Genomic DNA, 72,089 nt, shown 5'->3' on the forward strand with positions numbered 1-72,089 from the left:
GTCTTGAGGTCTACAGACAGCATGTTGGGTGAGGATGGGAGCACTGTGATCACATGGCCCTGAAATCTTGGCTCTGTCATTCCTGACTGTTAAGAAAAGAGCCTCCTGAAGTTTGGTTTCCACATCTGTAAAATAGAGACTCTTAGGGACACTGTATAGATTAAATAAAGCAATGAATGAAAAGGGCCTTGTATGATGGTTTGTACTAGATGTTTAATGAGTATAGGCTTTAAAATTTTTATTATTGGAGAGCCATGGTGGTACCCAGTACTTTGGGAGACTGAGGTGGGAGGACTGATTGAGCCTAGACGTTTGAGACCAGCTTGGGCAACATAGGGGGAGAGGAGATAGCTAGAGAAAAGCTAGGCAGGCAGACAGGGCAGGTCCTCCAGAAACAATGTAGCAAACCAGTTGTCCTCTTAGGCTGATATATTCGCATTGCTAAACAAGTTCCCTGAGAACCTCTCAAGCTAGAGCTTAAGTACTCACTGCTGGGATTGAAAAATGACCAATCAGCTTACTGCCAAGTTCCGACCTATCAGATCGCCATTAGGCCCCTACCTCCTGCCAATTGGTCCTTAGTATTGACCAATCAACACAGCTAGTGCTGACCAATCAGGTCATAGCTAGTGCTAGCTAATGGCTTGGTCTTAGGGCTATATAAGCAGTAGGTTTCAGCCCCAAATGGGCAACCCCTTTGGTTCCCCTCCTCCTGTGGCAGCTTTTTTGTCTTCTCAATAAATCCTGATTTCTCACTTTCTGGCTATCCAGTGTCCCTCATTCTTCCTGGGCACTGAGACAAAAACCTTGACCTGAAGAGCTGCCGAAGATTGTTGGAGCGGAAGGGCCATGCACCCTTGAGGCTGGCTTGCTAGTGAATGGAGCTAGCTGAACCAGGAGAGCTGCTGGGAACTCTGGGGGCTAGGCTTGCCAGCCCACTAAACCAGCAACACTCTCAGGGCTTGGCTTGCCAGTCCATTAGAGCCAACACTTCTGGAGCTACGCTTACCAACTCCTTGAGATGACCCTCTCTGGGGCTTGGCTGGCTGACCCATTGAGCTGACAGTCTCGAAGCCCAAGCTGACCTGAAAAATCCACATCAATAGCAAGACCCTGTCTCTACAAAAAAAATTTAAAAATTAGCTGGACATGGTGGCTTGCACCTGTAGTCACAGCTACTTGGGAGTCTGAGATGAAGGATAGCCTGAGCCTAGGAGGTCAAGGCTGCGGTGAGCCATGACTGCATCACAGCTCCAGCTTAGGCAACAAAGTGAGACTGGAACTCAAAAAACAAACAAAAAAACCCCCATAAAATTATTATTAACACCACAGTACTTGTTTCAAGTCAAAGTTATCTGATAATCAAGGGTACAGGACAAAAGAAGCTTGCCCTGAAAGAGGGGTTGGATGCCTTTAATGCTAATATTCCACCACCCTAGAACCTAAATCATTTTTGAACTCATCTTTGGAAGAGAAATAAATGGTGCATTTATATCTACAATGTTTGCAAGGGAAAGTCATATATTTTCTGCCGTGTTTTGCAATTTAAAGATGGCTAGAATCCAACCTTTGCAATGAATTTGTGTGTGTGTGTGTGTGTGTGTGTGTGTGTGTGTGTGTTTTGAGTCAGTCTCACTCTGTTGCCCAGGTTGGAGTGCAGTGGCACACTCATAGCCACCGCAGCCTTGACATGCTGGGCTCAGATGATCCTTCTGCCTCAGTCTTCCAAGTAGCTGGAGCTACAGACATGTGCCACCATGCTCGGATAATTTTTTGTTTTACTGTAGAGATGAGGTCTCACAAGTTGTCAGGTTGGTCCCGAACCCCTAGGTTCAGGCAATCTTCTTGCCTCAGCCTCCTGAAGTGCTGGAATTACAGGCGTGAGTCACCACGCCCAGACTATCTTGTCAATATATACATCCCTTATCTTCTACTTTCTCAGTCCAGCCCCTGAGATGCGTTGCTTCCCCTCATGAAAATGTGGTTTCCATCGCTTCAGAATCCTTTGTCTGTCCCGGGTCCATATTGCCAAGGGAGGCTTCATGTTTCCCATAGAGGCCTTTTCTGTTTTGCCCTTCTGAGGTGGAGACAGAGGCAGGTCAGCTTGAAGGCTCCTGGCACTTCACTGGCATGACTCAGGCCTGCCCGAGTCCAGTTTGTATCACAAAACAGCTCCCCATGGTCCCCCTGACTCCATGTGAGCTGCCCTACAGCCCATTTTTCCCACAGCAGAAGACTGACCAGTAATAGCCTAACCCCTCACCTGCTCCTAGGGCCAGTAATGTCCCACCGCCCCGCAGTTCCCACCCCTCACTTCATTTAAAGCTGCCACCTGTCCCCATGCCGTGTCACTCGACCCCCAGTCCCACTGAACTTCTTTCGCTCATTGGCTACATCCTGCTCTCTCTCACTTCAGCAGCTGTGAACTGGGGGGCTTCTGCTCGACTAAGGCTGCTTCTCTTGGTTCAGGTCTCAGCTCACATCCCTTTTTAGCGGTCTTCCCTGGAAAAGGGATGGACGCTTTTCTCTCAATTTTGAGAAAGCATTGTGTCCCTATCACATTAACTTGTTATTTCTCCTGCACAGATCACCCTCTGAAATACTCAACTGTTCACACACTTATTGTCTGTTTTCTCCCCTAGAATGTAAGCTTTCACAGAGAGGAGCCTGCCTGCCTTGTTGGCTGTACCAGCAGTACCTGGAACAAAGGGGAGGCTCAGTGAAGAGTGAATGGACCTCCCACAAAGTGTTTCGGCGGTCCTGTCCTCCTCCTTCAGCTCTTTGGAGACTAAAGGTTTAGCTTATCACAAGGTATCTTGACTGAGTACTCCATGATTTCTGCAGGACTCATCTGGAAGGTATTGTTGCCAGGGTTAGGAAGGATCCCTCAGGGTTAGGAAGGATCCCTGAGGGTGCAGTAGGAGACACACAAGGGTTTGAGGAAGATGTAGAAGCCCCTGGTCCTAACCATGTTGTCTCTGTCTGCCTGCTTGGCCTTAAGCAGGTGATAGCAATCGTATATGGATTTTAAATAGGACACAGGCACACGCTGGAGAACTTCTGGCCCTTAAATCCTGTTTCAGTCTCTCTGGTCTTTACTTTGGGAAAAGTAGACAGTTGAGTTTTGGACCCAACATCCTGAGTCCAGATCCTAGAGTGTGACCTGCCAGGTTCTCATATATCAGCAGGCATCAGAATCACCCAGAGGCCTGTAAAAACAGATCACCTGGCTCCATCCCTGGAGTTTCTGATTTAGCGGTTCTGGGGGTCCTGCTTTTCTAACCTGTTGCCAGGTGATGTGATGCTGCTGGTCTGTGAGAACCACCGATCTGGGCTACGAGGTATCAAGCGGTAATATTAGGCCAGCACACGTACACGTACGCAGTGCCATACCATTCACAAATTAAGTTTCAGATGCACCATCTGATGTGCTCCTCTGAGCCCACCTTTGAAAAATGGACATTTTCAACCCTGATTTGCGGAGGAGTCTGAGGTTTGTAGTGTTGCACAGAGCAAGTGTCTGGCTGCAATACCATGCAGTCAGCTGACCAGCCCTGAGTGTCCCAGAGGGGTAAACATCCCAGAGGTCACCCCTATAGCCCTGAAGTTGCAGGCATCTCCCTAGCGGGTCTCCTTGCCTCGCTTCTTGAAGTGCAGGTTTTCTGGTTCAGGAACAGGGTTTAACTTTCTGTCTTGTGACTTGTTACCTGTGTTATATATTTACTTATTAGTAGAGATGGGATCTATTTATGCATCGGTAGAGATAGGGTCTCGCTATGTTGCCCAGTCTGGCCTAGAACTCCTGGCCTCAAGTGATCCTCCCATCTCAGCCTCCCAAATTGCTGAGATTACAGGCCTGATTCACTGTGCCCCCCCACCAGCTACCTGTGTGATCGCGAACAAGCTACTTACCCTAAGCCAGTTTATTCTTATAAAATGGGATTCCTGTCTCTACTTTAGAGAAGTGTAAAGACTCAATGAGGAGAATGTAGAGAATGAGCTCAGGACTTTCAAACTAACGTAACAGCGGTTGGACAGTAAGACTTTATAAGGCCACCAGGCTAACTTTTCTAAAACTGATCACAGCACTTTGTTTACAAAGTCGTTTTTTCATTTCTCTTCTCATTTGATAGTTGCAAGAATTCAACTTAAAATTCTGCTTACGCGCCCCCCACCCCCGCAACACTTTTGCCTATGGGATTAAGTCCAAGATTCTTAGCAAGGCATTGCCAGCTGAGACCTAGCCCCTGCCTCGGTCTCTAATTCGCTCCAGTTGAATGTTCTCGGCATTGCGTGTCCTCAACATGGTGGCTGGGCACTAAATAGGCCCTGATGTTCATTCCAAGAGTGGATGAACCCGCGCTGGAACCCTTTCCTCCTTTATCCATTCATGCCTTGCCTTGCCTTTCCCTTCTTATCCACTGAATTCCTACTCTTTTTAAAATTTTAACCAGGAAGCAGCATTTATTTGTGCCGGCACCGGCTTGGCGGATTTGCCTTCCAAGGCTGAGCCGATTCCTACTTTTTTAAGGATGGCCCAAGGGTATATCCTCTGCAATGGCTCCTAAGTTTGACACTCCCGTTAAACATGTATTGGCGACTTCTATGTGCCAGGAACTGCACAAGGTGCTGGGGCTACCGCGGGGAGCGTGGTGGGACCTGTCTAGATCAGATGGCCCACCACCACAGCCGGAGCCTTAGTGTATGGATGCACTTATCGCTAGGGCTGTATTTGCAGGGCCAGGGTAACCGTCAGTGCCCCTGGGCTACAATAAACTCCATGAGCAGAGAGCATGGCTTACGCACTTCTGGCTCGGCTACTGCCATTCACATCTGTGAAATCAAGTCCAACGAGCTATGTATGACTTTTCCTTGTTATGAATTTAACTTATCTGATAGCCATTTGTGACCTGCTCAGTGTTTACGTTCTTTAAGCAGATGTATCAAAAATGAGAATGTGCCTATTGAAAAGAATCCCAGTTTCAAAAACTACCCACTTTGTAGATTATTCACCCGGCAAGAGTTTATTCATTCTGTAGTTCTTGATCCAACTCCTTTAAAAGATGCCAAATGTACCCTCAAGACACCTCCTTTCGGCATGGGTCCCTCACAGGCCCAAAATAAAGTTGCATGTACAAGCAAAATACATTGTACTGATACTTACCCTTCTTTTTCATTACTTTAATATCAGACAACCTCAAGTACAGTTTTACTACAATATGTATGTATAACTGTGCCTTTTGCCAACTTGCTGATATGATTTTTTTTTTGAGTCTCATTCTGTCGCCCAGGCTGGAGTGCAGTGGCACGCTCATGGCTGCCACAGCCTTGACCTGCTTGGGTTCAGGCCATCCTTCCACCTCAGTCTTCCAAGTAGCTGGACCTACAGGTGCACGCTACCATGCTCGGTTAATTTTTTGATTTACTGTAGAAACGAGGTCTTGCCAAGTTGCCCAGGCTGGTCTCAAACCCGTGAACTCAGGCAAACCTCTCACCTCGGCCTCTCAGAGTGCTGGGATGACAGGCTCGAGTCACTGTGCCCGGCCTGCCGAAACGTTTACTCTCACTGAACATTTAGAACAGCAATGTCTTGTTTGCTCAGCCCTCCTGAGCATGAGCAGGCTGTTTACTCCCTGTAAACAAAGTTTTCAGATTACTCACATTTTCTCAGAATGTCAATTTCTTCCTAACAACTAACATCCCAGCTCAACTGTATACATTCCTCTTTAATTGCATTAAACAATTTAAACTACCACAGAAGTCTCAGATACTTAACGAATGTCATGCATCACACTGAATGATAACTCAAGAGTTATCTTCCATGATCACTTGCATGGCAGCATTGATCTGACTTATTGCTCTTTTGATTTATAAACTTCTTTTGCTTCCACTTCTTGCTGCTAAGCTATACTTATAATTCATTCTATCACTGTACACACTTTCGTGGAAGAAGAGGGACAGAAAACATTTGTTTGGTAGAGTATATGGGAAAACAGGACTTTGCCACTTATAAGCATGTTTAATGTTCAGTTAAAGGCAGCCAAGGGTGTTGGAAGTCTAGCCTCTGAAAAAGTGGGGCAAAGCAATCTTTACCTTTTCCCTACAAGTAAATATGTGAGTATCCAAAGAGTGCTTTCAGGAGCTTTTTTTTTTTGAGATCTCACTCTGTCACCTAGGCTGGAGTGCAGTCAGGGTTCATCACAGCCACGACCTCCTCCACTCAGGTGATCCTTCTGCCTCAACCTCCTAAGTAGCTGGGACTAAAAGGTGGGCACCATTATGCATGGCTAATTTTTTGATTTTGTATAAGGATGAGGTCTTGCTATGTTGCCCAGGCTCGTCTTGAACTCCCAGGCTCAGGCAATCCTCCTGCCTCGGTCTTCCAAAGAGTGCTGGTATTACAGGCATGAGCCACTGCTCCCAGCAGAAGCATTATGTTTCAGAGTTTGGTCTAACACCTCACTCCTTTTAAATAAACATCTCTAGTCTCTTTCAGTAGCATAGTAATGAGTTTAAACTGCATGAACACACACCCTCTAGATTCAGTGGCTTAGAAAGAAAGGCACTGCATAAGTTTATTTCTCTCTTAGGTATAGTCACGATGAGTATTCCAAGTTAACTGGCAACTCTGCTCCACAGAGGCATTCAGGAACCCAGGCTCTTTCTCTTGGATGGTTCTGCCACCCTCTGGGCATTGTGTTTTTATCAGAGTGATTGGGACAAGGTTATCACTTTCTCTGTTGTGGGAAGGAGATAGAGAAGGTGGAGGGGATTCATCCACTGTCTTAACTCCTGACCCAATAATGGCATACACCTTTTGAACTTACATTGCTTGAGAATGAGGGGTTGGAAAATGCAGTCCCCAACAGGTGGAACAGAACTCTATGCTGTGGAACAGCACACATTCTGATGGACAACTAGCAGTCTTTAGAGAAAAATAATTTCTTGCTTCTTTCTAATTTTATGGAAGCACTGTAAAACTATATAATGATCTTATTTTAAGCAAATTCAATAGGAAAAAATAAGATCTACATAAAAATGTTAAAGAACTACAGTTTAGGACTGAAATAGGCCTGAGAGCTCATTTGTTCATTGGACACCTTGTGACCAACAGATGTTATTTCATTGGCTTGTTACTACCAGTCTTCCACAGAAGAGCAGGGACTATACCTTGTTAATTGCTGACCCCACTATTAGAACAGTTTCTGACACACAGGAGGTGATTAATAAATCTTCGTTGGGAAAAATAAATAGATGAAATCAAAATATATAAAAATGTAGTACTTTTAAATTATTTTGTGAATAAATTTTTATTTCCTGATGAATTACCAGGAGTGGCTGGATATATTTTGATGATCTAATTACAGCAGTTTCTTTCATGTTTCTGTATACTGAATATAAAGTCTAAACATTGGCCAAAGGCCACAAGGCAGTCTGGACAAACTCACGAATGACACTTGACCTTTATACTTCGATGTCAAATGAAAAACGAAGGGTCTGACCTATGTTGTGCCTTAATTAGATTTTTTTTTTTAAACCAAGGCATTGTCTTGAACTTGACTTCCAGATGTGAAAAATACTTGGTGTGACCTGTAAAATGCAGTTAACTTTATATGCTGAGAGATATTAAGTGGTCTATGATAAAGGCCCCGCCTACTTTTTTCAAAAACAAAGTTAAACATTTTGCCAAAAGAATAATTCAAATTAAGATATAGTCCTGTCATTTGTAAATTAGAAATAAATTCTTATTATAGAATAAAAAAATACACTCCACCAAATATGACAGTAAACATTATTAAAATAAATTCAATGATCTTTTAAAAAAAGATTACAAAATTGAATTTATTGAGTTTCACACAAGATGCACTTATAAAATTAGTACTGAATGCCATTATAACAGAAGAAATGGACATCATCCTAAACTCCCAACAGCATCTGCAAAGGAAATGAAAATCTTCTGAAAATGACAGCACGATAACAGAGTAATTCAAGCGGAATTGAAAAATATAGCCAAGCCATGTTCTTGTTGTGACCAGGGCTGTGTTGGCAAAGCTTTCTCCAAACTATTCCCATTCACCGTGGGCTTTGATCCTTTTTTTGGTGAAACGGGGATGGAAAAAATAATAATTCTAAAATGTGGCTCCATTGAAACACACACCGAGCATATTAAAAGTCTTCTCATTTTTAACTTAAAATACTTCCTGTTTTCACGGGGGCATGTCTGTACAGTTTCCTCAACATCAATCTTCAGATTTCTTTCTTTAGTGAATATAAAAACATTAAAATTCACTTTTACATTTCAAATGAACAAGTCAAAGCATTAAGGCTTGCTTTTTATTTCATCCAGAAAATAGAAAAATCACCTAAAATTTGCCTTCTGTGCATATATGCCTGAAACATCAGCACAAGAGCTGAACTTTAAAATCAAAACATCAAAGGAAATAAGAGTTAACAGTACCATCTTCTGGACAGTTCTGTAATCAGAAGTCGTAAAGTTTCTATAGAAACACAGACAGGATTCTCAAGACAAAATGGGTGGAAAATAACTTGTCCTATGGCGCAGGCCACCAACTAGTAATTAAGCAGAATTGGAATCCTGCTCTCCAACAAAACCGAAAAGCACCTTTTGGCTGCTGTTCCCAAGAGCCAAACACAGATGCCTCCCCACAACCAGCACCCACACGCCTCCAGCACCCACTTGCTTTTGCACAAAGTCCTCTCCTGACCCAGGTCTACACGATCCCAGGCACAGGCTTGCTCTGACAGTCACTCCCCCACAGAATGCACACCCCACCCCAGTACAGGAGCACATGCCGATGACCCACATGGGAGGACCAACGCATCTTATAAGCCCAAGCAAGATGATGTTGCCCAATCTACTTGGAGTATTTACTTTCAAAAATCCAGGGAAAATCAACAATTTTAAATTTTGTGCACTGACAAATTTCCAGCCTATTCAACACCAAATCCTTTGAGCTGTAATAATTTATGAAGCAATTAGTTTTAAAGCAAAATCAGTTAAGTATACCTTAAAGTTAACACTGCTCTGCTTTTTGGTATAAAAAGTGTCTTTTTATAAGGAAATTTCTATTTTATCCACTGCCATTAAATGACACATAGCTCACATTTTAAAGAGTAAACTTACAAATTATGAAACATTTTTCCAGTAATGCATAACCTTAATTAAAAAAAAAAATAAATGAACCGGTTTAGCATTTGTTTTTCCTATACAATGCTACTGTTCATTGTGTCTTATTTAAGGTAGGCTTTTATTCTGATTAATTCAGATAAATCTTCAAAGATGATTCTGGTGGTAAGAACATTTACCTTGACTTACGTTTACTAATTTTCTTTAATGCTTTGGCAGATGAAGTAAAGTTTGAAAACTGTTTGTGAAAATAGTATGAGACTGGAAAGGTAATAGTTTCACAGTTTCCCAGGTATATCTTTATACTGAAGAGGCCTTGAGGCAAAACTCAACATTCTGGAAGCCCAGATTGACAAACCAAACAGATCCTGATGTTGCTCTGGTCAGTTCCACGAAGTGATGCCACTGTTTGGCCAAGCAGGAGGAAGTTTTTACAATTCATCAAATTTCCCAGAGAGTCAAGGCCGGAGGTTGCTGCTGTTCCATGATCTGACTTTCGGCCAGACCATATTACTGGAAGATACTAAGATTTGCTTGCCAATAATAATTTATCGTTTTAAATAAATATTTAAGTGCCATGGGCAGCGTTTGTCCGTCCTGGCAACCCAGGACCAGCTTCTTCAGCACACAGAGCCGCAGATTCAGTCAATTCGGTTTCCACAAATTGTGAACCTGTCTATCTCTAACAAATCTTTCTTTGCAGATCTGTGTTTTAATTCAGAACTGTCCTGCGTTATGTCCTTCTCATCCCCATCTGGAGTTGTCAGAAACTGATCAGAATTGCTTGTCACAAGTAATGGTATGACATTTTCTTTTTGATGAACAGGCTGGCTGGTGACTGAAGCAGACAGGTTTTCTTCCATGGAAAGGCCTGTGATAAAATTGATCCACTGAATTAGAAAAATATTTTCTCTAGTTTACAATAAATTCAAACTTACCAAAAGTAACACTGAAAAGTATCCACATTTTAGATAAAGCAACTAATAACCAAATAGTAGCTGTACAAGCAGCCATGTTTATAATAAAATTTAGAGGCTAACCATCTCTATCAAAAATTTTAAGGAAGAACATATTATGTTGATCACCTCACAGTAATAATACCACCACCCAATTGTGGAAAGACCAGAACGCCTGCATCACAACTTCCTCCTATGTGATCAAGACGTAATATGACTGTGGCTAACCCTGAAAAATCAACATTGGCTCCCTCACGCGGACATCAAGGAGCGAGCTAAGGAGCCTCTACTACATTCCACTTCTTACTTGTAGTCACTTTAGGTAGGCTTGGTTTGGCATCATCACCTCTAGGAAGTCCAAATCAGAAGTAAAAACAAGCCAACAAGCAAAACTCCCAATGCTTAAATTTTAGGCCACAGGGATCCTGGAGCCTGGATCCAGCAGGGATGGGGCCTGGAGCCACCATCTGAATCACATATTCAATCCTTATAGGAACAGCTTCTCTGAGGCAAAAAAGACAGACCATAAGGTGTACATATTTAAAATATGTAATTGGATGAGTTTCGACATGTGCATCCACCTGGTGACACCCCAGCCATGATGGAGGTGATTAACATACCCATCTCTCTCTTGGTCACTCCTCCCTCTTCCCTTCGGTCTCCCATCAACTGCTGTCTCTCGTCTCTTTTAGAATGTGATACACCTGATACTGCCTTGAGAGAGTCAGCCCCCTCTTTCTGGCTTGACTTAACACCCTCCCAAATGGTCTCTGGTCTCTTGACCTCCAAGACATTCTGTGTGGACACACTTTGCATCTTGAACACACTTTGCATTACAGGACCCCCAAGTCAATGGCTCTGCACTGCAATATGTGCTTAAATGTTTTACCCCCCGTTAGACTGGATCCTCCTGGAAGGCAAGACCGACACGCGATAACATCTTAACTAACATGCACAACAGAACACATACAGGCTCACTATGAATTATCTAGTTAATTAAGACAAATGCAATACTCATATTACTAATAGTACTTGTGTTCTTTATAATGAAACAATTTATTTCCTTGTGGTTAAGTACATTGTTATTTACTTCACTTTGCTCACACACAATGAGGACAGCTGGCCCTTCAGGTCAGACTTCAGCCCAGCCCGCATCTCTTCTCCTGCTTCCTTCCAGAGCACACTCTGCACTCTTGAAAACTGAGTTTCTGGTTCTCTGGGTGCTTTTTAAGGCCTCCGTGAAATAACTCATGCTGGCCCTTCTCCTGAAGTGTCCTTTCCGACAGCTTTCCCTGGCCTATTCTCATCCTTCAAGCACAAAGCTTGTGAATGGTGCTATTAAACAAAATGTCAGCTACATCGTGCCACTCCTCTGCTCCAAGTCCAGCAAGGGCTCCTTTCCCAGTAAGCGTCAAAGCCAAGGTCCTCACAACAGCCTGCAGCCTTCCATGGCCTCTCAGGCCCCTTCTTCAGTCTCTTTTCCTGGCACTAGGCCACTCTAGCCACCTGGTCTTGGCTGTCCTTCGATGCGTAAAGCACCTTCCTGCCTCAGGGCCTTTGCTGGGTGGGCTGGCCTTCTGCCTGGGATGTTTCCCTTGGAAGGCTGGCTACCGCCCATCCTTGGGCTCTGCTCAGATGCCATCTCCTCAGACTTGGGGGATTATCCCCACTACACTTCCCTTTCTCAATCCTGCTTTAGTTTCTCTACAGCACTTGCTGCCACCTGACACAGTGCCTATTGATTTCTCTGCCCTCCTCCCAACAATATAGAATAAACTCCACGGAAGTAGATACACTGCTTTGATGCCACCGCTGTGTGCCTTGGACCTAGCATGTAATAGATGCTTAAGACTCATCCACTGAACGATGGATAATTACATGGAAAAACTCAGAGCACTGTATCATGTATGTGTGTGATGATATCTAAAACAGAATCATTTAAAACATCCAATAAAAGTAAGTGAAGTGAAACCAAATCTTTACAGCCTTGCTCAATGTTGACTGAACCGCGATCTACCTCTTTGAAAACGATTCAGGGAAGTGACAGGAGGGACCAAACTCACCTTGGGAGGGTTTGCATTTGTTCTGTGATTTACTGGACGGCTTGTTTGGAGTGCCGGTTGGGGGCGGATTCGACAGCTTCTCTTCCATCTTGGCCTCCTTCACGTACTGACATGATTTCCCCAGTAGCACGATGCTATTCAGTACTTTCAGGGATATCAACCTAAAACAAGAAACATAACAAACCACCACTCCTGAAATTAATCTAAATCCCTGTGAATGCCATCCACGGCTATTGTGAATGAGAAAGCTGGGGGTATGAGGGCAGGGGACAGGCTCAGGAGTTAGAGGACCTTATACAAAGCCTGAGATTGTATAACTCAGGGAAAACTTTTGTTAAACTCCTTAGTTTTTGTTATAAAAAATTATACCAGTTAGAAGTTAGGAGGAGAAGGTGGAAAAGGTGGAAGTTTTTATTGGTACTAAATAATTTACATGCTATTCTCTTATTACACAAAAAACACATTCAGTGCATACGGATGAAAAAACATATAATTCCACACCCTAAGGACAATTAATCACTGTGGCCTTTGGTAATGACTTTTTAGTCATTTTTTCTGAATATACTTCTACTTGTACTTTCTTATTGGATAGAAAATGAGGGCTATTTGACAAGGCATAGGGGAGCGGAGTGAGGAACCAGAGCACTGAGACTCTAGGGTCAAGTGTCTGCATAGATTCCTGATCCTACCGCTGAGAATCTATGTGGCCTTGGGCAAGCTACTTAGCCAGCTAGTCTAGGAAGGAGAGGATCCAGGCAAGGGGCTTAGAGCAGTGCTTAGCACACAGAAATGTCAAGCTATTTTGTTATTTTAGTATTGTTGTTTATATAGCAATATATCATACGTGTTTTTACATATTAGTTAATGCTCTTCAGTGACACTATTTTAAATGGCTTTATAACATTTCACAGTATAGGTTATCAAACAACAAAGCCCCAAACCACCCCTATTTATGGATGTTTAGATTATTTACAATATTTTGCGTCTATTAAAAGTTTCTGACTAAATCTATTTTCTTAAGATAAATTCCTAGATATCTATAATTACAGAAATAAAATTTCTGGGTCAAAGACATGATATTTTAAGGCATTTGATATAAATCTGGCAAAAAATTACAAAAGAAATCTCACATTGGTATCTTCTTACACATAGTGGACCTTGAATGACACAGAATCAAGGACCAAGGCCAATAAGGTAAGTGGACTGTGGTTTTTATGCCTGGGGTGAAATCCTGGCAATGGCATGAGATTACAAGTCAGTGAGGACAAGTCTGAGGTGCAGACTGGAAATAGATCTGAGCAAGAGGACTCTCTACTCCAGGAGCAAAGAATGTGAACGTCCAAGAGTCCACAGAGAGCTGCGCTGCCAAGTGCCTTCTGGGCGAGACACTTGCAAATTTATCCCCAGCTTCCACCTTCCCTTTAAGCTCACTCTCCTTTCCCTGCTTCCCAGACACCACCTCAGGGATGTCCAACAAGCATTCCAAACTCACCGACTCCAGACCACAACTCTTGAGGACAGCCCTACCCTCTTCTCAGAGTCTCATCTTCCACCTCCACGTGCATTTCTCTCACAGGCTTCCCCATCACAGGAAATGGCAATTCCATCCACCCACACTGCTTGGACCCAAAACTTTGTAATCATACTGATGCTTCTTGTTCCCTCACCCCTTGCATCCCACCAATTCGCTACCAAGTCCTATCTGGCTCTACCTGGACTACACATTCAGTGGACAAAATGTCATCACTCCAACGCTGGCCATTCAGTTCTGGCCTTGGTCACCATTCCTCCACTTGGCCTGACTACAATTTCTCCCTCCCCACATTCCAATCCATTTTCCACACCGCAGCTTGCAAAAAACCCACCGGATGCTGCCACCCTCTGCTCAGCCCTTCCCCAGGTCCTCCCCCGCCCCCAACCCCACCCCATCCCTGCCTCCTTGTGGACTGCTATACTGCAGCTTCCCTGGAACCTGCTACCATTCTTTCAGGCTTGTGTGTCTGTCCTGTTTCCCCTTTGCTGAGCCTGTTCTCATGTAAGGTGGCTACATGACTCCCTCCCTTATTCCACCTGGGTCCTGGCTCACCACAGATACTGGCCACCCTCTCTCCCCCAGCTCCTCTGCCATTCTCCACCTCCTCACACTAGCATGCTTTTGTTCCAAATGCTGCTACCAATGGTCAACTTAGAGCGATTTGTTTTTCTGGGTGCTGTGTAGAATTCCAGCGACACCAAGGCAGAGCATCTCTCTGTTGGTCTCTAGGCTGACCCTGAGCCTAGCCCCAATGTCTAGCACTGCTCCCTGAGGAGTGCTGGCTGGATCAGTAAAGGCAGAGGCTGGCAAGTCTTCTCCCTACAACTGAAAAGAAGAGTCTGGAAGGAAAGAGATGAAACTGGGTGTGGCAGGGGGAAAGCATAGCATTTGATGTCAGGAAGCCCAACGGAATTCTTGTTTTTTGCTGAAGACAGACTCCTGGGTTTGGGGCAGCTAATGACTGAGGAGGTTTCATGGCCAAAGTGGTTTTGAGAAAATTTCTGAAGGAGGAGAGGACGATTTGGGTATCACCCAGAAATGAGGATAATTAAGACTAGGTGAGTGTGAGCAGAGTGGAAAGGTCAGTGAGCAGACTTGTCTGGCTGGCCTACCCAGGCAGAGAAGTGAAGTGATGCTGGGGTGGGTGGAGATCCAAACCCTGAATTGTATGTAATTCAGATTAAAGCACATCCCTTTGGTGAATTATGCACAGACAACTGTAACCAAACAAAGGTTTTCAGGTAGCTGGGATATGCTTCATTTCCTGATTTCAAAAAAAAGACTAGAACAATTAGCTTGTTAAACAAAGATAAGAACTTTGAGAGGCAAGGTCTCGTGTTTTTCAATGTTAAAAAACTGAAGTTACCTTAATCTCGTAACCATCTATGTATTCATTCAAATGGGAAATAGGAAATGATGAGAAAGTTGATCAGAATCAAATCTCGCTGTGGGTGTCACCGATTTTCGGAGCATCACCCAGCACTGCCCTGCAGGGTGAGGGATCAAGGCAGGCACTGCCGGTCCCCCACTCAGGATGCCCGCGGAGGATCAGGCAGTGCAGACAGTAAGAAGTGACTGTTCCCATGCTGCTTCGACAGAAGCTTCCTGAGCACCTGCCAGACAGTGTGCTAAGATCTGGGCAAAAAACAACGTAGAAAACACACTCAAACCACAAGGTTGGAATAGTACAGTTGTCTCTGCAAGCCAGACCTTGCCCTAGGGGAAGACAAGTGAAGCTACCATTCAAGTGATTACTGCTTCGCTCATTCTCTCCCTACTTTTTTCCTCTTGTGGCATTCGGCTCAGACCTACTTCCAGACCTCCATTCCCGGGGAACTCCTGTGCATCTCACCTAAGGGAGTGACGCACAATCAGGATAGGTTTCCTGATTTTCTTTTTTAGTAAATGAAAGATAGGCCAGGCTACTTTATCATTAATTAACTTCTTGAGAAAACTAACAATGGCTAACCATCATTTTATAGTACTATCTAGTTTCAGTCGTTCATTTACTGTTTATTTCCCCCAACCAGAATATAAGCTCATGAGACCAACAAACATGCAGATTAAGTTCAGCAGGCCATAGGCAGAGAAATTACATTTATGTGTTATCTGTGGATTTACACAATGTAGGCCTAAAGTGTGCTAAATAATTAAATGTGGCCAACATACTAGAAGGTCAAAGATAGTTTTAAATATGGAAAAATGTCTGATTACAATGGCAGACCTTTTTCATAAAAGAAAATATGGGTCAAACCTAAATCTTAAGCAAAAAGGGCTTTAAGTAAAAGATTTCACTAATAATTAAAATAAAAATCTAAAGTACTGTTAATACTACTACCACTGAATAGCAGCGTAGTTAATCTAACCAACTTATAAATACACTTGAAGGTACAAGCTGTTGAAAGGGAGCCCCTGACATGAAGTGGGATTAGCATGATTGGGGTGCTATTAGATTCCACTGCATCTGCATTTATATTTTACGATATAACCAAAAACATATTCAAGAATAATCTTACCCAAAATAGAAGAGTATGACACAGGCATAAGACAGGATTCCTTGCACTTTAATTGAGCTTGTTACAACTCTGATGAGCTAGCCAGAAACAGACCAAAACAACAAAAACATACAAACAGAACACACAACCACAGAATTATTAGTTAATTTTAAATAAAAGATTTCTCCATGCTGATTTTAACATTTTAGGTATACACCTATGGCCTCTAAATCCAAGAAGGCAGATTTGTCACTTCATATTAAAACCTGCCTGCTTGTGAAACTGTGTGTGGTGGATTTGGGTTTGTTCAGACAAATCTGGGACACATGTGGCTAATGCACAAGTAACTACTGTTGGCTCTCTGAGATCAGACGCTACACCTAGTACACAAATGACACATACGTTTACTCCCGGAGATGCAAATCAGTTGGTTTTTACAACAACAAAAACTATCCTGGGAAGTTCAAATGGATTCCTCTTCCTACATGTGTCCCTATCAGACCTACTATCGTTTGGTGGCCATTTCCCTTCCTTATTTCCACTTTTTCCCCAGTCTTGTTCTTTGACTCTTTTAAGAAGCCCCAGTAACTTGCAGAGAGCACAGAGAAAGGGAACTTTAAGAAGCCTGTACTGTTTTAAAAAAAAAACTAAACTATTAAAAAATTACTTAAAGGTTTAAAAAAAAATTTCTCTCTTTTGGATAGTTATGGCTAATTTTTTCTCACATTTCTCAAAGAAATAGAGGAGTAACAGCATTATCCTTATAAGTCTGCTGAATAAATCGTGAAACCAGTCAAAGAAAAATATTTACACATTATAGGTGCAGCTGTGCCCATATATTATGGTCTGGGGGGTTGGCTCTGTGGAAATGGAGAACCAGGGAAAAGTGGCCTTATTTAGTAACATCAAGTTACCAAATGTCTATTAGGGTGTCTTAAATAAATATCATAATACACGTTTAAAAGACATTTTAAAAATGCTTCTAATGAAAGAACAGCTGGGAGGAGGTAGGGCAATGGACTGCCATGTGTTCAATAAAGTTTCATTATGAGAAAACTGGCAATAGAAGTCCTCAATTGTGTCAGTCTCTAATGGGAAAATGACTATTGTACAGATATTTGTGACAGAAGTTAATGTGGCTCTAAGATCCATTCTTATCCATTAATAAGAAAAGCAAACCAGTGATCACATTTAAGGCTTAAGTGACTTCATTTTTATCTCATATATTATTCGGTAACTAGATGCACCCAAGGTCTAATTTCCATGAGACTTTAACGTTTTCTTTTCCTTTTTTCAGATATGAATTCACGTTAGGACCCAAGGTAACACTTAGAAGAAAACACTGTCATCCGGTGTCTTAGTCAAAAAACTAACTTGTTCCAGAGGACTTGGTATTTTGCTCAAGGCTTTGATGTCTGCAGAAGTTGCGGCATATGCTGACGCTCTGGCAGGAAAGTGCTGCAGGAGGAAGCCCACTGGGTCATGGCCTGACTACACAATCCCCCCCCTTCAAGCACCCAGGCGGCTTTCCAGAAGTGTGTTGCCAATCAATCACTAATTGCTCAAAAATCTTTTGGTATAACAGCCAGAAAAACTCATTTAAAGAACAAAATAAAGACCAGAGGAACATTGTAAAATACTAAATTACAAAAAAATTTGTTCTAATTATAAATTGAATTTCCTGACAAGCACCTAGACAAATAAGTCAATTATAATTTGGCAAGGCAGGGCCATATTTAAGTCCAATCATTTGACCAGTCCTTTAAAAAAGAAAAATCAGTCAGGCAGTCTAGGTTTATCCTCACACTTGTATGTATCATGTTTCCAGTTATAGGAAACAAATATAGAAAAAATTAACATTCTATTTTGCCAACCTCCGAAACCTTTAAGAAATAATTTTTAAAATCCTCCATTTCCCTAAATTTAGATGTCCCTTTTCCCATGCAAAAGAAAGCTATATTACTATATAATAAATAAGCTATTAATATAATTTAAAATGTTTAGAATGTGCTTATCTGGAAAAGACAGTGAAGTTTAAATAACATTAAACCTATTAATCATCCCTCATCTTAAAAAAGTCAGGAGAGCTCATTTAAAGTACAGTTGGTATGCCCTTCAACTTCTTTATATACTTCTTAGTTGACTTGCACGAGACCGCAGCTATGGAACTCTAGATGTCCTTTGACAAAAAAGATCAAAGAATTTGTTTTGATGTGAGAACAGGTAGTCAAGAAGGAATATAATCAAATACAAGTGCAGCCAGCAAATCTTCTTAACGTTATTATAGTCCAATGTGGCTAGTTACTATTTGCAAGGCTGTTCTGAGCAATTCATTAAAATATTTAAAGTTGATAACTCTTTTGGGGTTGATTTAGTAAATTTTAATACTATTTTTATTTTTTAAAAATACATATTTTCTGAGTATAACAGTAGAAATTTTCATTGTAAAAAAATTTGAGAAATTTTTAAAAAGTAGTAATTACAATGGATACAGATTATGCCTTCATTTGGGCATACTATAATTTCTTTAACCTATTTCATTTGTTTCCAAATTTTTACTATCATAAATGCCCCTGCAATGCACAGGTCATTGTGTGCCTTTTGTAACAGTTTATCTAGGATAATTCCTAGAACTGAAATGACTGTATCAAACCATGACACAGTCATACCACCTTCTAGAAATGCTGGATTTTGGCCGGGCACAGTGATGAATTCAAGACCTGCCTCGGAAACACCTTGTCTCTACAAAAACAACAAAAAAAGAAATATTGGATTTATTTACATTTCGCCCATATGAGTTACAGTGGCCATGTTAATACCCTGATATTTCCATTAAAAAAAAAAATCTTTGCTAAATGAATTAAACAAAAAATAGCAGCCTCATTGTTAGGGAAGCTATTTACACAAAACAGCTTAACACCACTTATCTATTAGCTAGTTCAACACTCTAAAGTATAATGCTATATAATTTAAAGCCAAATTTTCTTCCAAATTATTTACCATAAATTTTTATATCAAGTCCTTTCACAACAATCTTAGTAATACTACATTTACATTCATAAAAACGGTGATTTCATTATAAAAAACATAAAAAAATATGAACTTACTAAAACAGCTAATGGGAGAGGAATAAACCCCATCCTCCGTGCTACAGAGTCACTGTAATCAGTGTATGCCTGAATAGAGAAAGGAGAAAAGGATTCAGATTTATGTGATTTAAACAGCATTTAAAAAGTACTATTAACTCACCACCAGCAAAGGTTCTAAACAGGTGAGGCTATGAGCAAGAAGAGAATCCGGCACCTATTATGTAATTTAGTAGAATGATGTGAAAATCCAAATGTTTCTAAGAAAATTTAAATACAAAGCTGAGTAACTGTTACAATGCTGCAAAAATCACACACACTAATGTTAAGTATGATTATTATTCTTAATTTGTAAATGTTTACAATATAGGTAAGTAGGAGGTTTAAGTTTACGTAGCTTTCCTTTAACTAATATTGCATGCTAAATTAAGCCATGGTTCAGTTAATTTCAGACTGTGCCTTTGAAATAATGCTCACATTTTTCTGTCGGCTGCTAACGAGGTCAAAAGCAAGACTGGCTCTATATTCACTGTAGACCTAAACACAAATAAGAATAAAATATTAAGTAATATAGCACAAACATATCATGTGAAAAGATTTAGACTTACAGTAAAAAATGTTTAATAATTAGCCAGAAATAAGTGCTAATAACCAAGCAGACATCTGAGTATGATTTCTCTATTTGTTTTCCTACAGTATCAGTAAAACATAACCTCAATTCCCCTGAACCATTGCAATTCATAGAACTTCTAAAGGGTTTTCTTCATAAAGGAATAAATAAATACTCAATTATTATAATCCTGAGAGCTTAGAATTTTGGGAAGAGTGACTATTTTAAGTAGTATTGTGTGTGTGTGTGTGTGTGTGTGTGTGTGTGTGTGTGTATTTGAAATCTTAAATTAAATGAACAGTTGAAAAAGTTATTACTGTGTATTTAACCATAATAATGCCTTCTAAGAATAATGGATGCTAAAAATATATATAAAACTGAAGTAAGGAACAGAGTAGTTATGAAGGCACTTGCAAGTTGTCATTTCCATTAAAAGTTACACGAATATCTGAATCAAGCCTATTACTTTTGACTTCAGTTGCTGAAAAAATGATCCTATTAAAAGGGAACCATTCTGCATTGAGAAAGCTGGAAAGTAAATAGTGAAATTACTTAATCAGTGCTTCATAAAAAAGTACAAAACCCTATTTTCTTTACATATATTAAAGCATTCAGAAATCCATAATCAAATCATCAAATTGCAGCTGTTGCACATGCATTCTATTTTAAATCATTGTCTTTGAAATAAAACAAATATCAGAGAAACACTTACTAAAAGAACAATCCAAAAAAATCTAGAAAACTGTTGACCTACTATTTATTTTTGGACTGAGGTATAAATTAGGATTGCACTAGGAAAACGCTTATGTTTTATATACAATGAGCCTGTAGTCATGTATCTATTTTTGGAAATTCTAGAGAATATCTGGTTACAACATAAAACATCTCTTAAAGTTACATCAAATATAAGTCTCCTGTCTTCTGAAACTTAGCAGGAACCTATTTGTAATTGCAGAAAAAAATAAATTTTAAAAATATAAGATATTTTAAAATGTAAGTTATCTTAAAAACCTAGCCAGAGAGAAAATTTTTGATGATCTAAGTTTTAAAATAAAAAAAGTGATTTTAAAAAAACTTTAAGTAAACAGATTAGGACAGTCTTAACAGTTCACCATGATTCTACGTTAATGACATACTGATCTCAACTACTGGCTGATCTAAACTCTTGCTTAAAAGTATAGAACTAAGACTGTTGAATATTAAAATGCCTTCAGTAGTCTAATGATCTTTAGAAACAAAGTTTTAATTCTAACTTTAAAGTATTATCAATTTATTATCTTCATAAATGCAATAAACAAAATCATTCTACAACTTTACAATTTTAAGAAGTATAAGTAAACTTTAAACATTAAATTGCATATCAAATTACATACATCTGCAGTAATGTCATTGAACTTTGTGATAAAGGCATGTTTTACAATATCCACAGCAACTTCTGATGCAATTACCATACAGACATCTGGAAACAACACCCACAGATGATCTACAAAGTACAGAAGAAAGGAAAAACAATTAAATCTCTTAATATAAACAGAATCCGTATCATAGGCTACTGTAGAAATCTAAAATCTCCACAAAGTAAAATGAAAATACTTCCAATAAACGATGTCATAGACCAAGCATTCAATTGATTATAATCTTTATCAAAAAAGCTATGCTTTGTCAAGTTAAAGGATTAAACACAGATTATATTCGGTACTTTCTATGTGCCAGGTACTGCTTTAAGTGTGGGCCACAGTGGTGAGCAGTACCTTGACTTTGCAAAGCCTGCATGCCTAGCTAACTACATGCTGGCAGATTAAGCAGGTGCCTTAGAAAATCCTTTAATTCTATAGCTGCCTCAACATGGCAGTGAAGTTAGTAGAGACGTGCTATACCCAATGGAGCAATGTTCTCCTTCTTTGATCATTATAATTTAAAGATATGGATCAATCATTTATTTCACTGCCATATAGATGTTAATTTGCTAAATTCACTCACCTTTGCAACATTAAAACATGAACTCGAAATGAGACCTAGTATTAGGTAGATCCTACAGCTTACAATAATCTATTGTATACTGGAAAATAGCTAGAAAAGCTAGAATGGTTCTAGCATAAAGACCAATATTTAAGTTGATAGATACCTCAAGTACACTGATTAGAGCCTTACAAACTGTATGAATGTATTATATTATCACATGTCCCCCCCCAAACTATGTACATTATGCATCAGTAAAAAGAAATTTTAAATTGACTTTATTGAGGTACCAAGTACTAAGATCTTGTAGAAGGATGTTATTAGTGGGACAGAGCAAGAAAAAGATGGTTAGAAATGCTGATAAGGACCTATGGCCACTGAAGACCTGGGTGCTTGAGGGTGGGCTGGAGACCACACAGCAGGACTATATGTGCCAATGGCATAGACAGTTTCTGTGGAGTCTGGCATCATGGCAAGGTTTGGAAACTGGGGACCTCTTTCGTTAATAACTTGCCACTACCATATGACTTTGGGGAAATTTCTTTTCTTTGAATCTGCATCACAGGCAAAGGGTAAGTTTCTTAATAATCTACATTCTAGTTTCCTTATCTATAAAATAAGGATAATCAAAGTGTCTATACTTCACCATTATGAGAATTAAATGAGATAATGGTACACAGCAATGTGTCTGGCATACAAAATGTCTAGTATTATTTTTATGTTAATGGCCCTGGAAACTTAGGACATGCTTCCACATATGCGGTCTGTTGTTGACTGAAATGTCATTGTGTGGTAGATGACTATTTTTCCAATACCCAATTAGAGGACAGCCAAAGTCCTTTGAAGTCTTCTGCAATACTCCTTTGATTCCATGTATAAGAATGATTTTGGTTTAAGAGTAAAATTACAAGACATTGTTTTATTAAGGGTTACCTGGATTCCAAGAAAACTGCTCCATGTTTCTTAGGCACACTATCAGCAAAAGCACATAATTTGTGAATCGTTCCTTAATATCTGAAAAAAATTCAATGTACGTACTTTAGTAAAAATATATATGCAGCAATAATAAAGTACATACATAAAATAATTATTTTAGTCAGCACATGATAAAGTTAGTATACTATGTATAAATATCTATAAAATAAATACATAACTAGCAGGTGCTACGCTGGTAAGCCATTGACATCTTTTGACAAGATAATTCTATATGGAAATTCCAGTTCTTTTCCACAAACTCCAATATTCAAACCATCAGACTGCTCAGATGAAGTCATTAGACCCCCAGTGGGGACATATGACAACTGTTTTCATCTTACAGAAGAAGAAAAAATAGAAGCAGAGAATAAAATACAAAACTTTGGGTAACATAAAATCCCAGACGATTTTGGATCTGGTAAACAGTAAGTGTACAAGTATCAAATTGACAAGTACGTTAGCTGAGAGAATACTGGTATTATAAAAGCACGTATGATGTATGTAGAAATTGGGTGAAAAAAACCTCCCAAATTAGGCTTTGTAATATTTACCACAAATAACTATGTACTCTGAGTTTAGGTGGAACAAATAAAGGCAAATGACTGAATTCCTGCTAAAGATCAGTTTACACATCTCACCTGTTAAACTAGTATTCTCACAGAATCTAAGATACTACATAATCAAGAAATGGAATGAAATAAATCTGTCTTCAGTAAGTGTGGCACGTCCACGTGTGTCTGTGTACCGTGAGCACTGTGGCTAGAGACAATCACAGAAGTAATCATCTCACAAGTGTCTATAGACTTTGCTGTCATCTGCCTACTAGCCTGCTGCCTCAGTAATTCCAGGCCTCACCCATACCACTCTGCTGCAGCACTTCCTGTGAGAGGAGTATTTCCATTTTACCTGGTATACTTTGTGGGACTTTGTTCCTTTTTTCTTACTTCCACCTTTTCCTGTTACTCTCTAACAAAATGACTGGATTTTTATTCCACAGCAAAACCTTGGTCTCTGTGAGTGGTTGGCCTTGATGCTCCGTCCCTTTCCTAAATCCTTAAGCCCTCAGTTGCTGGTCCTACTTTTCCAGGGAGGCTCAGCTCCTTATATGTGATGGGTCTGAGCTGTACTTTCTGTCTCTCAAAGCACAGAGGGCCCAACTCATGAACTCCTGGGTTCAAGCAATCCTGCAAAGTGCTAGGATTACAGGCGTGAGCCATTGTGCTTGGTCTACAGTCACATCTTAAACATGTGACTATTTTGTTTCCAGCAGTCACCCAACTTTATTGAGGTACACAGGCTTCTGTTAAGAGTGTTAAATAGAGTCATCCTGAGCTAGTCTTACTTCAGGCAACCTAACTCCTGAAGGGTTTTTCTGAATGCACAGTTCACATTACCAATGGGTAAAAAAGCTACCCAAATAAAAATATCTCATCTTAATGATGAAAATCAGAATGCTCTGAGTTCTACATTCAGCTGGTGCTTGCATTAAAAGAAAGAGGAAGAAAAGGACAAATTGTTAAGTCTGGTTTTATTAATCAAACTCCATTTCACATGTCCTCAGGTAATTCCTCTAAAGAAAATGTACAGTCAGTGAATACTGAAAGAGATAAAATTACTCTAAAATTTTCAAAGTCTTCCACATCAAGCCAGCCTGATGTGCTGAACCTTACAATATGTATATAGCAAGTCAATTTCTGAGGGAGAAAAAAATTCAGAGTAAAACTCATGAGAGAAAAAAGCTGATGTGTGAGTACTCCTGCTGACTAGCTCTTCTTGAGTAGCTACTGGGGAGTACAAAGGAGGAAAACTACTCGCTTGAAGAGTAAAAGCAGCTCTCAGTGACTGCCGACCTTTCCCTTTACAATCTGAGTACCATATGCAATTTTAGCTAGGTTGCTTAGATTTTTTTCTTACTTGGGAATGGGTTTTAAAATCTACCCTAGAATAAACTAATTTGCTATAAAACCTAAAGGGTACATACAATGCAGACCACCTTGCACTGTAACATGAACTATTTTACTTACAACAAAAAGTCATACTTTTTGGTGCCGCTTACTAAACATTTTAGGCCAAAGTAAACTGAATTTTCCAAGAACTGATATGCATACCTGATCAATACGCTATTTATTTTTCAGAAATTTCTTAAAACTCAAATACTGAATCCCTAATATCTAAGTTAAGAGGTTGTAATTCTGGGGATCTGTTTATAAAAGAGAGAAAAGGGTATTTAATTACATCAGCACGTTGGTAGTAAAGTTAGAAACCATTCATGATGTCCTCCTCTTAATTCTGAGGCTCTTATACACAAGGACCAAAAACCCTTAAAACTTAAAATCTGCATGTCTGGTTTAAAGCTCTATAAAGAGCACCCACTCGAAGCAGGACTTTAATATAGTAAAAATAACATGCTTTCTCAGCAAATGAAATTCCTATAGTTGAATCAGTGTTCTCTATGGCTAACTACTGAAGTGGACAAAAATGTCTATGTGTTCCTTCCCTTCCCTCCCCTCTTATTTCAAATTCACAGTGTATGGCAGCATGCATCTAAAAGGAGAGGTGTGCCAACATGCAGCAAGACAGAGTACCAACTGCCCCTCAGAATTCTGCAATCCAGGGTCCATCGTCTAGGCTTCAAGCTAAAGTTTTCCATTTGTTCTTTTTGTTCCTTGCCTGATTTTCAGTCTCCTATAATGTGTTTGTTTTCATATATTCATATGCCATTATGTTCCTTGTCTAAGACAGGGGTAAAATTTACATAGAGTGAAATGCACAACTTGTAAGCACACGATATGAGTGTTGATCAATGCATAGCCTGCATCACCAATCCCCTAATTAAAATATGGACAAGTTCCATCACCCAGAAAGTTCCCTTGCATCCCCCCAATCAATCCCCATTCCAATAAGCAGTCCCTTATTTCTGAATTTTGTTTGATCATACTCATATAAATGAAATCATACAGTATGTACATTTTTGTGTCTGGCTGTTTTCTCTCAACATACTGCTTTTAAGATCCACATAGCTGACTATATCAGAGTTCATTCTTTTTTCTTTAATTGCTGAGTAGCATTCTATGGTGTAGATATACTACCGTTTGTTTATTTTTCCTATTGATAAATATTTGGGTTGTTTTTAGTTTTTGGCTAGCATGACTAAAGCTGCCATAATAATTGTTGTACAAGTCCTACTGCGAAAATATGTTATTAGTGCTGAATTATAAGGCAGGTGAACATGTAACATTTAACAGAGCAGTTTTAATATTTTACACTGACACCATCAAAGCCTGAGTGTCAGTTAATCCATATCTTCACTAACTTTTGACATTGTTGGGCTATAAGGGAGCCACTCTGGTTGGGTGTGTCGTGATACTCTGATTATGGCTGTATATTTCCCTCATGACATTTTCCCTTATAATGCTGGCCACACTTCATGGTGCTCATCCATCTATCTATCTATCTATCTATCTATCTATCTATCTATCTATCTATCTATCCATCCATCCATCCATCCATCCATCCATCCATCCATCCATCCATCCATCCATCCATCCATCCATCCATCCATGAATCCATCCATCCATCCATCCACACACACACTTTGTGACGTGACATGTCTGTTTAAGCCTCTTCCCCATTTTTAAATTGGGTTGCTCCTTTATTATTGATTGGTAGAGTTTGTTATATATTCAGGAAACAAACAATCAAAAAAATCCCTTGTCAGATATATTTCAAATCTCTTCTCCTAGTAATGTGGCTTGCCTTTTTCATGTTCTTAATGTTTTTACCGTGTTTAAATTTTTACTTCTGAAGAAGTCCAATTTCTTCTTTTTTATAGCTAATGCCAAATGTAGCCTCTAAAAATGTTTGCCTACACCAAGGCTGTGAATATATATTTCTATATTTTATTCTAAAAATTTTATAATTTTGGCATGTAAGTTTAGGCCTAGGAACCACTATATATTACTCTTTTGGGCAGGGAAGAATCAAAGTTCTTTTTTTAAAACTTTTATCTAGATGTTCCGGCATCACTTACTGCAAGACTCTTCTCACTACATTTTAGTTTGTTTTAGACAATACAAATATTTTTGATAGAAATGTTATTTATGTTAGCGTGTGGTATTTTTTTTTAGAGTTTCATTTTAATTTCTAATATGGTGAACAGGGATAGGCATCAGCCATATGAACAGAAGTCTACTGGGATCATCATAGTTTTTAAGAGTGCAAATGAGTCCCAAGACTGGAAAGTCTGAGACGTGGTGCTCTAGATGAGTCACATGTTCTTATCTAAATCCATCTCCCATGCCTCCCCAGGACACCCTCAGCTACCTCTAAGTCGTTGCCAAGTCGGGCTCCTTCAGTTGTGCTTCTCTCCTACATCTGTTTGGATTCGTGCAAAGCACCACAGCTTTTTCATGAGTGCAAATGTCACCATGGTAGAAAAGATGAATAACATCTTCAATAATGCACTTGTGAAAACAGTTTTGACTATGAGGGCTTGGGGACTCCTCTTGAGGGTTCCACAGACCACTGCATTTTGCTACTCTGACTTTTGTAACTATGTAACGAAATTGTTTCGAAACAAATTTTGTACCCTCAAAGTTCTTAGGATCAGAAAGGAGGCAGTAAGATATACTGAAAAAGCTGAGGGCTCAGAGACAACCTGAGGTTTATCGTTATACTTCTCCTCTCAGTAGCTATGCGAGTGACTATAAGGAAGTCAAATTACTTTGTTTAGTTTCACATCCATAAAGTGTAATAATATCACCTGCTTCAGATAAATTTCTGGATTAATAAAGCTTCTCAAAGTATGGTATGGTGCCACACGAATGTTTTAATGTTTTATTATTTTAAACACCTTGCAATCACAATAACTAAAATTGGTAAGGAAACCTAGTAAAGATGTTGATAGTGTAAGAAATACAGCTTAAGCCAAAGAAACACTGGCTGCAGAAAATGTGACATTAGGATTTCAGAATGAATTGCAAACTAATACTGCATACAGCTACAAGTAGAAACTAATTGTACATACCGCTATTTGACATTTGAAAGAGATTATTCTTTTCAAACTTCTTGAAAACACTTCCTTTAATTTCAACAAACTGAAACAATAAATAGAAACATCATCTTTACTATTATAACAGTTTTCAAACTGGACTTGCTACATATAAAACTTCCCAGAGAATAAGTAACATATAAAGCAAATAGTTTTATTCCATCCAAAAGGCTGCTGCTAAAGTGCCCATAAAATCTCAAAAATGTAAAATACAATCTCATACTTACATTATTAGACATCATGATAGTAAGGAGTGATTTATTGTGTGAGTTAAAAGCTACATTGAGAGTTGTTGCTTGAACCATTATAAGAATTGCATGTAAAACTAATACTGTGTCAAGGAAAAAAACTTTCGAAAGGGAATGAAGAAAAAAATGACCATGCTTTCCAAATTAAGTCTTACATAAGTATTTTATTATCGGCGTAATTTTCCTATTACCTATAGTTGATGTAAAATTGATAAGATGTATGCAATCTATATGAAAAAAACAAAAGTAGAAATGAACCTTTGTGCATCCATTTAATTTAGCTTGTGAGTCCTTCAGAACAAGGCTGTTTTGTTCCTTTTTTATCCCTGACATTTGGCACAGTGCTTGGGGAATAGGCCTTCAGAAAAGTTTGTTGGCTGAACACAGTGATTCATGCTTATAATCCCAGCACTTTGGGAGACTGAGGAGAGAGGGCTGCCTGAGCCAGGAGTTCAAGACCAGCATACGCAATACAATGAGACCCTGTCTCTACAGAAATTTAAAAAATTAGCTGGGTATGGTGGTGTGTACCTGTAGTCAGAAGGATTGCCTGAGCCCAGGAAGTCAAAGTTGTTGGGATTTGTGATTGTGCCACTGTCTTTCAGGATGGATGACAGAGTAAGACCCCAAGTCAAAAGACAAAGTTTGTTACATAAAATCATTTATGGTAAATATTGAAAGAAGAGATTCAGAAATATATGTTCTGAATGAAGGTAATTTGCATTTCAAAAAAGAAAAGACCACAAAAGTCTGGTGTAAGACAATAAGAAATGTCTGATAAACAAGACTCTTCTTCATGTGTCATTTTGAAGATATCCATAATTGGAAGAATTATATTCATATTACATACAGAACAGTTAACTTATTTCTAAGAATGGTAACGTTTATTCCATGAAAACTGAAACAAGCTTTTATCTTCATAGATATCTTCTCACTTAATCCTTTAATTTCTCAAGTATTAACCCGATTTCTTTCAAGTATCATCCTTCCAGAGACGGTAAGAAAAAAAAAATGGCATAATCCTGTGAATGCGTACTGATTCCGTATGGAACTGAAGAGAAGGTTTATATAGGTGTGCAAATATATATGTACGAGTATACAAAGACATACATCCTGAGTATATAGTAAAGCATTAACTTTCCAAAAGAAGTTTTAAGCTGGAGACATGGATGGACATACACACACACCACCTCCCCTCCAAAACTCCTCCCAATCAAATTTCATATTTTACTTCTAGATAGATGCTGTACATTTTAAGCCAGAAGTTATAACAAAGAATTCATGGATTTAAAGATAACTTCCAAAAAATTCTAATAAGTATGAAAAAGTTATACAGAGCTACATAAATGTAAAGGATGCATAAAAACAGTCCCTTTCATTATAAAATCCTTCCTAACAATCAGTTACAATGAGAATGGAACCGTTTTCTAGCAGCTCAAAGAGCAGTGCGATCTGAGGCACTTTAAATTAATCACAATTACTACCACACAATTTGTCAAAAGAAAGGAGACATTTCACATTAACCTTCAGGTCATACATATATATCCTTAAATCCGTGAAATAGCTAACCAAATTAAACAAGGAAGACTATGCACTGACTGTTGAAATTTCCAGTAAATCTAAAAGGATACAGACATAGAGAACGGCCATGAAAAAGTGAGGAATCACTCCAATATGGGCTCTCTTTCTTTCTTTAGGCTCTGTTGCTGTCCAATAGAGAGCATCTAATATATCTTGTCCAAATGATGAAAACAGACGATCAGCTACCTAAAAAAGAAAATACCGGAAAATGTGTTTCTCAATATTACACTTAAAGATGTTACTAAAATTCAGATGTGACTTAAATACAGGAGATCTCATTTAAAAAAATTCTAGTAGACAGTAAGCTAAAAAACAAGGATCTGTGTTTATTCACTCACATGCTATTCTCTAACAGTAAGTACTCAAATATTTATAGAGTTAAAATCAGACTTTGTTTAATTGGCTATGTTTGTAACAAAGAAAGTCTTACATAGTGATGAAAATAAAAAGAGGTGGGCACATCAAAATCACCATTCCTCTGGTCTTAGCACTTTAAATTTAAGCTCAGGATTCAAACTCAAATTCTTTAGGACAAATACATCATTTGATTCACTCTACCCACGCCTAAGACTTGTAAACAATGGTAGCTGTATTTTTGTTTAAGGTTCATTTCATGGCATATAATGTGTATACATTCCAGTTGAATCCTGAATGATATGCCCTCCTTTTTTCTTTTTCATTGTCTCTTTTTACTGTTATCCTAAGAGAGGCCTTTCCCAGACCATCCAATCTCTTGTGGTTGTTATGGTTTTTGTTGTATTACTATGTTCTTTTTCATCATAATACTTGCATTTCCTAATATCTCCTTGTTTATTGTCTACCTTCCATCTGTAGAATATAAGCTCCAAGAGAACAGGCTTGTTCACCTGTGGATCTTCAGGGTCTAAGACAGTGCTTGACAAGCAGGATGTGCCGATTAAAATTTTACTGAAAGAGTAAATAGCAAATACTTAGGGAACTCTTACCATATGCCTGACATTGTGCTAAGTCCTTTCTACGTATTGTTTATTTAATCCTCATAATCCTCCTAGTGTCTCCACTTTACAGATCAGAAATTGAGCATTAGAGATACTGAGCAACTGACAACTGTGTCTAGGATGACCAGGTAATAAACAAAGGAACCAGGGTTTGATCGGAGATAGTTTGTCACTAGACTACAGCCTGGACTGCTGTCTGCTATTCTTAAGCCACAACATCAATTACACTCTACCAAGTCAATACATATTTAAATCAGCAATTCATGGATTCTTTCTCCTGGTTTATTTTCTAGTAACAGCAATAGTAATACTACCTTGTAGAGGGCTTTGTATGGCAGGAGACATAAATACTAAGTTTGGGGGCAGGGAGAGGCCCTTGTCCCTGCAATCCCCTAAGAGATAAAGGAGACCTCACTGGCATGAAGAGCACCCAAACAGCAGCAGGGACATAGGAATAAGGCCCAGGTTCTTCTTTCTGTGAGCGGGGAGGGGGGCAGAACAAGACCAATGACTCTGCTTCACAAACTTCATCCACCCCACTGCCCAACCCCTGCAACCTGCTAGGTGGGGCAAAGCAAGTACACAGGAAGCAAGCCTAGAATCAGGAAGCTCTGGAGTATGGTTTTAAAATATCTCAGTCTTGAATTTAGGTGTAACCAGGATGGCTAGAGTTCCAGAGCTGCAGTGAAAAGACGGAAAGTTCCTGTCTATCACAGGAATGCAGCTTCAGAGCAGAAAGGCCAGTGGCTCCCACCCATCTGTCCACTCACTAGGAAGAATCGCTTCATGGCTAACCTAAAGAATGGATAGACCTTATTTGTATCCCTAAAACTATAGAGAAATCCATTTCAAAGTTTATTATATAACCGAGGGTAACTTACTATTTAAAAAACTTGTTAATATACTGCCTATAAAGTAAGGCATTTTTTTGGTAAAAATGAATGTGTATCTCTTCAAATTACTTTTTGTATAAATGCACATTTTCACACACTGAATGCTTTTAAAGTGAGACATATTATATTAAAAACATTGAGTACTTAGAAAAAAAATCAGGAAATATGTTTACTTGCTCTATTTAAACATTTCAAAGCAACTGAAATGTAAATCTATTTCAGCAAACATACATAATCAAATATTTACTTCATAATCTTTAAAGTTCTAGTTTAAAAAAATACACATGAATTTTCGATGAATTAGCAAAACAAATTTTCCTAGTATTTGATAATTTACATACTCAAGGAGGTACTGACTCAAATTGTACAGGCAGCAGGAATCTTCCCTGCATACTTGAGGACTGTCACTCTAGGAGTGCCCCAGGACCAGCAAGACAGGCCCCTCATCCTTAGAAATGCAGATTCTTCAGCCCCAGGCCAGATCTACTAAGTGAGAATTCACATTTTAACAAGATCCAAGTGATGATATGTACATTAAAGGCCAGAAGCATAATTAAAGAAGCACAATCAGCAGAAGGATATTCTTGACTCTCAGTGACTTTCTGTATTGCAAAACTTGAAGCTGCACATATCAACCAGACCCGTGCAGGTGGCAGCGCTAGCCTGAACACAAAGGGTAAGCAAGGCCCTTACCTCTAGCATGTTGTAGATGATGTAGAGCTTGATGACAGACTGCCCCCTTATCAGGTGGTACATCATGGAGTAGTCAACATAGTGCATCATGAAATAGCAGATGACCAAAATGACGCCCTTCAAAATGTCACACACTTGGGCAGGCTGAAGCAAACGTCTGTCCCTGAAGTACACAAGAAGTAATAAAAATATGAGTTTTACTTTGTGTGTTCTAAAAAAAAAAAAACTTTACTGACACACAATGGTATACAAAGGTAACAGTGAGAATTTTGTTGATCTTTTAAAAACTTCAAACTAACAGGGAAAGTTACACTGAATGACTACTCAACCATGTTAAATTTTTGTCCAAAATACAGAATATAAAGATGTTAAGTCAAATTACTAGTAGAAGTTGAAAATCTTATCAAATAGGCACAGAGAGAAAGTGTGGCTGATAGGTGCTTTAAAGGCATGAATTCCCATGACTACGGCATAAGCCTTTATTCCCATCAGAAAGCCCTGTTTGTAACCTGCTGGGTCAGCCCTTTATACACAGTTACATTCTCCGCGCATTGCTCCGTACCTTGAATTATTATTTAACAGCATACATTATCAACTCATGGGGAATTCATATTTTTAAGGCAGCATAGTGTTGTACTATATGGATAAATCATAATTTACTTAACATATCATTGACAGATTTCCAGTCTTTGGCAATTATAAACCATGATGTAATAATATACAGATAATGTCTCATATATGAAAATATATCTGTAGGATAAATTCCTAAAATTGTAATTTCAAGGTTATATTCACTTGACATTTTGACAGAAACAGTTGAACTTCTCTCTGTTGGAGTGTACCCATTTATCTCCACTAGCTAAGTTATGAAAAAGCCTGTAGCCCAGTGCATCAATATAGTGTTTAATCAACTTCTGGATCTTTGCCAATCTCTTTGGTGAAAAATGGTACACAGTACAGTTTCAATGTAATTTCTATCATTAGGAAACTGTAAATCTTGTCCACATATTTAATAGCTATTTATATTTCTTGTGAATTCTCTTTTTGTACTGGTTTACAGATTAGCTTTTATGTTACAGAAGTTAGTCCTCTGTGACTTGAGTTTAAATATTTTCTTTATTAATTAGTATGAAGAATCATTCCTTACTTCTGAGGCTACAGTATGAAGAGTTAAACCTAAATTGTGAAAGAAACATCTTAATTAAGACAGAGTAAAAAATATATTAGGAGAAGAAATTTAAGATTTCTTTCACTGGACTTAAAATTCCTGAGACAAGAATGGGCAAGCTGCTTTCTCTCTACCTATTGCAGACTGATTTCTCAAGACAGAAAACACACAGTCTCCTGCTTTGGCAGCTTTTATTCATAGTGCAATCAATAAAACAGCCCAAGTATTTTCTTTAGGAACTGTAGAATCTCTTCACTTCCATCGATAGTGACCAATATCTAGGCAACAATATATGGGTGAGCTTGTTTTCTCACTGGCATTGGTCAGTTCAGTTGTCTGCATATTTGGTATTTCTTGGCTACCTGTTTTCTAGAGTTCTTTCCTAACCCTTGTCCACATTCAAATCAGGAACTCTTTTCTTCCAAAGATCCTTACAGCGTTCAGCAAGGAATCTACACATCTTTCAAACTGTTACCTGACACATTTCTTTACAAGATTAACAGTGATGTAATATTAATTCTGTGTGCTGTTATAGAATCTCATTCATGTTTTCAACAATGTACACACTGTACAATGTTTTCAGTTAGGTATGACTTTGGTTGATCTGATTACATACAGAATATGGGATACTGCAGAAATCCTGAAAAGAGACACATTCTATGAAGACTGTGCCCAGAAGGGCTAAAGGAGGCTGGAAGTACATGGGCTGAACTAAAGAGCCAACATGGGAGACAGGTCAGAATTTGTCTATGTCAAACCACATGGCTTGAGATGGGTACAAAAAACCAAGTAAAATTATACTTGGTAGTTGAAGTTAGTGCTTTGGACAAAACTACATTAAGGACAAAGTTGATCAACCTATCATTATTTCTCCATCACCCTTTCTTTTCTCTAATGCTGCTCCTCTCTCCCAGAGAAATGTGGAACCCAGAGTGACCTTCATCTCTCATTTCCCAGCCACCAAGCCCAGAGGACACATCTCTGCCAAGGGCATTTGCCTCTCAAGGTAATTTTTTTGCTCCCATCCTAACAAAGACCGAAAATAAAAGAGCTATTACATCTGTCAAGAGTTGGATCCTGATCATTTAAACATATTTCTGTGCAAACACTGAGAGGAAGAAACACTTTGAACACTCCTGAGATCCTGGCCTACATGTGACTATCTTCACTTAGGCATCTTCCTGCCTCCAGAAGTGTGCATAACTCAGCATGTATTGAAAACCACACATTATTAATAGTCATGAGCCTTTGTATTTACGAACTATAAGTCATTGTTTAAACTCATAAGCCATGACTTATGAGTTTAAAAAGTGACAGAACCAAAAATAGGGAGGCATGACTTAATTTGCATTAACTACTAAAATAATTTTGGCACTTAAAGTAGAAAACTCTATTAGAGCTTTTGGTACTAGATGGTATCTACTTAGTTAAGTAATTTCAGTCAAAGCAATGAAAAAGTGTTTTTTTTCTGGTATATATCCAATTGTGTTTCTTTAGAAACATATTTACAACCAATGTATGATGTTGTAGTGTATCAGTGAAGGAATATTATATTTAATACAAGTCACTGTCAGAAATTATATCTACCAAACATTGGAAATATATATCCCCAAATAATATAATATCACACTTTTTAAACCAAGATGGTAAGTTAACTAAGAAAAGTTGTAGAAACACCAAATGCTACAATTCAGTGACTATGTGGCAGACACTGTTCTAGGCACTCAGCATAAATTCCTTCTAGTGTTCACAATGATTTTATTTAATCACCATGTCAGTTTTACAGATGAGACAAGGGGTAGTCAAGAACGTGCCTGTGGTTGTACAGTGACTAGTTCCCAAGTTGTGGGTTAGGGATCGCTATCCAAGCAGTCTGGCTCCAGAAGTCATGCTCTTCACAACCACCTACATGCTAGATTTTTTTAAAAAAATAACTTTTAAACTTACATGAATCAACAACTCAGAATCTTTCATTTTTCAATAAAATCTAACGCCGAATAATCTATCACTGTACTGTGATCTCACTTGGAAAAATTAAGGTGTTAAAATCTATCATTTTGTTTGCTACTTCTAAAAATGCAAGGAACAAACAGGAACATATATACCAGGGGAGACACAAAAAAATTCCTGAATTATTTTTTTGGATCGTGGACCCCTTGTAGTATAGGCCTCCCCGACTAGGTGAGTACTCTAGGAACCCATTAGCATCAGTACCAGCTAGCATTGTTGTGAGAGGCTGCATTTGGTTTCACTAAATTTTGGGGGGAGATTCTTTCAATGTATTTGCTCATTTCATGATGGGTGATTAATGAGCATACCCGCTCACAGAGTGCTGAGTGTTCTGCAGCTTTTGAGCAAAAAATAGCCTGATCTCTGTGCCCTACCTTTCCGATTCATGGGATTTCACCCTGAGCAACTTTGTTTTTGTTTCTCAGGATGAAAAAATTCTTAAAGGAAAACATTTTGCTGTTGGGGAAGAGGCAGAAAAAACAAAAACAAATAAACGGCAGAAGCACTAAAAGGCATCAGAATTGATGAGTCCAAAAACTGTTTTGAAGTTGTGCTAGATTACACTACAACTAACAATGTAAAAATGTTCCCTTTTTCCCCGCATCCTCTCCAGCATCTTTTGTGTTTTGAATTATTGATGGCCATCCTGACTGGAGTTAACCTCTGGAAAACAGTGTGGCGATTCCTAAGAGAACTAAAAATCGACCTCCCATATGATCCAGCAATTCCCCTTCTGGGAATATACCTGGAAGAACTCAAATCATTCTACAAAAAAGATACCTGTGCACGCATGTTTAGTGTAGCACTATTCCCAATAGCAAAAACATGGAACCAACCATGCTACCCATCGAAAGTAGACTGGATTAAAAAAAATGTGGCACATACACATGATGAAATATTATACAGCTATAAAGGAGGACAAAATTATGAACTTCGCAGCTACTTGGATGGATTTAGAGTCTGTAATACTCAGTGATCTATCACAGAAACAAAGAACTGAGTACCAGACATGCTCACGCATAAGCAGATCCTGAACAATTATCATAATACTATAAGAAAGAGATTGGCAGTAGTGGGAAACTGCCAGGGGAGGGACTTGGCAGGGGACACACGTCATCAATAAGGGTACCTGAACTCAAACCAGGTAATGTGGGGACCTAAATGATGCCCAAACTTTATCTGCACAATGACCGTTTATATACTTAACCCTGAAGTGTACCCCACATCTTTAAAATTAAAAATAAATTTTTTGAGCAGTAGAAAAACCATCTCAATTAGGTGTATTACAGCAAAAGGAGAGTACTTTGAAGGTGACTGAATGTTAAACATGTAAGAATAAATACACAATGTTTTATAAACAAATTCTGATTTTGGGGGGGAGTCCCTCCCTTGTATTTCATTGAATCCATTGCTTTCCTGTGCACCCCCCTTCTTCTGGTGAAAATGTTCTATTGCTAACTAACATCTTATTGGTTGCTATGGAGATTACTGTTTTCAAAATCAAGGAACATTATCCAAACAAAGAATAAAAGCAGAAGCTGTAAGAAACAAGGATCTTGCTTTCTTACAAATGTCCCTGTTAATAAAAAAAAGAAAAGCTGTGAAAATAAATTATTTCCAAGGCAGCATCTTAAAAGACATCTATATTTTTCACAGTTTCTCTCTAAGAAAAGTCCTAACCTTACAAATAAGTTTACCTGGTTAGAACAACTTGAACCAATCACAGTATTTGCTCCTTCTCTGCCAGGCTATTTTTAGATGATTATCTGCTAAGCATTTCAAACTCCATAAGATGCTTATGTAAGGCTCTGCCAATCAACCTTGAATTGGCTTTTAAACAATACTTTCAGGCTGAAGTTCTTTGTTATAAATGGCCATTAAATGGTAGCTATTGGCAATTCATCTTACAAATAATGAAAATTCCATATGAAAGCATAAACAAGTGAAGCATGCTGTTGGGCAAAGTGAAAACCCAACTAATTTAATTTCAGATTTGGCTGTGTGTCAAAAGACAAATAATATTAAAGAAGATATTCAACAGAACTTAATAATTTTCAAAATAAGTCCTTCAACAGAATTTTTTTTAAAGGTCAAGTTAAATCATTCTAACAGAAACCAAATTCTCTACGTTTCTCTTATAATTTTATCACAATTTTATCTCTTATCTATACAAATACTTCCACTGTATTTTCAGCAACTGTAAAATTGTATATTGTAGAATTACCAATTAGAGCATCTCTAGTTGTTTCAAAGGGCTCACAGATTTACGAAAACAATTATGTAGTAGAGAAAGATGATCAAGGGTAAGCTTTTTCCTCCCCCTCTTTAGCAGAAGATACTAAGCAGACGACGATTAAAGTAAAATCTGGCTGTGGGTAAGAAGATCAGGGAAAAAGAGGCAGCACCAAAAATGAGCAAGAAAAATGGGGGAAACCCTGCATAGTTAATTTCAAGTCAGTGTTAAAACATCCCAGGGTATCAGCATGAGTTATTTCACTATGAAATACAAGAACTAGATCTCTCTCTCTCTCTCCTCAACATTTTTAGCTATTTGAGGTATAATTGAAAAAGTGAAGAAATACAAGTTCTGTTGAAATAAAAATGTAAAATATTAAATATGGCTCATATCTTTGAAGTCTCTTTATAATTTTAAAGAAAACTGGAATAAAGTAGTGAAAGTAAGATGTTTTCCTGAATTAGAAAATTTTTAATCTTAAGTTTGATTGACAATATAATAGAAAGGAACACTTAAACTGAATAAATAAAGCCTTTTCATGAACTTTAAAATAACTGCAAACTATACTAGAAAAAATAAGTGGTCTTATAAATCTATGTTCAGTATCTGAAGTAATACAAAATAAAAACTGCTTATATAGAAGGAATTAAGCTCAGCTGACTTCTGTGGTGTGGGGATGAAGTATCTGCTGTGAAGTCTAAACCAACATGTGTAATTAAAGATCATTTTATTGAGGGATTTCAAGTCAAATCAAAGTCAAAACCTTCATAAATAAAAGTGGACAAAGCTTTAAGACTAAGTGAAGATGGTATTTTTAAAAAGCTAGGGAACTACATTTTCTTCAGTATGATTCCACCCCCTATGGTTATGTCTGCCTATGCTATTAACTCTTCCATTTAATTAATATTTGTTTGTATTGATGTCAATTTGGCCAAGAGTATAGAAGGAAAAATCAGGGTTTACTCACCACAAGGAGTCCCTGTGCCACCACATTCCATTCTATAAAGGAAGTGAAAGTGCTCCTCCCTTCGGTCTGATTTACGAGAAAGAAAGAAAGAGAGAAGGTTGTAATGTTGCTACGCTACTTAGAGCTCCATGGTGAGGAAACAGGGGACAACAAACCTCACGTTACGAAGACTTTCTAATTAACAAATATGGCTCTCGACAAATAAGCTTACATAGATCAGTCCTAGTCAGAGGAACTAGCAGAGAACTGAGAGCTCTCCCTATTTGTGCTATGGTGGTGGCATTAATCACTTAGGCCAAAATCAAGGTTTAATTTTGTCTAAAAAGAGAAAAACCTATTTATAATATATATAATTTTGGGCAGAACTATCTCAAAAGAGGTAAAATACATGAAGAAAATCCATTAGGTTAAGAAACTCTCAAACATTTGAAATTCATAATTCTTCTGCTTGATAAGAGCTCTCCTATGAGATAAACTCTGAAAAAAACAAAAGCAAAAAAGACACCGTTGCCTCTTAAATAAGAAAAAAAAGTTTATGAAGCCTCAGAATTATGCCTAAAACTGGGGTGAGGGATTAGAAAATTCACTTGTACACATTTTACTTGCTCTAATAGCAAAAGAAAAATACTCCAACATTTATTACATAAACCTACTTAACTCACTTATCACTGTCTAAAATGTTTTAATAAAGTTTTTTCAACAACTCAGTTCTTAGCACTATATTGTATCATTTTTCTCTATAATCTTCCTCCTATTTTAACTCAAATGTGACAGAATTCTAAAGTACAAAATAGTCACAAATTTTAGGAGAAAAGAGGGTTCATAAAAATGCTGGGTAAATTTTAAAAATATTTACATAACTGTCTACTTTTATTTATTCTACAAGCAAATTAGGAAAAATGATGTTTGAAACCTCTGTAACATATTATAGACCAATTTGCTTCTGAAAAACAAAATCCTATCATTCTTCCACAAGACATGTTTGCATTGATAATTAAAAAGATTATTCTAATTTAAAGTTTCTTGAATGTTTTTGCAAAATGACACTACCCTAGACACTTTGAGAAAGAGGAAATAAGTACATAAATAAATATGCTTTTAATGTATTTTCTATTAAAATTTTTTTTTTAGTCAACAAAATAGTTGAGAGCAAAAGTTGTTCCAGATTGTTAATTCATCAAAAACAGTTTCATCAAGGTATTCTTGAGATCACTGAGGACAGATGCAAACTTTTTAGGGAAGCAGTGCATCCTTGGCAAATGACACACAACTTCGGACTCAATGCAATTACCTTGCTGACATATCAAAAACAACAATGCTTTGAGACAAAAGGATCAAAAGCTAGCAGAACATGGTCCGATGAGCAATCACAACAAAGGCTAGGTTTACTTAAGGTGCTGCAGAATCATCCCAGTCCTCAGTTTCAGCAAAAGATTGTGGGTCTCTATTTACTCAGTAGCCACTACTGGCAAAAAATAAAATCAAAGCCAAAAACCATGGCAAGTCTGCCAAAGATCTAAAAATAGGTTCAAAGATTAAATTATGAAGCAGAAGATATGGGGTCTGCTTTAAAAAGTCTCTCATAAGTGCTGTACCAGATGATAACTTTGCAAGCAGGGGAGGTAAGAGCACTAATCTCAAGTATGAAAAGAATGCAGTAACATTATTATTGATGTGATATTGAAACAAATAGCACTAGAGATGGTAAATAATTGCTGTTTTCATGGCTGCATCTTGATTAATTTGACAAACATACTTTTCCCTTTCTTTAAAAAAAAAAAACTTCAAGGAACTAAGGGAAAGAACTAGGAAGACAGTAAGTTTTGTTTTTTTTTTTTGGAAAGAAATATAGGAGAGTGAGGAAAAGAAAACAATAGTTAGAAAAAAACCACAATCACCCTTCTTTGCTAGTCTCTAATTTTTTTCTTATCCTTTTGAAAAAAAGTCAGACTGAAGGAAAGAGCACTTTTTGTTTGCTGAAAAAGATGGAACATGATATCACTATAGGCAAGACAAATAAAATAATCTTCAACAGAATAGAGAACATTGGAAGGAAAGCAGTAAGAAGGTAGAACTCGGCTATTTCTAAATCTCTTTATACAAACAAAAGTATTTTTATATACCTAAAATATTTGAAAGGCATTAGGCTTAATATTAACGATAGTTTTGTTTAATATAACTTTTCACATTATCAAATATTTCAAGTTTTGTGCTTCTAAGAATAATGCTCTAAGAGACATTATTTTCTAAATTGCAACCAAAAACTGCAACCCATATTACTGTAAGCACAAATTACTCAATTTTGATAAAGCATATTTAAGGCACTAAGACATTATAGCAGTATTTTCATATTATGTGTAATTTGGCCTACACTCACACAAAGTATTTGAAATCACTAAAATTCTGTTAATAGTTTTAACTGCATTTCATTATAATATATTATAAATATTTTTAGTGACAGCATTACATTTCTGTTTTTCAGTTAATCTCATTTTTGAAGAGAAAAACTTAATGGAGTCTTAAATGTGTGTAATAGGCTGCCCTCTAGTGTTATAAGTCATTTTAGCTATAAAACTTTTCAAATGGTACTCAAATTAATTTGAACTGAAAATATTTCAAATTAACATAAAGACAGCAATCACCTTTACTTTATGTGCCAAAAAGGTCTTGAAATATCTAAGAAAGGTTGGATCTAGGGACCATCAACCACTCACAAAAGTAAATAGGAGTAGAGGGCTTAAGATTTCCCAGTTCCCTGCAATACCTTTTGGTTTTCAGAACAAATACTGAAAGACTTTTCTCATAATACTTGGGTATCCTGCTTCCCCAAGTGAACAAAAATGAACTTGGGTGCAAGTTCTAGATGCCTGTACAACAAGATAAGTCAAATGAGTGCCCCCCAAAAGAGACCTGTGGGATATTGGCAAATCATTACGTTTATTCAGTGTATGTCATATGTGTGCTAACCACACACAAGGAAGGAACCACTCCAGAAGGAAGAGTCTCTAGGTTATATATCCTTTTAACATTTTATTTCATCATGCCAACATCCATTTAGAACATGACATGTCTTTGAAAGCCACTCACATAAAGATGGCTAGAACACGAACTTGCCCTACATTGCTGGTAAAAATAACTAAAAAGTAATCTAGTACAAGATGCGGAGGTGAAAACCTCTACATGATATTAGTTATTTTTTATCATGTAGTTTCATCTGACTTTACCTAAATCTCCATGTGTCCATCCTCTCTATTTGGTCACACATATTTATATACAGTGATGTTTTATTAGATTTTATTTTGGTTTCCTGAAAAGGTAACTAAAATGCCATGACCTTATGAAGCTCCCAATAGTAATAAAATAGTATACCAAGGTAGACTTGGTTAATATTAAAGCACCATGCTACAAACGCCTTTTTAAAAAAGGACTGTTAGCCGGGCTTGGTGGCTCAGCCTGTAATCCCACACCTTTGGGAGGCTGAGGTGAGTGGATGGCCTGAGCCCACGGGTTCAAGACCCGCCTGGGCAGGCGAGACCTCATCTCTACAATAAATCAAAAAATCAGCTGGGCGTGGTAGCGCGCACCTGTAATTCCGGCTACTCGGAAGGCTGAGGCGAAAGGATCGCCGGAGCCCAGCAGGTCGAGGCTGCGGTGGCCGGGAGCGGCCACTGCACTCCAGTCTGGGCGACAGAGTGAGACTCCAACTCAAAAAAAAAAAAAAAGGACTGTTACTAAGAAAAGGCCTTCTTAAAGATTGTCCTAAAGATATAAATGATATACTGGAAATGTCTTTCTTTTTTTAATTAAAAAAATTTTATTTTCAGTTTCAAGGAGTATATGCACAGGGTTATTACTGTGTGATGGTGAGGTGTGGGCTCTTTTAAGCCTATCCTCCAAATGGTACACGGTACCCAATGGGTAGTATCTTAAAGTGACTGATTAAATTCCTAAAATCATCTTCCTGTTTCATTAACTTGTGATTAATAAAATATGCAATGTTAATTCACTCTTATCCTGGAAGTATAGTTACAGAATATAACACATAACAATAAGAGTTCAATTTTTATAATAGTTTTACTCCATGAAATCCTGCAAATAAGAATTTTTAATCTTTTTATAAAATGATCATCATCATTAAATTATTCCATTCATATTGGAAGGATTTCTTCCTTATCAAAACTGATTAAGTCTAATTTTTAAAGGAACTATATGTGTTACTAAATATCAAGTATATGCTCATTTACTACCTTAAAAGAGAATATCTTAGGACATTAGTCATTAAGAACAAAACATATAATTCTGTATTTTGACTACAACAGTTATATAGTTTCACAAATTGTTGTCCATTTAGCATTTTAACACTTTTTCAGAATTAAATGTATTTAGAAAAGTGACACATGCTAGAGACATAACTTAAACTACTATACTAAGAACTATAAAGAGTGACTGCATAGAGTGGAGATATTCTGACATAATTATACAAAGAAATAACACTGTGAAACTCAAATTTCCTTCTAACTTCAAGATCAACAAAGCATTATGCTTCACATAAGTTTAACTTTTTCACCTTTCTATTCCTAGTTTGGTAGAGAAGAAAGGGAAGGAAACTGATGATATGTTCTAGTCTACTATGAACCAGATCCTATGCTTTTATATCTCCCAATCTTTGTGATATAAGATGCTTAGTTCTCAATAGCCCCTTTTTACGGATGAAGAAACATACTTGGAGAAGTTAGATAGTTGCCCACAACTCACCAGCTAGTCAGTGTTGTGCCAGGCTGTCCTACTGGTAGGACAATGGTCTTCAAGAGTCTTTCCACACTCACAAATCAGAGGGAGTTACCTAGAATCAATAACTAAGGTTCCATAGACCACTATAACAGTGATTCTCAAATGAAATGGAGAAACTCTTGTAGTAAGAGCCCTTTAGGAGAGTCTGATAGCACCCCAGCCTAGATCTGGTCCTCTTTTACAGGTGATACCTAGGAGGTCAGGCACTTCCACAAGTGGTAAGTAGGATTTTGACTCTCAGACCTGCATCCTTTCTACTCAGCTACACAGCCTCCTGCATTAAAATTATTTTACTGGCTAAAGCAAAGTTTTGCTTCAAAACTCTTCTGAAAAAAAAGTGCATCTAAAAAGTATAATAATATATAGACATATTATCCATTAAAAAGACAATCAATTCGTTTATGCATTAAGGGCCAAAGTGTAGATAAAACTATGATTATTCTTATTCTGCAAACTCTACAAGTAGTAAAAATAACAAAATAACTTAGACATTCAAAATAGTTAATGATCTTAAACTTACCTTAAACCATAGCAAGGCAAAGTGAGGAGCCTGAACAGTGCCAGGAAAACTCGTAAAGGAAGCAGGGTGAACACATACAAAAATGCATCTAGGCACAGAAAGATTCCAAAAACCATCAGCTGGATTTTAAAAGGAAAGAAGAAAAAAAGTAAAACATCCTTTAAGTAATTATAGATGAAAATTCAAACAAACAGGGAATTTCTAAATGTTATAGAAAATTAAGTTTCATAATTTAGCTCTGGAAATAACAGATTAATAATTCTACTTGTGTTTATGAACCATATTTTAATGAAACCCTCTTTTCAAAGTGCATGTCTGTACTTCTTCAGTCTTTGGTTTACTACCTACAGAAGTCAGTCACTCCAAAGACAAGTTGCTCTTGGTCATAGCAATGGTACATCTGTCGTCCTTTCTGAGTACTTCCTCAATCAAACTTTAAAGATATTACAGAAAACCTTTAAGCTTAAACCTCTTTATTTTTAGCGATATAGGGTACAATTTAGCGTTAGGTACATAAGTGGTCATCATACAGGTGAAGTTTGGGTTTCCCATTGGTCCTCACTTTGCCCGATTTGGGATCAGATACCCTTAGTAGTGTTATGTGCCCCTTCCCTTCCCTTCCTGGGCAGTGGCCCACTACTGCCAATCCTTTTCATGTAGTATTATGATAAATGTTCAGGGTCCATTTATGAATGAGAACATGTGGCACTCAGTTCTTTGTTTCTTTGACAGATTATTGAGTATGATAAACTCTAAATCCATCCAAGTTGCTGCAAAGTTCATAATTTTGTCCTTCTTTATAGGCTGCATAATATTTCACTGTGTATATGTACCACATTTTTAAAAATCCAGTCTACTTTCAGTGGGCAGCACGGTTGGTTCCATGTTTTTGCTATTGCGAATAATGATGCAATAAACATGCACAAGCAGGTATCTCTTTTGTAGAATGATCTGACTTCCTCTGGGTATATTCCCAGAAGGGGTATTGAGATTACTGGATTGAAAGGGAGGTCAATTTTTAAAACTTTTAGAAATCACCACATTGTTTTCCACAGAGGCTGTACTAGTTTACACTCCCACCAACGGTGTAAAAGCATTCCCTTTTCTCCGCAGCCTCTCCAGCATCTGTTGTTTTATGAGTTTAGATAAAACTCTTTACCTCTAACTTTAATTTTCATAATTTTGCTGCATCCTATTTATTACAGTACCTTACTGATGGGAAAGACTGGAATATAAATTGAGTTAAAATATTATCTATGCTAAAAATACATAAACTGATCACTAACTTGAACACAATTTCATGCGTACTGAAACTTGCTGCACTCAGAAGCCCTTATTCTTAATTCTAGGACTAGTTGCTAATGTATCTCTCCCCCCCTTCTTGTGTGTGTACTTGTCATACTCTTTCTTTTTTGTGGTAACATTAGACATTTTCACTTGTGAAATTTAGGACAATTTTTTAATGTTGGAAGCCAGCCGTGGAGGCCTGCCTGAGCGTTAGGGATCCAGGCAGGCTGCGGACCCTGAGACCACCAGGCTGGTTCAGGAGCTGAAGGCCCATTCCCTCCTCCTTTCCTTGTTGTTTAGCATTACCCACTGGTAGGGATTTTAACGATCTAAGCATGAAGTTCTGAGAATATGACAGGCATGGCTGACTCTAGGGATCCATTGTTCCCGCTTCTCACAGACTGCGGTTTCGGCTTTAAACTTAACACAGTTCAAACTCAGATCACATTTGAGAGACTTATACGTGATACAAGCTTCTTTATAAGATTTTAAAATATATTTGTAGAATTAGTATATACATTTAGAGAGCTGTTTCCAGCATGAGATGGTTATCTAGGGTTACCAGAAAAGGCCCAGCACGAACTTTGGGCACGAATTTTGGACTGGGCCACATTCTTTAGGAACTGGTTTGACCTACAATTAAGAGTTTTTTTATAGTACAGGTAAAGTTAGCACAGAATAGAAAGGTATTAGGATTTAAGTCAGTCATTAGGTGTTGGGTATGCATAAGTTTTAGAAGTTATTGATAATTAGGATTTTATGATATTAAAACTGTTGTATTGCTTTTGAGGAACGTAAATCAAGCATAAGGAACAGTGAGATAATTTTGGGATTGTCCTTCCTCATGCTTGGGGAAAATGCCTGGTGGGCGGGGATGCCCCCCCCACCTGGCTTTGTGTTCATGTAAACTCTTGTGATTTGATTAAGATTGTCCTTTCTCATCCTAAGGAAAACGCCTGGTGGATGAGGATGCCCTCGACCCACCTGGCTTTGTGTTCATGTAAACTCTTGTGATTTGATTGGGGTTGCCCTTCCTCATTCCTAAGGAAACGCCTAGTGGGTGGGGGATGCCCCTCACCTACCTGGCTTTGTGCCCACGTGAAAGTCTTGTGATTTGACATATGAAAATTTGGGATAAAAGACTCACGTTTGTTCCCAATAAACGGCTTCTATTCATTTCATTGAACAGTTGTCCACTTTCTTTCTTTCTCTTTCTTCCTCTTTATATCTATGCCTCCATCTTGCTTTCTTTTAATGTCTATCCCTACTACAGAATCGGTTTCTGCACTAGACAGAGTCCAGTCTCTTTCTTCCCTTTTATTTCTCCAGAATATTCGCCGACGCTGCCCCACCTTCCAGGGACCCTCTAAATCTCTTCTGGGGGGCTGGCTCCCCATATTTTTTTTTTTTTTTTTTTTTTTTTGAGTTGGAGTTTCACTCGGTCGCCCAGACTGGAGTGCAGTGGCCGCTCCCGGCCACCGCAGCCTCGACCTGCTGGGCTCCGGCGATCCTTCCGCCTCAGCCTTCCAAGTAGCTGGAATTACAGGCATGCGCTACCACGCCCGGCTGATTTTTTGATTTATTGTAGAGATGAGGTCTCGCTGCCCAGGCGGGTCTCGAACCCGCGGGCTTAGGCAATCCACTCACCTCAGCCTCCCAAAGGCGCGGGATTACAGGCTGAGCCACCGAGCCCGGCTGGCTCCCCATATTTTAACAAGAAGAAGGTGAAGTCTTTTGATGGCTTGGACAAGTAGCTACACCCAGACTACCAAAGTCTGCTATTCTAAGAGCAGTGACTTTCTGTATGTCTGACATACAAGCATGGTATGATATAAATGCCCCTACCCCAACAATCCATGTTAATTGTCAATAAATTATCTTAACTACATATGTTAAAGTTCACACTTTCACAGGCTGAATTTTGTCTCCCTATGTTAAAGTTCTAAGCCCAATACTGCAAAATGTGATTGTACTTGAACACAGGGTCTCTAAAGAGGAAGTTTAAGTAAAAAAAGGTCATTAGAGTGAACCCTAATCCAATATGACTAGTGTCCTTTGTAAGACAGGAAATCTGGACACAGGCACAGACAGAGAAAAGATTGTATTAAGATACAGGGAAAAGGCGGCCATCTACAAGCCAAGGAGAGACCTCAGAAGAAAACAACCCTGCTGATGCCTTGATCTCAGACTTCCAGCCTCCAGAGCAGTGAGACAATAAATTACTGTTGTTTAAACTACCTGGTCTATAGTAGTTTGTTATGGTAACCCTAAGAAACTCATACATACAGCTTTAGATGAAAGAAGAGATTTTATTAATTTTTGACAACACTGTCTCAAAAATATACTTTACACACACACACACACACACACACACACACACACACACACACACACACACACACCAGATTTCTTAATCTGAGTATAGAGACCCTAACAACTTTTTTGCTTTCAACAATTTAGACTCATTACGAACAATGGAAGTACAATGATAAAACACTAAGTCATGTGCCATAGACTGTATTTTTTAAAATCTCCCTTCCTGACTGTCAGTCATCCTGTCTCTGTTGACAGCAGAGAGTCAACCATGTTGCAACGGTTTTCTCTTTTTGCAAACAAAGGAGTGATGCAGGATACTGTGCAGGGTCCACGTAAAGTTTATGGTCCTTGTTTATTACTCTCCTGACATGAGACACCTTTTCCGGCTTGTCGGTTGACTGCTGGTTGAGCACAATGGGCAGAACCAAGCAGAAACCTGACATTCCCAGAAGGCACTCTGGGGTGTATGCTTAAGGACAGGACGCTGGGAAGGAGAGCGTACGACTGTCTCCTTCATGAGCTCACACTGAGGATGAACATCTATTAAGCCATTAGTATGGGCCAAGTAACCTGCTCAGCCCAAAGGGCACAGAGACAAACAGGACACCAAGAAGTAGTTTCTGCCCTCCATAAGCACATTCATATTTTTGCACAAGAAACACCAGGTGACTGCAGTGTTAACCACTGCTATGACAGACCTAAGTATTCAGGAAACAGAAGAGGCCTGATGGCCACACTCTTGGGGAGACTTAGAAACAACTCCAGAGAAGAGGAGACCCTTGAACAACTACTGAGGTGAAGGAGGCTACTTGCCACGCAGAGAGGGTGGACTGGGCAGAAAGGGGAGGATGGCAGGAGGTGGGCGGGGAGGAAGGGAGCTTTCCAGATGGAAGAAGCATGCACGAGAACACAGTGGGGGGCAGTAATTACGAAGACTAAAACTGTTTCTTAAAATAAGCATAGAGGCTACAGTCATCTTTCTTTGGCTTAGAGAAATCTGCATTAATATTGCTTATGGTAACAATAGCAACATAAGTTTAACCGGCCTTCCCCTTCACATTTAAACAGTTCCACGAACTCAGTGGACAAGCAATCATCTCTTCATACCGTGTGCTGGCTCTGTCACTGGACAACCTGGATTCATTACTACGGTAGATCTCAACAATAAAATGAAAGGGAAAAAATGGCTGCAATTGAAAGAAACTTCAGCTGGAGGAAGGGAACTCATTCACATATGTGAGAATATACAATACAAAAGAAAAACAAATTTCTTTCTGGGTTTGGAAATATGAAAATGTAACTCAATTACTGTGTCTATTGTTCTGATGTTAAGCTTTCTCAAAACACAGCAGGCATTCTTTTAAGTTCCTCACATATAAAAATAAGAAAATTTCCTTAAAAAGTACATAGGATGCAATCCTGAGAACATTCATCCTTGAAAGATATAAAGAAACTCAAACTCATGTTGTGTGTAGTAAGCCTGGTTCCTCGCAGGGCATGGTCACTCATGCCTGTAATCCCAGCACTCTGGGAGGCCAAGGTGTAAGGACTGTGTGAGCCAGAAGTTCGAGACCAACCTAGGCAACCTTGCTTCCATAAAAAAATCAAAAAAATTAGCTGTATGGTGGTGTGCACCTATAGTCCCAGCTACTGGGGAAGCTTAGGTAGAAGGATCACCTGAGCCGAAGAGGACAAGGCTGCAGTGAGTCATGAGCAAGCCACTGCATCACAACCTGAGTGACAGAGAGACCCCCACTCAAAAAAAAAAAAAAATTACACTCTACATTGCAATTCACTATATAGATTAATTGATACACTTGAAAAAAAGGGAAAGTTTCATGAAAATAATACTTTCACTCTATGAAATATAGGCTATTTTCTACACCCTTTTTAAAAAAACAATGCTGGTCTCCCTAAATTCATGACCTATTAAAAAGTGGTAACTAATAGTCTGAAAATCAGGTCTCCACCTAGGAAGCCCAGGTTGAAATTTAGTTCCTCCCCTGGGCAGCTACTACTGACAGTAAAGACAGCTCAAACTGGCTACAGAGAGCTGTGCAAAAGATATCTGAGTTGGAACACATTGGGAAGTTCTTTGTACGAAAATGAATTAAAAGCACTAAATTACAAACTGCAAATATTACATTTATTCAAATTTTCAAATCTACTTTATTCAAATACTCTCTTAAAATTCATTCTAGAGCGGAGATTTATTCAAATGTACATTAAAAATTATCATTTCGGAATAATCTTATGTTTAATTAATAATCTCATAGTTCTTCTCTAAAACATAAAAGAGTTATAAGTGAAAACAATCAAAGGACAAAAATGTTCACTGTCCTTTCTCTGGGAAATCTTGTCTGGAAGGATTTTAGAAGACTTCTAAGGTTCAGGGCGATGCCACTGGACACTCACCAGGTGCTGGGCTTGGGGCTGACTGTGCAGTAGCCCTGGTCCATCTCCACCCCTGCTCTGCAGTGAGACAAAGAGCTTGCCCAGGTTCTGGAGTGGCAGAGGCAGGGCCAGGACCTGGTTGTCTGCAGAAAACTGAAGCATCGTTGCTATTTTGCTATTAATGAAGCTGTCACTCATCCTCCTAGCTTCAAACTCACCACTGGATTTGTCCTTATACATATTTTAAAACATGATTTAACATAAGTTGTAACATCTGAACTTCAATGTTAAGAAAATAATGAAATAAAAATTATTCTGTGACACTGTAGGTCAACAAAACATATGCTTGTGAAAATTCCTATAACCCACTCATACCACATTTATTTTGAACTATTACTATTGTTCTTATTCATCCAAAAAAGTCAGCCAGGCTTGGTAGCTCAGCCTGTAATCCCAGCGCTTTGGGAGGCCGAGGTGAGTAGATCGCCTGAGCCCGCGGGTTCGAGATCCGCCCGGGCAACTTGGTGAGACCTCATCTCTATAATAAATAAAAAATTAGCCGGGTGTGGTAGCGCGCCTGTAATTCCGGCTACTTGGAAGGCTGAGGCGGAAGGATCGCAGGAGCCCAGCAGGTCGAGGCTGCGGTGGCCGGGAATGTGCCACGGTACTCCAGTCTGGGCGACAAAGTGAGACTCCAACTCAAAACAAACAAACAAACAAACAAAACAAAACAAAACAAAAAGCTTGCCTCAAAATAAATAAACAAAAATGCCAGCATCTCTCTATGGGGAACGAAGCAGGATTTTTGTCAACCTTCTTAATTAAAAAAATCTACGTTTTCCTTCATGACAAAAATCTCCTGCCCTTCTTTTTAATGCTATTTGAAATTTCAAAATAAACAAAATATTATGGCTAAAATGAAGAAAGCATAATGACTCTGGAATATAACTCTTTGAATTACACAGTCATTTTCTGGAACTCTGAATACCATCTCCTCCATCTCGGACACCAAATACCATCTGCTAGCTGAGGATCACTGGTCTGAGTGTTAATTGGAAAGCAGGAATAAAGAGGCTTAGTCTCACTTTTATAAGGCTTTTTATAAAGCTCTGGGTCTATTCCTGTAAGGGCAGAGACCAAATTCTGCCTAATTCTATGCTGAGGAAATAAAAGGTCTGGAAAGACATCTCCAGGGAATTCACAATCTAGAGAGCTTGACACAAACTGTGTATTGAGGGCAAAATGAATGATGTGCTCTGAAAACCAGGAAAAGATTACATCTGTATAGGGTGTCTATGTTTAGGGGCAAGAGGGTTGGCATTGGGGAATGTGCATCAGGGAGAGGAGCTAGAGTTACCAAAGAACACCCACCGAGGAGACAAGACGGGCACTAGATTTTGCCAGGCACAGTCAAGAGGACAGAATTCCAAACAAAGAGAAGAACATGCACAGGTACAATGTGAGTAGCCAACTGTGAGGCCAGAATATAATCATTAAGAGGAATAAAAATTAATTACTAAGGATGTCCAATTTCCATCCTATGTTCTAGAAGCTCTCCACAAACTAACATGTAGAAATCCACTAGTAGAAAAACAACAAGGGGAATGGGCGATCAGTAAGAAAGTTTGCAAATGACTTTGAAAACAATTACTGCAGACCCATGGTCATTTCTATAATAAAATCATTTTTATTCATCTGAATTCAAAACTTCATACTTCAGAAAGTCTACACTTTAGGAAATGGCCAGAACAAGGGGCTTATCATAGGCCAGGCTCTTTTATGATAGGCAAGCATACATAAACATATATAACCATGGAAAGCTAACTAATTTTGATAAATGGCTTTATAATAATCATCTACATCTGACAAACACAAGGGCTGTTTCATAAGAGGTAAATAAATAAATAAACCGAAGACTACGGACATGGAATCATCGTAAGACTGTCTCAATTCTCTTATTTCCAATCCATGTTGAATACTGTTATCCTCTAAGCACTTGACCCAAATTAACTCAATCCTCACCATAACCCAGGAGGCAGAACTATTCTGTGGTAATCTGGATGCTGCAGATAAGGCTGTGAAGCTCCTACACACAGGGTAGGTGTGCCCTCAGGGCCCATGGCAAGGTCGGAAAGTCACCTAAGGAACCAGTGGTCTTAGCTGCTGCTGCAGGCAAAGGGCATCTGCTGCAAGCTATGCTCACGCACCACACCTCCTAGGCCCAGGTTAGTTTATCAGGCATGATCTGGGTGACAGTAAGCAGAGAGAGCACACAGTTCACAATATCCTGATAAAGGACAATGGAAAGAGGGTAGGAGAGAGATGTAAGACTGTTTCTAAAGCTAAATGAAAGAAATAAATAACTGACACAAAAAGATAAGCAGCCCCACAGTGCCAAGTCCATGAGCTGTCTTTTAAATACATCAGTAAGTGGAGCAGAGATCTGATATTTTTGCTGGCTTGTCCTAGAACTATCTGATGGGTCCCATGTGCCCAACTTCTCCCCTAGAAAATTAAGAGAGGTAAGACAGTTCCTTGCTGAAGGAACATGAAAACTGCTGTCACCACCATAAGCAGGAGCAGACAAGCCTGAGGGAAGGAGAGGAGCACCAGTCAAGGCTACTGCAAGACTGAGATGTGTGGCTCCCGACTAGCTTTGTTGCTCCTCAGCAATCACAAGGGGGGGACCTCTGAGCAAAGGTGGGTCACAAACAAGGGCTGCGTCATGAAAAGAATTTAGAAGAATGATTCTCCAAACACGTGTTCATAACATTAGAAGCCAAGCAGAATGTCCAAGAAACCACTGCCATGAATATGGGTTTGAGTAAGTACTCTCTATTAGCTTCATAATGAAACCCCAGGGCTGTTTTAGTGAAAGGAAGTGAAACAATGACTAATATTACATTTTCCTTTACCATATACCTCACACTGACAAACAACAAAGACTTTATATGAAACTTCAATTAAGCTCACTATTTTGAAAGGAACTTTTGGATTTTTTCCCTCTAAATATTAACTCTTCCGAATCTCAAAAAAGTAGAACTTCCTCCACTAAATATTTAATATTTCCCTTTCTGTTAAATTTCCCATTCACTCTCACCGTTACTCATAGGCAAAGTCATTCAATAAGTTTTAAGAGGGCCTAGGTCCAACCTTCTAACTCTTAAGATGGCCTAGGTCCAATCTTCTAATCTTAGATGAAGAAAATAAAAGCCAAAAGTAGATTCAAATCCTTGATCAGGCCTCAGTTATTATAAACAGACTTGAGATGAAAAGCTAAGGTTGTTGATGCTTGATCACAAATAATTTCCCTGTGTGAGAGTAACCTTTCTCCCTTTTAACAACAGTAATAATCTAAGCCTAGTAAAACAACATTCTATACTCTTTATATCAATACTTTTGCTTATACAAATTTGCTAGATTCTTTAAAAACTAAGTAGTTTCATTTAAGTCTAACAGTTGAATTCAATTTTTAGAAAAGTATAAAAACTATATGTACAAGGCATGGTAACAATGAAATAATGGATTGCCAAAAAGCACACAATTACAAGGTAAAGAAAAGTCAAAAATATATTTTCATTTTAGCTCAAGCTTCCTTGACAAGCCAGTTCACATGAACATACATAACCATGGTAAAGAAGTAATTTTGATGAAAAGCTTCATAATAATCACAACCTACATCTGACATATATTTAACACAAGAAATAAATATCATAAGAGGTAAGTAAATAAATCAATTGAAGAGTCTAATTTGTAGAAAGACTATATACATAGAAGGATCATAAGCTCTCCTTGCTTGTCTCATTTCTAACCCATACTGAATATTGCTTTACTAATTTTCCAGAAGGATAACTCCAAGGGGTTACTAATTCAATAACCATTTTCAATCCTTTCCTTCATTGGTTAGAAAGCATAAAATTTACTGTCCCAGCCTCCTTTATTGCTGGAGATGGCTATGTGACTCAGTTTTGCCATAAGACAGAAATGGAAGTATTCTGGAACACTTCCAAGAAAGCTTATGATTCTTTATACAAGACACAGTCAAAAAGGTGGCACTGCTCACCCTCCTTATTTCTGATTATTATGCAGAAACTATACTTGAGGTTGCAGTTGTCATCTTTCTAAATCAGAAGGCAACAAGCAAGAGGACTGAAATTCAACTTGCCAAGCATGGCAAAATTGAAAGATGAAAAGGACCTGGGCCTGTGACAGCTTCCTTAGTCCGCTGAAATGACTGAGATATCCTTCTCTAGACTTGTTGAAAAACAAAAAAAGCTTCCTATCTGTTTAAGCCACTCTTAGATAGGTTTTCTGCTTCATTCGGCTAAAAATATTCCGAAAAAATATATCTTTAATAGTGTCTTTCCACAGTCTCGACTCTGAACTCTTTACCCAGACCTTTCCACATACCCTGATGCAGCCTATCTTTCCACAGCGCGTCCATAGCCTCTCCCACATCTAATAAGCTCCCATTTTCTGGATCTTCCTAGCATACTCACCGCACCCTACAATGCCTATATAAAATCTCCCTCTTTTTCTCATTCCCTTGCCATATCCTTCACAAATCCTTTCTAGATTCTCTTCCTCAGGCTTTTTAAAGCATACTTTCCCTTCTCTAATTCTTTGTAGCATTTTATTTATACTATTTAATAGCACTTGTCACTTTGAATTTTATGCAGTATCATAATTACTTATGGATCGGATATCTCCTACTAGGTTAAGTCCAAGTCCTGTTTATTTCTGTACTTTGGTACCAAAAAAGTGCCTGGAACACAGAAAGTACTCAAAATATATATGGAACAAATTAATAATTAAGGGAATAAGTGATTTTACCTCTCTAAATCAGCTTTTAAATACACCAGGGAATTTTAGAAAGCACTATGATGATTTTTTTTTTTTACTATTTACTGTAGCTTTAGATTCATACAGATGACAAAATTAGTCCTTGAACAAGGAACAATTTTGTACCTGATGCATGGTAAACTGTTCCTATGAGGCCCAAATGTAGAGCATATACTAATACACAGCTCTACTGAACATGAGTGGAACATGAGATCTGTCTTAAAGTGAGCATAGGACAGCCACAATGGAGCAGGTGGAAGAAATGAAACTTTAATAGTACATATATCTCATAAGGTGTTGGGTGATTATAATGCAAACACATTTGAAGTTCTTAGGACAGTGCCTCACACCTAATCCTTATTTGATAAAAGCTATTTGTTCTGTTAATGCACACAAAAATGGATACCAGAGGTGAATGTAACTGGTCGAGCCAAGGTACGACATAGGACAGTGAGAAATTGCTCACTAGGAATTTCTGCTCTAGCAAACTAGTGATCCCTGCCTCTGATTTCACCGAGCATATAGTTAAACTCTCCTTTCTCTGTTCTAGTCACAGGTTCCTCTGAGGTTGGACTCTGCAGGTCCTGGCAGAAAATGCTTGGTTGTGTTATCTCTATGGCCATTGCCTCCAAAACAGCCTGGGTAAAAGATAAGAGGGAACAAGAGGGGTTTTTATTGTTGTCTGTTGTCAGCAATCCAAGAGGGCTGAGAGTCAGAGAAACATGTCCCTTGCAGGGTTAGCAAATACAAGTTGAGTGGCAAGCAAAGCAGAAAAATAAAAAGTATAATGTGAGATAAAACTAGGACACAGGGAAAACCTAAAAAACTATGCCTCTTCCAATCACCTCCTGCTGTGCACTGCTCAAAGATGAAAGCTACCCTGCCACAAAGAAACATTCACTGGAGTCGGGCTCCGTGGCTCAGCCTATAATCCCACGCCTTTGGGAGGCTGAGGTGAGTGGATTGCCTGAGCCCGCGGGTTCGAGACCCGCCTGGGCAGCGAGACTTCATCTCTACAATAAATCAAAAAATCAGCCGGGCATGGTAGCGCATGCCTGCAATTCCGGCTACTTGGAAGGCTGAGGTGGAAGGATTGCCAGAGCCCAGCAGGTCGAGGCTGCGGTGGCTGGGAACGGCCACTGCACTCCAGCCTGGGCGACAAAGTGAGACTCCAACTAAAAAAAAAAAAAAAAAAAAAGAAACATCCACTGGAATGCAATCTGAGAACAAGAAACCTTTACATTCCTCTTGCTCTACCAAGGTAGGGCATTCCCCGTTTATTTGCTAAAGTGAAGGCTTGTGAAAGATTTAAAAACACTTTTGCTGGGTTTACCATGGAATTAAAATATGGATGAGAAAATTTAGGCACAGAAAGGGTAAGTGAATTGCTCAAGGCCTCACAGCTAATAAACTGTGGTGCCAAAATTCAAAGCCAGACAGTCTGGCTTTGGAGTTCATTCCCTTAAACATTTCATTGTCCTGCCTCTCAATATGGAATTCAGAGAAAGTGCAGTTCAACCTCCTCAGCTGTTGAAAAAAGAAAACTAAAGCTCCAAAGGTGGCCCACATAAGTAGCTAGCAACAGATCTGGGACAAGAACCCAAGAAGTGTGTGGGGCCAGAGGCAGGAGGAATTTGTGATGGATGAGAAGTAATGTACCCCAGAAGTCAACAAATCACTCTAAAATTTCTATACTCCTACACTAGAATACATCAGAACAACAAGTGTGAAAATAGTGTGCTAATAATTGGAAATACTATTTTAAGTATATAAGCAATTCCCCTTTTCTAAATGTCAGGTATAAGTTGTTTATCCAGTGACAATATAACATAAAAATGTGAAGTTTTTTTTAAACATTAGTAAACAGGTTCAGTAAGAGATTACATTAACCTTTTTCTTGATCTTACAGTATAAACATGAATTATGTTTTATAGTATTTGAAAGCTTTGTAAAAGCAAAGTGTTCTTTAATTTTCAAGTTTATCTTCATGCAAAGGCAAGGTTGAAAATATCATAGCATTTATCAAAACATACAAAAAAATTAGTAAGGTATTATATATTAGAATAGGCAATGTAAACAGCAAGAAACAAAAAATAATTTAGATGAACTTGAATGTCTAGATAGGCTCTCATCTTTGATCATAAAAGCTTTAAGAGAAACACTACTTGTAAAAAGTAAGGCCTTGGCCAGGCACGGTGGCACACGCCTATAATCCCAGCACTTTGGGAGACTGAGGTGAGAAGATTGTCTAAGACAACAGGTTCGAGCCCAGCCCAGGCAACTTGGCAAGACTTCATCTCTACAATACATCAAAAAATTAGCCAGGCCTATTGTTCCAGCTACTTGGAAGGCTGAGGCAGAAGGATCACCTAAGCCCAGCAGGTCGAGACTGCGGGGCCGTGAGTGTGCACTGCACTCCAGCCTGGGCAACAGAGTGAGACTCTAACTCAAAAAAAAAAAAAAAATTAAAGGCCTTAAAGATATCAGACTGAATCCATGCTGCCATGAGAGAGATTGAGCCACTGAATCCATGCTGTTATGAGAGATATTGAGCCTAGAATTAAATTCAAACCTAATTCTGTCTTCCTTGACATTTCACTAGGTTTGAGAAGTTAAGAGGTTGTTCTAAACTGAAAACTATGACATTCTTTTGTACATTTAAGCTATAAATAAGAGAACAGACGTAAGACCAAAAGTCTCTTTCATGGGAAACAAAAATCATTAGAAAATTTTGATAACTGTACATAGGCAGTGTTAATGCAATTTTTCTGAGGTTATATATTTACATTTATACAAATGAAACTAAAGTTTCATGAAATACCTACTCTTGGTAGATGCAATGTTCTCTGATAGTCTTTCTATTCCTTTCTTAAAACAACAACAACAAAAAAAAACCCTGATGGTAACTTACCATATTGATTACTTGATCCATCAGTGGTCCCATAGTGGACCATAGTTTAAAAACACTGGTTATACTTAAGTTTTATCAAGACCTAAGTACAAGGATAATTTCCCTGGAAGACAATTTATACTCACAATAACAAACATGAAATGCTTACAAGTTTCTGTAAGAAATTTACCCAGAAACATTGCTTGTGATTTCAATGTTGCCATTAAAGGAAAGAAAGAAGAGGAAAGGATAAGTGCAATGAACCCGCTTCTGCTAACAGAATATGTGCTCATTAGTTCTGCCACACAAGAAGTAATAAAGGGACACTCAGACAACATTCCACTTTGAAGCAGTCCCCTAGCTGTGTTCATAAAGTCAGGCAGTGGGTTGTGGGAAAAACCCCGTGCACTCCTCGGAGGAAAATGGGAGTTCAGATCTGCACAGACAAGTGGGAGAAACAAATTCCTCTGCAGAGGGCTAAGGCCAGATGGGTAAAAACCGAATGTGGCTGGCACTGTTGGCACCATCCTGTTCAAATGCAGGCACCAGGAGTTGGTCCCTCCCACTGCTTCTGCACCGTGTCCTCACACTTCCATCTCATGACTTATCACTGGAAGAAACAACTGAGCTTTAGCAAGCAACCTAATGGTGTTTTAAGACACAACTGGTTTAATCTTGTATTTTTTGCCAAGTAGAAGAAACATCTCTCTCCCTCACTCCCTGCCCCAGTGAAAATCTTTACGAAATCCCAACACGTAAGATAGAACAGCTGCTGTGCTGGGAAGGTGTGTCACACAGAGCCCCCACACTCCTCCCTCCTCATCTGTCACTCCTCCAGGCTCCTCCAGGAACCCTAGTCCTCTCTAGAAAGGCAGCAATACAAGTAAGAACTAAGCATATAGTGGCCCTCATCAAAGGCAAACAAATCACTGCTGTATTTGTTCTCTCTCCAATCTTTGCTTGCTCACCAGCTCTGTAAATCTCACGCTAATACAGAACCCCCTAAAACTTCAACAAGTGACACCCCATCAAGAACCTATGCAAAGCAATGTTTCTGAAACCGTCTCCATACACTTGGCTCTTCTCCTTCCACCAAACTGATGAGTTGCCAGAAATAAGAGACCATCAGCCAGACCCGTTGGGTCCTCATTTCTCATTCCTACCACATCTACTGCTATTACAACACACTGATAGAGCCAATCTAACTCTTCTGACAGTCACTCCAATAGAAAGTATGATTCTACAGAAACGATCAAACTAGCAGAAGCTTTATATTACTAAGAAGTATGAAAATATGTTTCAATATCGCTAAATCTAAAGTTGAATTACTTCTTAATTCTTTTCCTCTAGCAAGAAATTCCAGAATTGCTCAGACTCACCAACCCTAACAGCACCTAGAGGAAAAAATGCCACTGTCCTGTCCTATCTGATTGGTCTTGGTAGGGTAAGACAGTCAAGGGAAGCAGATATGCAGATTTAGTACGGCTGTTATGCCACTCAACCTATAATGTCGTGCTTTTGGTGATGAAAGTTTTAAAAAACACCTTCTTTGAAGAGACTAATTTGTTTTTAAATACGTAGGCTTTCTGAGAAACTGAAACCTTAAAAGGCTGAAATTAAATAGTTTATCATGCTAAATGGGAAAAAACCCTTCTTCTAATAAAACAGAACAAAATGAAATTAAAACAGTACAGAAGTGCATATTAATTCCTTAGAAAATGTTATTTGAATGTGGCACACAGGGAAATATGGTAAGTTTAATAAACAAAGTTAAGATTTTGACAAAATCTATTACTATTTTATCATTGGGTTTTACACCAAGATGTAACTTTTAAGGCCTTTTCTTATAAGAAAAATTTATATTCTCCAATACATTTAATTACTTATTAAATTATTTTTAATATTTTAAAGCCTCAACTCTAGCTGTTCACAATTTTTTTTGCATAATTAACACTTTGACATAACTTTCAAAATGATGTCTGGTAATGAAAAAAAAATTACCTTTTCCAATTCTCTTGGTATTCGCATACAAGTGTATACTCTTTCTCTTCTTTCTGTATACTTGGCCTCATTATGTTCAAGGAAGTACCCTCTTGTTAGTTCAGCACTGAGGAACCTCAATAATGAAAGCTCTACAGAAAAAGAAATGACATAAAACAAAAAGAACAGTATTTATCAAGGAACATGCATGCTAGATGGAGCCATAGGTAATACACATATAAACAAAAAGAGACTAAAACAAATGTAATCTATAATTCTGTGCCTAGAATTGAACCACACACATATGAAACAAATACTGTTAAGAAAATGACTGCACTGTGTGCATAAACTACTGAAAATGCCACAGGAATATGGAAGGAAAGGATTACTAAGAGCTATTTTTCAAGAGCCCAGTCCTGGGTCTCACAGGTGACACAGGAGCATGACTGATGGAGATGAAGGAAAGAAAAAGAGTAGCTATCAAGAATATATAAGATAGATACATATGTGCTCAAAAGGGAATCAGGTCATCCAACAGGCACTGCTTTAGTCCAGGAACGATCCTGGGTGAACTACATGGGTACTGGTGTACCTGCTCCCTTCAGCCACAGAGATTATGCAAGTGTCCAAATAATGCCATTTCCCACAAGAAGACTCACCAACATGATACAAGTTATGCAAAGTAGAACATCAACCAAATCTGAAAAACTTCCCTTTCCTTGGATCTTTCCATTCACCCATGAACCTCCATTCCTGTGAAGCAAATTATTCCAATCATCTCCTCCCAATAAGGAAAGTATGCCAACTGAGACTGAATACTTTCTGCTCAGTTACAACCGGAGATTGAGGTGAGAAGCTAAGGCTGTGGATGCTTGATCCCACCTCTTTTCAGCATACTGCACGTCTGTGGTGGCCTCAACGGCCTTGCAGCACCCTCACTTCACCTATACCTTCCTATTCTTATTCTGCAGGAGTAGAGCTCAGGATACCAAAAGGTTTCAAATTGACCGCTGTCCTCTTTGCTTTGAGCTGGACTTGTGGTCTTTTTACCAAATTTTGTATTGATGTTCACTCTAAAGAATGACAGAGAGGAAGGCTGACTTCATTTATGAGTATCTACTTAGGAAGCTGCACTTTCTGTGAGTCTAGGATCTAAAGTGTACATGTAGAGGGGGAGAGTATATAGTAAAAAACAAAACAAACAAAACAAAAAACCCTTGAAAAGCTCTAAGGAAGATTTAGAAGCAGATTTGACTATGGGTCTAAACAATGGATCTAAAACAGCTTACATCCTCTATCACTGGAACAGATTCCTAGTTCTTTGAGCATCATGTCAAGTAGCTTACATATGTTTAGGGTTTCTATTATGTGTGCACACACATACATACACACTTCTTTAAATATCAGATTTATAATGTTTGCAGAGTTAGTGATACCATGAGAGATTTCTGGAGTTGAAACAGACGGAGAAAAGCAGACTTCTTTCCACCTACACCAGCCTTGTACAGGGGCAGGCGGAATCATCAAATGCACTATTTGCATCATGCTTTCTATTTTCAGTACATTTACATTTGAAGTCATGTTGGTTAAATGTACACAATATGTGAACTCTGTTGTATATATTAACAGTTCAGATTTAAAGGCCTTAGTCTAATCAAACCCATGGTAGAGTAAAGCTTTTAGTTAGTAACTTTCTAATATGTTCTAGGTTGGTTCCTCTATCTGTTCTTTGAAGGGAAAAAAGAGAAAGCCTTTTGAGCTGCAAACAAGACTAATGAAAACTCAAAGTTACACCCACATTCAGTTAATTTTCCAATTAGAAAGAAAAAAAATGCTTTGATTAGCTAATATTTACCAATATCAACTCTTTCATGCAAAAGCTGAGAAGCAACAGGACATTCAAAAAGCAGAAGATAGCAGTCATGGGACACTTTGGGGTTGTGGGGGTGGAGGGGAGGGATGTAACAACACAAACAGTACCTGAGCCTACACCAGGGGAAGTGCAGATCAGTTGGAGGCTCAGATTTCATCTGTATATACATTACTTTTGTACCTAATCCTGACTTGTACCCCCCATCTTTGTAATAACATAAAGTTAAGAAAAAAAAGAGCAGAAGAGATTCCACATACACAATTTTTTACTGACCTTCGTGAGCCCCAAAGGTCACTTCACCATACTCTCTGACCCTGCAGCTTCCCTGTTTGTTCCTGCCCCCCAAACCCTGCTTCCCATGAGTTCCTGAAAGGTGGACTTTTTGCACCTGAGTCTCACTGATGGCTCCTCCTCTACCTGACTCTTTAAAAAAAAAAAAACCTAATTTAAAGATGTGGGGTACAATTCAGGGTTAGGTATACAAATGCTGATTATGCAGGGAGTCTTAAGTGCTTCTGGTTTGGTGCTCTATTCAACTACAGCAAAATGTCAGTCATCCTTTAATACTTGTATTCTCCATTGTTTTTTCTTTGTTTCCCACATATACTCTTCTTGGACAGTCTAAGTTTAAAGCCATCATCTAAATCCTAAAGTCATCACATCTTCAGCTCTGGTTCCTGGCCGTATTTCCAACTGCCTCTTGGGCAAACTCTAACTGGATATCCCACAGATCTCTTACAGTATCTTCCTCACTAATTCTTCACTTCTTCCAGAGCCCTGACTTTAGTTTCTGAGCTCACCAATGACATAGTTGTTGCGCTAGAAGCCCAGGGACAATCTTGACAATCTCCTCTCTCTCTTCTCACTAAGCCCAACTGATTCTAAAACATTTACTAATTTTTCCCCCTTCTTTCTATCCTCCAACCTGTACGGCTCTCCCAGCTCTCTCCAGGTTATCACAAAAGTTTCCTGAGTGTCCTTCTTCTGATCTTTCTTCTTGTCAATCCTAACAAGACCTGGCAGGCAGAGCCAGCTACTCACACAGCTATCACTGTACTGAAGCCCTTCAGTGGCTCAACCTCCTCAGCGCTGGCGACACCAGATCCTCGACAACTGGCCCCAGCCTTCTCTTCAGTACAAAGGCAGGAGACTTCACACCTGCCTCCCCTGAATCTCTAGGTCAAAATTCTCTGGTTACACTCTTTTCATTTCTTCAAACACATCAGTGGGTTCGTACAGCTCCTTGGCCCGTTAATTCCTTTTCACTGTTCCCCCAGTGAACGTGCTCAGATGTTACCTTCTCTGTGAAGAAATCTCTTAAGTTTCCTAGGGAGACTTCGCCCTCTCCCTACTTGGCTCCCAAAGCATCTGACCTAGCCTGTGCTTCCTGTAGCATACTACACTCACTTTCTTGTCTGGTTTTCCCATTTACCTTTGCATTATCAGAGCCCAGCACATAATAGGTGCTAAATAAATGTATACCAAAAGAATATATGAATCAGAGAAGAAGAAAAAAAAATCACAGAGAAGTGTGTGGTGAGAGAGAGAAAAAAACAGAATTATAAAGTGAAAACTGAAGAAGACAGGGAAAAGCAGATGACTAAGAAAGAAGTATAAAGACATAAAGTGGAATAGCCAAATTATGGTCCCCTTAGGAGACAGGTGGCAAAGAACAGAACTGACACTTAGGAGAATTGAGGAAGTGATGCAAAAGGCAAACTGTGTTAAACTTTCAGGCAGGTGATCTGTTCCTTCTATATTATAACATCTAGCATTTTCCCATATTTTTTCAACACTGACTTTACTGAAAGGTTGATCTTTATGAACACAAAAAGTTGAATTAATCAAAATGTTTAGGTCAGGTGTGGTGACTCACACCTGTAATCTTAGTATTCTGGGAGTCCAAGGTGGGAGATCACTTAAGCCCAGAAGTTCAAGACTAGCCTAAGTAAAATAGTGAGACTCCATCTCAACCAAAAAAGCAAAAATAAAGGTCAATATTAGTGCAACTGCTTAATAAATAACAATGTGCTAATACAAAACAAAAAACCATATTCAGAAATCAGGAGTGACAAAATATGAGAATACCAGATTCTCACGAAGAGATGAGAAACTGGGATCGAGACAGAATTGTTTTGAGACTGGAAGGGTTAGCAGGAAAAATAGGAAAAGCCTCATTCAATGCAGCAGCCAACAGGTACCTACACCTCTAACCCCCTGAGGACAGAAGGCCACACTGCCCTCGCAGCCCTGTGTTCGGGAACCAGAAGACTCCCACAAGTCCACAGTAAGTGCAAGGAAGCATGCTGGCAGCCCACGAGTATGCCACCTGGGTTAAAGAGACACAGAAACAGGCTACTGCACCATAATTTAAAATTTTAAAAAGTAAACTAAATAAGAAGGTTTAGATAGCTATACCTTTGCTTATTTAGAAAATTAGCCTCCACAATGGTATCCTTCCCAGTGACTTGTGGATAACAGCTTTTATCACAATAAGAGTTCTGTTGTGATCCACAGAAGAACATGGGATTAGAAATCAGAGGAAGGGGTTCTAGCACCAGCTGTCTCACAGGTATGTCCTGTGACCCTGGTGGAGTTGTGGACGTCAGTTTCACAGAAGAGAAGACAGAGGCTTAGAGCAAGTCAACTCTTGCCTTCCACACAGGATCACTGAGTGACTAGGACAGTATGTGTATGAAAGCATATGAAAGCCTCAAGGCATGACACAATCCTTGAACTACTTTACTGATTTCACAAGTACTGTAGTGTTAACCAATTCTGGTTTGGGGGTCCCCTAATTTTTTTTTTTGAGTCAGAGTCTCATTCTGTTGCCGAGGCTGGAGTGCAGTGCCACATTCATGACCACAGCTTCAACCTGCTGGGCTCAGGCAATCCTTCTGCCTCAGCCTTCCAAGTAGCTGGGACTATAGTCATGCACTACCATGCCTGGCTAATTTTTTTGATTTATTGTACAGAGGAGGTCTCACCAAGTTGCCCAGGCTGGTCTCAAATCCCTGGGCTCAGGGAATCCTCTCACCTCCTTCCCCCAAAGTGCTGGCATTACAGGCGTCTGCCACTGCACCCGGCCAGTGGTTACCTAACATTCATGCTATTTCTGCACTCCTACATCTATGGTTAAAAGGCAAAATAATAAATAAAGCATATTTAACAAACTATATAACCTAAGTGATTGATTTGCTATAACCAGGTTATAATGCAATATAAACACACAAACGTGTTTTAACTATTTTATAAATACAAAACAATTGTGTGTCAAAATTCTACCTCCAGAGATACAAGAATTTGAATGCTCACCAATTTAGATTGTACAATGGAGAATTTAAAAAGCTAAATAATAAAAACAACGTTTTGAGTGCAAAAATCTCACAATATTGAAACAGACTGTATTGTTGCACCCATTTTGCAGATGAAGAAGCCAAGGCACAGAGAGGCTAAGGATGTCTCCAAGGTAACACAGGAAGTAGTTAAGACCCAATTCAAAGTCAAGCAGTCTATTGCTAACTGTTTTTCACATAGATTACTTTACCTAATCCTGTCTCAAGTGCTTTTATAAACAAGCCACTGTGTTTTCTGGAAAACTAGAACCCTCCCATTCCCTGCTTTCTGGGTACTCCTATACCTTGGGCTTACTCCTATAAAGCTACACTGTGAACTAGTTGGCTCCCTCAGGAGACGATGAACTTTTTACCATGTATTCCTATATCCTCAGTGTCTGGCCCCCGGTGAGCTGAGTGTAAGGGCGGTCTGCACACAACTTACACTATGCTAATGGGCAAGAGCAGCGGTCCCCAGTCTTTCTGGCCTCAGAAACCAGTTTCCCGGGAGACAAGGTCTCCACAGATGAGGCGGGTGGAGTGGGAGCGATGTGCAGTCAAACCTCATGGCTGATCTGCTAGCATCACTGTCCCCACTCCACCTCAGATCATCAGGTGCTAGATTCTCATAAGGAGTGTGCAACCTGATCCCTCTTATGAGCAGTACACAACAGGGTTCATGCTCTTATGAGACTCTAGCGCTGCTAGTGATCTGACAGAAGGGAGGCAGAGCTCAGGCAGTAATGCTAGCGACGGGGAGTGGCTGTGAATACATATGAAGCTTTGCACACTTGCTTGCTCGCCTGCCTCCTGCTGTGTGGCCTGGTTCCTGACAGACCAGGGACCCCTGGGCTGGAGAACGGTTTTATTTCTTTATTTTTATTTTTTTGAGTTGGAGTCTCACTCTGTCGCCCAGGCTGGAGTGCAGTGGCATGCTCGTGGCCACCGCAGCCTTGATCTGCTGGGCTCAGGCCATGCTCCTGCCTCAGCCTTCCAAGTAGCTGCAACTACAGGCACGCACTTCCACGCCCGGCTAATTTTTTGATCTGTTGTAGAGACGAGGTCTTGCCAAGTTGCCTGGGCTGGTCTCGAACCCCTGAGTTCAGGCAATCCCCTCGTCTCAGGCTCTCAAAGTACTGGGATTATAGGCTTGAGCCACTGCAGCCAGCCTGGGAATGGTTTTAAAAGACATATTAAAGCAATACTAACAAAAAAACTCACAAGCTTCATGGGATTAAATATCTGGAAAGCTTTATTTTACCTTTTTCTCACCCACTCCTGGAGAAGTGGCCCTGCTTTAAGGATTAGGATCCTTCCACTTTATGACATGAGACCATTTACAAAGGTTTTGCACACATTACTTCATGTAATTCTCACAACCATTATGAGAGTCAAAGAGAGCAGTTAATGGCATTCACATTTTGCAAATGAAGAAAATGAGGTTCACAGAAGAGACTTGTCCAAAGTCCCTGAATAGTCAAGGGGCAAACTGGGAAAGGTACCCAATCCAAAGTGCTCTTTCCCCTGCAGTTACACCAAGAGAAAATGACCTCGCTCTACTCTGGCTTTACCTCATGCCAGAGGAAGGGGAGCATGTAGCCCTGTTGCCAGAGCTATCAAGTTGGCCTGCTATTTGGTCTAGTTCCCTGGAGAAGCCTACATCTCACAGTGTGTTACTCAGTCCTCAGTGTTTCTGCTTGCTTTTATTATGTTAAATTGCTCTCTAGCAGTCTACAAACCCTTCTGAACCTACTTGTCCTATGATTTTGAGTACTGCTGCTTGGCTAATTATTTATGAAGGCTATTGGTCTTCTCTGTGGATGCCACCAAAACCTGTTAGCTAAACAGACCTTAACATTTGCCACACTGATGGTATGGCACTACTTCTCAGCAAAAGCGTCAGCCTTGTTTGTTATGTCAAACATTCACCTTTACATTTTAAGAGCATGTCCTTTTCCAAAATAAAATAATCCAAATATTTTCTGGCCATTGACATAACGTTTTAGGTATCAGTCAATTTTAGTTCATTTATCCAACTCTAACCAAGAAAAAATATCATTCAGTAAAAGTCTTTTAAAAATAGAAGTATTTTACTAATTAATCACAACATAAACAAGTGCTTCTACATTATAAGAACTAAGTTTTGTAAACTGTGGATATTTAATATAAAAAATCATAAATCAAAATCAATTCCTCCAGCATATTTGTACTCACTGTTCACCTCTACAGAGTTGCTGTGATTCAGTACCTAATATTGAGAAAAAGTACAGCAAAAGTTCCTTTTTTCTCACTCCTAAAATAAATGTTTAATTATTTTCTGAGAAAGCTTGTTTTAGAAATAAGAACCTAAGATTAAAAAGTATTAATCAAAAGTAATGACTAATCATAAATCTATTTATATGTTTGGTAATATCTAAATATGTCTTTCTTAAAACAGCACTGAGCATTAACAAATGTGAAAAGTAATACTGGTTGTTAGGAATAAAGCATGCAAATTTCCATGTTCTTAAATAATGTAAAACTTTAATAAACTTTACTAAGGTTACACTAAAATATTAAATGTCTATTAAACAAACACAGAGGCACACACTTATACAAGGCCAATTAGTAATTAACTTTTCTAGGAATCAATAATACAATAGCAATTCTTCCTTCCTAAATCAAATGTAAGTAAAGAAACCATTATAGGCTCACGTCTGTAATCCCAGCACTTTGGGAGGCATGGGTGAGAGGACTGCCTGAGACCAGAGGTTCAAGACCAGCCTGAGCAACTTGGTGAGACCTCATTTCTACAATAAAATTTTTTAAAAATTAGCTGGATGTAGTGGCTCACACCTATGCTTCCTGCTACTTGCAAGGCTGAGCAGAAGGTGGGACACATCTATGGTTCTAGCTACTTGCAAGGCTGAGCAGAAGGGTTACCTGAGCCTAGCAGGTTGAGGCTGTGGTAGCCGTGAGCGTGCCACTGCATTCTAGCCTGAGTGACAGAGTAAGACTCCTACACCAAAAAAAAAAAAGAAAGGAAAAGAAACCATTTCACTCAGAGCAGTCAAGTGTTTAAGACCTTCAAAAAATGTTCAGAGTCTCATTTAGGGAAGTAAAGGATGGGTAGCACATTCGCAAATTCATAGGTGGAAAACAGGTACAAAAAGGAGTCACTTTTTCCAAGGTCCTAAAGGTTATAAAGCAAAGAAATAAAGATGAGAACAGAATATCATTAATCTGACAGTCAATGTTCTGCAATCTTTCTAGTGAATTCCTTTATGTAAGTATTCTCCAAATTGGAGAGCTGCTAAAACTGAATTGTGGAGGGTCAACCAGGTCAAAGTTAAACATTTTAAAAAGCCAAGATATGGAACTGACCAAAGATCAAAATGAGTAACTTTTCAATGTTTGTTTAGTTTAGATATACTAATTAAGTAAAGCAATTTTAAAAGCAGAGCAATAGTTTGTCAGAAGAAAGTAATTTTTATTTTGTATCAGGTTTGTATTTACCCCAAGTAATTTTCCAGTCAGTTTCATAAATATTTTTATTTGTAAGTAGGAAATTAATTGACTTGAGAATAATTTCACCATCAGTCAGCCTCTAATCATTCATCAGGTTAAGTTTGGGACCACAGGAATAACTGTGTAATATAGTCTATGGAGGTGAAGACTGGTTAAATGAAATATTTCAATAAAAATGTGGTATTTGCCGGGCTTGGTGGCTCAGCCTGTAATCCCGTGCCTTTGGGAGGCTGAGGTGAGTGGATTGCCTGAGCCTGCAGGTTCAGAGACCCACCTGGGCAACAAGACCTCATCTCTACAATAAATCAAAAAATCAGCTGGGAGTGGTAGCGCATGCCTGTAGTTCCGGCTACTCGGAAGGCTGAGGCGGAAGGATTGCCGGAGCCCGGCAGGTCCAGGCTGCCATGGCCGGGAGCGGCCACTGCACTCCAGTCTGGGCGACAGAGTGAGACTCCAACTCAAAAACAAACAAACAAACAAAAAAACGTGGTATTTATAAGAACTTAAATTTTCAATTACACAAATTACAGACATAGGGAATAGTTAAAAACTTTATCCAACTCAAGATCTTTTATGGGTATTGCTAAAAATTCAGTTGACTTTTATAGGCTTCAATCTTTCTTCCAGCCTCTACTTAATCTCTTATGAAGGTAATGCAAGAAAGAGGTCTAATGACAGTCAAGGGCAGAGAAGAGAAGCAAAAGAGATGAAGAGATGGATAAGTTTAAACTCTAGCAGTCAAGAGTCACCATTAGAGAAAGAAAGAAATACTGTAGATTCCACAGCACTGTTTCCATCAGAAACAATACTGTTCAACCATACCTGACTTCAGGATCTTTTGTCTGCAATACCTATCCTTATGCAATTACATAGGTACTGTTTCATCATCACAGATAGATGTTATACTTATTTTACGCCAAGCCTTCTGTTGTCTCCATGGTGACTAGAACCAACTTAGATGCTTCAGATACTAAACTATTTAGTAGTGGCAATTTGAAACAGAGCCAAATGAATTAGGCAAGTAGTCTAAGACACTAGGCATAGTGTCTACAAAGCAATTCAACAACTGAACCAAGCCAAAACAGAAATTGCCTAATTCTTAGTCCAAAGGTGGCTTGCTGGACCTAGATTCCTAAATGAAAATATGGCTATACAGAAACTCTCCCACCCAGAACTTCTGGGAGGAGAAAAGTGGGGAACAAGCACAAAACATAATAATATGTACTTATTATCTGGATTTATGTCAAAAGGACAATGGAAGTTGGCAACATTTTTGAGTAGGAAAAAAAGACAAAAGAGGTGAATCTGGAGCTCTTGGACCATACCCAGAGACCAAGACCAGTGGCCACACAGGCAACAACAGAATACACAATCAGATCAAATGAAAGTAGAAATGATGAGTGGGTATCAAATCTAACTATGAGCTGTAAGTACTGGCATCTGAGAGAAGTTTTAGCCTCCTGCCAAGTTATATACATCAAAAAGGAAGTTCTGAGAACCAAATGATAGAAGAGCTTTTTTTTTTTTGAGTTGGAGTCTCACTCTGTCGCCCAGACTGGAGTGCAGTGGCTGCTCCTGGCCACTGCAACCTCAACCTGCTGGGCTCCGGCGATCCTCCCACCTCAGCCTTCCAAGTAGCCGGAATTACAGGCTACCACGCCCGGCTGATTTTTTTATTTATTGTAGAGATGAGTTCTTGCTGCCCAGGCGGGTCTCGAACCCGTGGGCTCAGGCAATCCACTCACCTCAGCCTCCCAAAGGCGCGGGATTAAAGGCTGAGCCAACCGAGCCCGGCTGATAGAAGAGCTTTAAAAGAAAAAGAAAGCTCACACTTGATGAAGATACATGCACAATATATGGTATATATAGCTGTTTACACAAACTAATATGTATATATATCGGTTTTTCAAACATATAAATCAATAAGGACAGGTTTAAAAAACACAACAAAAATGAACCTCAAATACTGTATTTTATTTTATTTTACTTGAATGGAGAGTTTGGATAAGCACCTGATAGGTATATTCATTTAGGGAATCCTAGGCTGCTAGGGTTTACCAACAAACACTTAAAAGAGCCCTAAATTCATTGGGAAAAACGATAAAGGGGACTTTGGAATTAATTGATGGTTAGGCCACCAAGACACTCAGATTATGATTTCCAAAAAGGACAGACAAAGGCTGCCTTGACTTGTGGAGAGAAACTAGAGCTCAAGGATGGGGATGCAAGAGTATCAGAGGCACCACCAGGATATGAAACACTGAGGAGTAACATCTGAAGGGCATCTAGCCTTGGAAGACTGGTTTGATTCTGGGAGAAATGCTTTTCCTATGACAGTAGGTTTTCCCACCCAAAGGCCCTCTCAAAGGCCCAGACCAGCTCCTAGGGAACAGTTTTCTAAATTCTTGAAAGGAGAAGGAAGGATCCAGAGCAGCGGAAGGAAGTAGTGCTGGACGTAGCAGCCTGGGGATGAAGAAGAGCTAGAAGAATTCTAATCTCTGGTGGGGAAGTCTCTGCCAAACGCATCATCAGAGCGACAGGGTGGGTGCCAGCAGTGGCAAGAGCTGTGTGACTGGCAGAGTAGAGACACCGGAAAAGAAGGCAACAGCTCATACGGGAGCGACATTGGCTGGTGATACAAGCTGAAATATTCCTGGGATTCTCACCTAAATCCTTATTCCCAAGGCTAGTGTGACCTAGCAAAACAAAGGTAACCACTGTCATCTGTCCTCATCCAAAATCAATGGAAGTGGGAAAACAAGGAGTACCCCAACAGCTGAAGCCGAAGGAGCTCCTTGATAAGGACTTTCTGCAAGTACAGATTAAAAACCCATATTAAGCAAGCCATTCTCGGTGAATAATGGATGATGAAGTCTATGGAGGTCCAAGCATCCAGACCCATTCCTAGTGTGCTGTCCAGGAAGGAGCCAGGGAAGAAGTGTTAGGTGTTACTCCAAGAGCCCAAGATCTGTGCCGGTCAAAAGGCTCCTGACAACTTCATTTCCTCTCCATGCAATAACATAAAAAGGCCTTAAAAATGTCCTTTCCTGCAACTGTGAGCTATTTTAAAAAAAATAAAGTGAAATCCAGTCATTTCTACTTCTATGTGCAACTCTGTGCTTTTAATATTCAAGACTAAGTAAATAGATAGCTGATTTAATACTTTGTCTTACTTGGATCTTGCCAATTCTGAAAGCAAATACTCTTGCAGGCAAATGTTTAACTGACAACTAAACCAAATAAAGCATGGGTGAGAATTTTTAAGTGGTTAATTGAAAAAGACCAAACAAGGCACAGTCTGTACTCATTTTTCAAAGACATAGACAGCTTTAAAATTGAACCTATGTCTAGTTCTGAGAATTAGCAAATCAATTAGGATCTCATCTGATCAGCTTTACGGCCTTTAAGACTCCTAAAATTTCAATAACCAAGTAAAATCAATGATGTAGTCAGACTCACAACTTAAATATTTATTTTCATAAACTCCAGGACATAACGGCTATGACAGCCCCTGTAGAGCTAGAAATACTGTTTTTAGTTGGAAGAAATTTAAAGGAGTGATAGTTCAGTTACTTAGACTTATATAAGAGTTAAAAACGCCGGGTTTACTCTATATCCAACAACATCATACGTCTCAAAATTTTCCTCTTCCTTTTAAATCCGACATGCAATTGCAACATGGATACAAATGCAACTTTAAAAAAT

The 72,089-nt window shown here is 38.9% G+C and overlaps 1 protein-coding gene across 2 annotated transcripts; it reads right to left on the reverse strand.

The window, feature by feature from the left end:
• Window positions 1-7,815: 7,815 nt before the first annotated feature.
• TAPT1 (transmembrane anterior posterior transformation 1) lies at window positions 7,816-60,456 on the reverse strand. 2 transcript variants are annotated; one of them, XM_021717428.1, is made up of 14 exons: window positions 60,340-60,456; window positions 59,691-59,821; window positions 43,961-44,079; window positions 32,269-32,431; window positions 29,756-29,891; window positions 28,104-28,201; window positions 27,853-27,922; window positions 22,785-22,865; window positions 21,266-21,375; window positions 19,760-19,819; window positions 19,304-19,372; window positions 16,218-16,294; window positions 12,168-12,328; window positions 7,816-10,019 (listed from the first exon to the last, which is right to left on the reverse strand). In XM_021717428.1, exons 2-14 carry the CDS (start codon window positions 59,715-59,717, stop codon window positions 9,790-9,792), a joined length of 1,401 nt encoding a protein of 466 aa, XP_021573103.1. In that variant the 5' UTR covers window positions 59,718-59,821; window positions 60,340-60,456; the 3' UTR covers window positions 7,816-9,789. The 2 variants fall into 2 exon arrangements, with proteins under 2 accessions (XP_021573103.1, XP_008066603.1); XM_008068412.1 differs by lacking the exon at window positions 60,340-60,456 and adding an exon at window positions 38,650-38,715.
• Window positions 60,457-72,089: the final 11,633 nt, after the last annotated feature.

The sequence above is a fragment of the Carlito syrichta genome, unplaced genomic scaffold (genome assembly GCF_000164805.1).
Source record: "Carlito syrichta isolate Samal-C Ts95f unplaced genomic scaffold, Tarsius_syrichta-2.0.1 Scaffold108548, whole genome shotgun sequence".
Taxonomy (NCBI): Eukaryota; Metazoa; Chordata; class Mammalia; order Primates; family Tarsiidae; genus Carlito; species Carlito syrichta.

What these genes read in the sequence shown, in the direction of transcription:
- TAPT1 (XM_021717428.1), bottom strand. Translation starts at nt 59,717, where the DNA reads ATGCGAATACCAAGAGAATTGGAAAAG. An exon ending in TCATCTACAACATGCTAGAG is followed by an intron (nt 29,892 to 32,268) that starts GTAAGGGCCTTG and finishes TTTCTTTTTTAG; the next exon opens with GTAGCTGATCGTCTGTTTTC. An exon ending in TTAGCAGCCGACAGAAAAAT is followed by an intron (nt 19,373 to 19,759) that starts GTGAGCATTATT and finishes TTCTCTATTCAG; the next exon opens with GCATACACTGATTACAGTGA.